At 44.8% G+C, this 69,521-nt stretch overlaps 5 protein-coding genes across 8 annotated transcripts; 2 read left to right on the top strand and 3 right to left on the bottom strand.

Annotated features, from left to right (window-relative positions):
* The first annotated feature begins 1,524 nt into the window (after positions 1–1,524).
* LOC109880866 (neurofilament medium polypeptide) lies at positions 1,525–5,870 on the top strand. Its single transcript, XM_031804467.1, has 4 exons — positions 1,525–2,352; positions 3,296–3,495; positions 3,635–3,759; positions 3,908–5,870. The coding sequence occupies exons 1-4, from the start codon at positions 1,566–1,568 to the stop codon at positions 5,196–5,198; spliced, it is 2,403 nt and encodes an 800-aa protein (XP_031660327.1). The 5' UTR covers positions 1,525–1,565; the 3' UTR covers positions 5,199–5,870.
* Positions 5,871–12,756: 6,886 nt separating this feature from the next.
* LOC109880854 (THO complex subunit 5 homolog) lies at positions 12,757–33,930 on the bottom strand. Of its 3 annotated transcripts, XR_004205368.1 has the most exons (21): positions 33,760–33,921; positions 27,493–27,607; positions 27,150–27,293; positions 26,930–27,043; positions 19,888–19,985; positions 19,612–19,758; positions 19,401–19,515; positions 19,000–19,132; positions 18,645–18,722; positions 18,474–18,520; positions 16,881–16,980; positions 15,375–15,483; positions 15,184–15,285; positions 15,001–15,097; positions 14,781–14,892; positions 14,165–14,268; positions 13,846–13,933; positions 13,577–13,692; positions 13,213–13,403; positions 12,998–13,127; positions 12,757–12,911 (listed from the first exon to the last, which is right to left on the bottom strand). XR_004205368.1 is itself a non-coding variant. In XM_020473037.2 (20 exons), exons 2-20 carry the CDS (start codon positions 27,583–27,585, stop codon positions 13,064–13,066), a joined length of 2,052 nt encoding a protein of 683 aa, XP_020328626.1. In that variant the 5' UTR covers positions 27,586–27,607; positions 33,760–33,930; the 3' UTR covers positions 12,757–13,063. The 3 variants fall into 3 exon arrangements, 2 of the variants coding, with proteins under 2 accessions (XP_020328626.1, XP_020328633.1); XM_020473037.2 differs by having other exon boundaries at positions 12,757–13,127; positions 33,760–33,930; XM_020473044.2 differs by lacking the exon at positions 33,760–33,921 and adding an exon at positions 32,045–32,147 and having other exon boundaries at positions 12,757–13,127.
* Positions 33,931–34,508: 578 nt separating this feature from the next.
* Positions 34,509–43,078, bottom strand: tfip11 (tuftelin interacting protein 11). The gene is made up of 15 exons (XM_020473021.2): positions 42,897–43,078; positions 42,272–42,490; positions 41,954–42,128; positions 41,609–41,777; positions 41,358–41,485; positions 38,439–38,600; positions 38,140–38,331; positions 37,834–38,013; positions 37,569–37,703; positions 37,325–37,431; positions 37,046–37,214; positions 36,575–36,818; positions 36,204–36,346; positions 35,104–35,269; positions 34,509–35,006 (listed from the first exon to the last, which is right to left on the bottom strand). Exons 2-15 carry the CDS (start codon positions 42,478–42,480, stop codon positions 34,657–34,659), a joined length of 2,529 nt encoding a protein of 842 aa, XP_020328610.1. The 5' UTR covers positions 42,481–42,490; positions 42,897–43,078; the 3' UTR covers positions 34,509–34,656.
* On the top strand, positions 43,023–45,930 carry srrd (SRR1 domain containing). Its single transcript, XM_020473029.2, has 7 exons — positions 43,023–43,374; positions 43,530–43,570; positions 43,725–43,936; positions 44,208–44,306; positions 44,396–44,547; positions 44,632–44,677; positions 44,802–45,930. Exons 1-7 carry the CDS (start codon positions 43,226–43,228, stop codon positions 45,054–45,056), a joined length of 954 nt encoding a protein of 317 aa, XP_020328618.1. The 5' UTR covers positions 43,023–43,225; the 3' UTR covers positions 45,057–45,930.
* On the bottom strand, positions 45,810–62,378 carry si:ch211-166a6.5 (clustered mitochondria protein homolog). 2 transcript variants are annotated; one of them, XM_020473011.2, is made up of 28 exons: positions 62,006–62,378; positions 58,635–58,744; positions 56,547–56,718; positions 55,687–55,824; positions 55,357–55,514; positions 55,124–55,278; positions 54,614–54,736; positions 54,296–54,428; positions 54,072–54,164; positions 53,748–53,914; positions 53,422–53,604; positions 52,817–53,215; positions 52,579–52,652; positions 52,389–52,493; positions 52,146–52,246; positions 51,907–52,059; positions 50,966–51,028; positions 50,598–50,830; positions 50,353–50,437; positions 50,114–50,267; positions 49,861–50,000; positions 49,667–49,747; positions 49,379–49,504; positions 49,141–49,250; positions 48,947–49,040; positions 47,418–47,534; positions 47,244–47,323; positions 45,810–47,145 (listed from the first exon to the last, which is right to left on the bottom strand). In XM_020473011.2, the coding sequence occupies exons 1-28, from the start codon at positions 62,052–62,054 to the stop codon at positions 46,440–46,442; spliced, it is 4,302 nt and encodes a 1,433-aa protein (XP_020328600.1). In that variant the 5' UTR covers positions 62,055–62,378; the 3' UTR covers positions 45,810–46,439. The 2 variants fall into 2 exon arrangements, with proteins under 2 accessions (XP_020328600.1, XP_031660316.1); XM_031804456.1 differs by lacking the exon at positions 62,006–62,378 and adding an exon at positions 58,980–59,399.
* Between the last annotated feature and the right edge of the window lie 7,143 nt (positions 62,379–69,521).

The raw sequence follows: 69,521 nt of genomic DNA, 5'->3' as shown, positions 1-69,521 counted from the left end.
GGCGTGTTATGTGTAGATTGCTGAGGATTAATTAAAAACATGATTTTTTTAGAATAAGGCTGTAACGTAACAAAATTAGGAAAAAGTCAAGGAGTCTGAATACTTTCCGAAGGCATTGTATATAGTGGATGTAGTGAGTAACTGGGACTAGAAGCATGTGGAGTGTTCATTTCTGGTCTAAATGTGATACTCTGTCTGATAAATATGATTATAAATATGTGATTATAAATGTGATGAGAAATATGTGGCAGATAGCCTAGCGGTTAAGAGCGTTGGGCCAAAGGGTTGCTGATTCGAATCACCATGCCGACTAGGCTTCTGTGAGTCGCTCTGAATAAGAGCATCTGCTAAATGACAAAAATGTCAATGTGAGTGTTTATGTCACAGAGGAGAAGGCCATGACAATGTATGGGTCTCGGTCTAAGGGTGATCACCTGCCATATACAGAGAAAATACAAGGGCTTGTGCAATGTTGACACGTGCAGAAACATTTCAGTCTTTGTATCCAAGATCATGACAGTATAAAGTTGTGTAAAATGGGGCTGCAGAATTTTACAATGACAGAGATATTTAAGGTGTTCCTTTAAGATTTACAGCCATGGTGCTGTGTGTGTGTGTGCTGTGTGCTGTGTGCTGTGTGCTGTGTGTGTGTGTGTGTGTGTGGGTGGGTGAAGCCTGAAGGAGTCTGATCAATAGGTGCTGTAGTAGTGACAGAATTATCCTCAGACACATTCTTCCAAATCAGCTGACACACCTACAAGGGCCGCACTAAAATAGCAAGTGTGTGTGTACTTAATTCTCCACTGTCTGATTTTTCAAATAACCTGGGTTATTGACAGAGGTCATTCTGATCCATCCACTTATATACATTTCTGAGGATTATGATGAAGACGTGTCAAACCTCACACACTGTTATGAGGTGTAAAGTTGTCAGTGGGCCAGCCAGGTGTGTGAGCGAGAGGGAGAGCGAGAGAGGGGGGAGAGACAAAGAGAAGGCGCCGCTTTCTGCTGCTGTGCAGTTGGATTACCTCTGCAGTGTGAGTCTGCAGATCCACTCCAACCCACCTGGGGGACACACCTGGCCCACTGACAGAACCACACACACTTCCACTGTCATGTATTCACAGCACTGACAAATAGAATGAAGAGCTGCACATAAAACTACTCCAAACCCAATCATAGAATTTAAACCCAGCATGTATTAGCTATGTACTTTTCTTTTGGTGATAATGGTATTGTGGGCATCATTTGTTTCAAAAAGTTGAAGCCTATAGGCCTAGGTCTACTGTAACAAACATGGCACGTAATCCCATTGTGGGCACTCAGAAATCAAGAGTAAATAATATCATACAATTGGACATTTGGGAGAAAATTCAAGAAGCCTATCATCCGCTGTATCATGGTATTTCTGTGGTTAGTCTGTGTGATAATGAAGGAGGGGTGATGACGATAGCGAAGATGATGTCTCTTTAAAGAGAGAGATTGTTCCTGCTGAGTTGTTTCTCCTCCCGCGGTATAAAAGCTCATCTCTCTTCACCCTGCCGCAGTCTGCATCCGGCTTAGAGATGAGCTACCCACTGGACTACCTCTACGGCCACGGATCCTATCGCAGGACACCACAGGGACACTCTGCCCGGCCCGCCGCTTCCCTCTCCTCCTCCGGCTACCACTCCCAGCCATGGACGACCTCCCAGCGCCACCGCCCGGCCTACAGCCAGGCAGCCTCTGCCGTCAGCTTGGAAATCTTTAATGGCGACATGACTCGGAGGAACGAGAAGGAGATTCTGCAGACACTCAACGACCGGTTCGCCGGTTACATCGACAAGGTGCGGAACCTCGAGCTGATTAACTCGAATCTGGAGCAGGAAGCGGCTGCGCTGCGACAGAGCCAGACGGGGCGCGCTACCGTTGGAGAGCACTATCAGCGTGAGCTGGTGGACCTGAGGGTTATGGTCCAGCAGTTGACCGGGGAGAAGGCACGCACACTCTTGGCGCATGACCACCTTGAAGAGGACATCCAGCATGTGCGGACCAGGCTCGAGGACGAGGCACGCAGCCGGGAGGAGCTGGAGGCCGCAGCACGCGTCATGAACAAGTATGTGGATGAGTCTGGACTTGCACGGCTGGAGCTGGACAAGAAGCTGTTCGCGCTGCAGGAAGAAGCCGCGTTCCTGAAGAAGAACCACGAGGATGAGGTGGCCGAGATGCTCGCACAGATCCAGGGTACACAGGTGAGGTTCGAGGCTCGAGACACGATCAAGGCGGACGTGACGAGCGCGCTGCGGGAGATCCGCGCTCAGCTGGATGGCCACGCGACCAAGAGCGCAATGCAGGCAGAGGGATGGTTCAAAGGTGAGAGGTGCAACTTTATATCAATCTACCTTAATACCCACCTGGCTTTACCTAGAGTGGTCGTGAGAAAGCCAGTTTTATAGTCTTATAGGACTATAATGTGTGGCCGTGCGGTGACGCATCATTGCTCGCTGTCCATGGTGCTGAATTTGGGAGCGCTTTGGTTTCACAATCAAATAGGCTAGTGGTACACAGTGGTGCATCTAGGCTATTATCAATCCCATTTGGGACATTGACGTCTCGTAAGATCACAATTGGAAGCGAACTGCTTTAAACTCTCTAGGCTATATATTCAGCTAAACCTGCGTAAGCATCCTCCTATGAGTGCATACCAATTACTATAATGACACCTTGAGTGACAAGGGTACTTTCGAATCAAACGCCATAGTTATGAAATGATAGGCTATGATTGCATTTGGAAAAAGTATTGGATGTGAATAATGTGATGAAATAGTCCACTGGTTTATTTTATGGAGAGGTTTAAGTGTTCTGTCTGGTGTAAACTCGTGTCTTCTATCTGTCCACCTGCAGTCCTGTTTGGAAAATCTTATTACTGTTTATCATGCATTCCTGCAGCAGGCAACTATGAGTCAGCAGTATTAGGTCCCTGAAAACACAGATGCCTCATTCAAGACTCCTTGGAATATTTTTTTGACAAGAATTTCATCAATATGTTGTTCAGTGTCATGTATCTGAGTCAGACCTCTGACAGACAGACAGGCACTGTCAAGGTCACTCCTTCCTGGAGAAGAGGATGTGTGTTCTCAATGACAGACCTTTACTAAAGCTCAATACAGAAAAGCATTCAGGCACCTGGCCAGTCCTAAGACAGGAGACTATTTTATAATTTTGGGTTATAGCCCCTGTCCCCATGACCTCTAACACCCTGCCTCTGACCCTATCCACCCCCCCCCCCCCCCCCCCCCACCACCACCTTCTGAAGTGCGTATGGAACGGTTGGCGGATGCAGCTCACTCTAATACGGATGCAATCCGCGGTGCCCAAGAGGAGATAGCCGAGTATAGACGGCAGCTGCAGAGCCGCACCATCGAACTGGAGACCCTCAAAGGAACCAAGGAGTCTTTGGAGAGACAACGCATGGATAGTGAGGACAGACACCATGGGGATATCCACTCACTACAGGTACACTCCTCTGCCTGACTGACCATCTGTCTGGCTTTTCTCTTTCTCCTTCATTCTGACACACATTGCTCACCAACGTGTGTGTGTGTGTGTGTGTGTGTGTGTGTGTGTGTGTGTGTGTGTGTGTGTGTGTGTGTAGGAGACCATCCACCAGCTGGACGGTGAGCTGAAGAGTACTAAGTGGGAGATGGCCAGTCAGCTGAGAGAATATCAGGAGCTGCTGAATGTCAAGATGGCTCTGGATATAGAGATAGCTGCCTACAGGTGGGTCAGGGGTTAAGGGGGAGAGGTTAGGGGTGTTCAGACTGGCTATGAACAACCTTGCTCTTGGAATATATATATCTTTTTTAACAGGAGACTGTATTGACACACCCAACTCAGACTGTACTTCCCATGTTCTTCCCCTAAACAGGAAGTTGCTGGAAGGGGAGGAGACTCGGTTCCTATCTGGGCCAAGCCTGTTCTCCTACTCCTCCGTTCACCTTAAGCTTAAGGGGGAGGAGCTCTCAGACACAGTCATACTGGAGGAACAGACGGATGAGACACAGGTCACTGAGGTGACAGAGGAAGGAGAGGAAGAGAAGGGCGAAGAGAATGAAGAGGAAGTAAAGGAAGAGGATGAGACCAAAGCTGAGGTAGGAGAGGGGGAAGGATCTGAGGATAAGGGAGGAGAGGAGGAAGAGGGTGATAAGGAGGAAGGGGAAGGATCTGAGGATAAGGGAGGAGAGGAGGAAGAGGGTGATAAGGAGGAAGGGGAAGGATCTGAGGATAAGGGAGGGGAGGAGGAAGAGGGTGATAAGGAGGAAGAGGAAGGATCTGGGGATAAGGGGGAAGAGGAGTCAGGTGAGGAGAAAGAGAAGTCTAAGTCACCTGAGGAGGCTGCTTCTCCATCTAAGTCTCCCACCAAAACCCCCCAGCCCAAATCTCCCGCCGTCAAATCCCCTGAATCCAAATCACCCCCAGCCAAATCTCCCCTTCCCAAATCACCCGCCAAGTCTCCTGCCCCCAAATCTCCCACGGAGAAATCTCCCCAGCTCAAATCCCTGGCTGTGAAATCACCATCTAAATCTCCCCCTAGCAAATCCCCAGAGTCTAAGTCCCCTCCTCCCAAGTCCCCCCTCCCTAAGTCTCCTGAACCCAAGTCCCCCATCCAGGAGAAGGCCAAGCCCCCTGCAGAAGACAAACCAGCCAAGGAGGAGACGAAAGAGAAGGAACAACCCCAGCCTGTAAAAGAGGAGAAGAAACAGGAGCCAGAACCCAAGGAGAAAGAGAAGAGTGGGAGCCAGCCTAAAGAGAAGGCTGAGGAGAAGACCGACAAACCAGATCCCAAGAAGGAGAGCAAGCCAGAGGAGACCCCAACACCTGCCCCTCCTGCCGCCGCCTTGGCCAAGCCTGCAGAGGAGAAGCCCGCCCCCGCCAAGGAGAGCCCCACCCCTGCTAAGAAGGAAGATGAGAAACAGGCCCCATCCAAAACAGACGACAAACCTCAGGCAGAGTTGAAGCCTGCCCCCAAAGAATCACCAGAGAAAACAGAGAGCAAGAAAGAGAAGAAACCAGAGCCCAAAGAGGAGGTGAAGGAGGACAAGCAGGAGGCCTCTAAAGAGTCCGACAGTAAAGAGGTTAAGGATACGAAGGTGGAAGGGAAGGCAGAGAAGGACGAAAAGTCCTCCAGCACTGAGGTCAAAGAGAAAGCCATGAAGTGAATCACTAACGCGTTGTGTATGAGCCGAGAGAGAGAGAGAGAGACGCCAAAGAACTATCGGGGAGGGATGGGAGGGGGGAGGGAGGGAGGCTACTGAAGATCTGAGAAGCCTTTGTAAAGAGAGGCCAGAGCAGAGTAGGAGACAAACAGTAAACAAGCAAAGCAATAGTGTTTCTCTAGTTACTAATCCCTGGGTACTCAATCCTGATATGATGCTTCTTCTAATGTATGACTGTAAAGAATGCAGAATGCTCTAAACTCTATCTGAATGTGTCTGACTTCCCAACAATAATAACAAGTGCATTAAAATAGCAACATCGCTCTGGCTGGGAGCACAGCACAGGGCCATGTAACTTCTGAAGCCTTCAAGGGCAGAGATGTCAACAAATGTCTATAAAAGATTGTGTCAGGTGAATATATTGTACTGTATGTGTATATTTATGACGATATAAATTAGTATATTATATTGACTATAAAAAGCAAAGAGACTATGAACCCGCTCATTGTGCACCTTAAACAGCTCCCTGTCTGATGGTTATGCTGAGTCACTGTGCTGTGGTTAGTATGCTAGGTCAGGGAGGAGAACTCTGAAGTCAGGGATGACTGTGCCATGTATAAACTGCTGAGAATATGCAATACAAACTGATGTAACTAATAAAATGTTCAAACTGAACCATTTCTGTGTGTTATTATTATTATATCATTCTAATACTAAAATATACTCTGGTGTGAAATATACTGATTTTCCTCAGTGATGGTTTCGACCTGACCTGGGCAAAGACGTCAATTAAACGTCTATTCCACATTGGTTCAATGTAATTTCATTGAAATGGTGTGGAAACATTGATTCAACCAGTGCGTGTCCAGTGAGAAAAAAAATGGCTTGTTAAAATAGATCATTTACTGGTATAGTACTGAGGTACTAGACGACAAATTATATCGCTTCCGTCTAGTTCCTCTCATGTACAATTGAAGTCGGAACTTAGGTTGGGGTCATTGAAACTCAACCACTCCACAAATTTCTTGTTAAAACACTAGTTTGGCAAGTTGGTTAGGACATCTACTTTAGGCATGAGTCATTTTTCCAACAATTGTTTACAGATTATTTCACTTATCACAATTCCAGTGGGTCAGAAGTTTACATACACTAAGTTGACTGTGCCTTTAAACAGCTTGGAAAATTCCAGAGAATTATGTCATGGCTTTAGAACCTTCTGATAGGCTAATTTACATCATTTGATTCAATTGGAGGTGTACCTATTTCAAGGCCAACCTTCAAACTCAGTGCCTCTGCTTGACATCATGGGAACATCAAAATAAATCAGACCTCCACAAGTCTGGTTCATCCTTGGGAGCAATGTCCAAACGCCTGAAGGTACCACGATCATCTGTACAAACAATGGTACGCAAGTATAAACACCATGGGACCACGCAGCCATCATACTGCTCAGGAAGGAGACGTGTTCTTTCTCCTAGAGATTAATGTACTTTGGTGCGAAAAGTGCAAATCAATCCCAGAACAACAGCAAAGGACCTTGTGAAGATTCGAGAGGAAACAGGTACAAAAGTATCTTTATCCACAGTAAAACAAGTCCTATATCGACGTAACCTGAAAGGCCGGTTTGCAACTGCACATGGAGACAAAGATCGTGCTTTTTGGAGAAATGTCCCCTCGTCTGATGAAAACAAAAAGAGAACTGTTTGGCCATACTGACCATCGTTATGTTTGGAGGAAAAAGGGGGAAGCTTGCAAACTGAAGAACACCATCCCAACCGTTAAGCACGGGAGTGGCAGAATCATGTTGTGGGGGTGCTTTGCTGCAGGAGAGACTGGTGCACTTCACAAAATAGATGGCATCATGAGGCAAGAAAATTATGTGGATATATTGAAGCAACATCTCAAGACATTAGTCAGGAAGTTAAAGCTTGGTCGCAAATGGATCTTCCAAATGGACAATAACCCCAAGCATACTTCCAAAGTTGTGGCAAAATGGCTTAAGGACAACAAAATCATGGTATTGGAGTGGCCATCACAAAGCCATGTCCTCAACCCTATAGAAAATGAGTGGGCAGAACTGAAAAAGTGTGTGCGAGCAAGGAGGCCTACAAACCTGACTCAGTTGCACCAACTCTGTCAGGAGAAATGGGCTAAAATTCACCCAACTTATTGTGGGAAGCTTGTGGAAGGCTACCCAAAACATTTAACCCAAGGCTACCAAATACTAATTGAGTGTATGTAAACTTCTGACCCACTGGGAATGTGATGAAAGAAATTAAAGCTTAAATAAATGATTCTCTTCCATTATTCTGACATTTCACATTCTTAAAATAAAGTGGTGATCCTAACTGACCTACGACAGGGAATTTTTATGAGGATTAAATGTCAGGAATTGTGAAAACTGAGTTTATATGTATTTGGCTAAGGTGTATGTAAACCTCCGACTTCAACTGTACATGCCAGTATACACACTATGAAGAAAGGAACAGTTCTGAACGGAACACCAACTGAGGTGGTATGAAAAGAAGCACAGCGGAGGTGAGGAAGATGAGGTGTGAGGATCTCACTATGTGGGTGTGTGTGTGTGTGCTGTACTGCATTGCGGCTGAGGAGTGCACCTCCCCTCCCTGCTCTGACGTCACATAGCCTGGGCTCATATATAAATCATGTGTTCTGGAGAACAGCGCTACCTGAACAGAGCGGCTCCCCCTCTGCTTTCTACGCCACAACATCCTGGAGTTAGAGAATACAGCTGCCCCCTGCACATCTCTCACGATTATCCTTAGGTTAGGTCGCTCTTCGCACCCTCATTTTAACTCTCTTCTATACCTGCTCCACAAATCTAGCCTGCTGAAACGGTAAACATGGATCAAAACAGTCCAAAAGCATAATTATCATAAATAGTATGATAACGTACACCATCTAGATCGATCGATTCTGGAGTGACCTGCCAAGCCAGAGGAGGTGCACCAGTTATTCTGAGGCTCTATCCATGCATGTGCTGCTAAAGACAGAGCAGTGAGACCACATTATGAGACGTGCTATAAACAGACATCACAACCTTTATTTCACAACAAAGGCTTCCATTAGACTTTAATGTCAGTTTTAGAGTCCTGTCTATGATGTCCTTGATGTGACAGTTGTCCACAATCATTGTGGAAACTACAGTGGAGTCAGTAGTTGTGATATTCTGTGGAGTTACAATGGAAACAATGTTTTCCATAGGGACTGGAGCGCATGTACAGTGCCTTCAGAAAGTATTCACACCTCTTGACTCTTTCCACATGTTGCGTTACGGCCTTAATTTAAAATGGTAATCCATTATGATTTGTCGGCAGGGTAGTCTAGTGGTTAGAGCGTTGGACTAGTAACCGGAAGGTTGCAAGTTAAAATCCCCGAGCTGACAAGGTACTAATCTGTCGTTCTGCCCCTGAACAGGCAGTTAACCCACTGTTCCTAGGCAGTCATTGAAAATAAGAATTTGTTCTTAACTGACTTGCCCAGTTAAATAAAGGTAAAATATACATATTTTTTTAAATCACTGGCCTATACACAATACCCAATAATGAATTATGTTTAAATATATATTTTTACAAATTTCATAAAAAATTAAAACACTGACATGTCTTGAGTCAATGAGTATTCAAGGCCTTTGTTATGGCATGCCTAAATACAGTGCCTTGCGAAAGTATTCGTCCCCCTTGAACTTTGCGACCTTTTGCCACATTTCAGGCTTCAAACATAAAGATATAAAACTGTATTTTTTTGTGAAGAATCAACAACAAGTGGGACACAATCATGAAGTGGAACGACATTTATTGGATATTTCAAACTTTTTTAACAAATCAAAAACTGAAAAATTGGGCGTGCAAAATTATTCAGCCCCTTTACTTTCAGTGCAGCAAACTCTCTCCAGAAGTTCAGTGAGGATCTCTGAATGATCCAATGTTGACCTAAATGACTAATGATGATAATTACAATCCACCTGTGTGTAATCAAGTCTCCGTATAAATGCACCTGCACTGTGATAGTCTCAGAGGTCCGTTAAAAGCGCAGAGAGCATCATGAAGAACAAGGAACACACCAGGCAGGTCCGAGATACTGTTGTGAAGAAGTTTAAAGCCGGATTTGGATACAAAAATATTTCCCAAGCTTTAAACATCCCAAGGAGCACTGTGCAAGCGATAATATTGAAATGGTAGGAGTATCAGACCACTGCAAATCTACCAAGACCTGGCCGTCCCTCTAAACTTTCAGCTCATACAAGGAGAAGACTGATCAGAGATGCAGCCAAGAAGCCCATGATCACTCTGGATGAACTGCAGAGATCTACAGCTGAGGTGGGAGACTCTGTCCATAGGACAACAATCAGTCGTATATTGCACAAATCTGGCCTTTATGGAAGAGTGGCAAGAAGAAAGCCATTTCTTAAAGATATCCATAAAAAGTGTAGTTTAAAGTTTGCCACAAGCCACCTGGGAGACACACCAAACATGTGGAAGAAGGTGCTCTGGTCAGATGAAACCAAAATTGAACTTTTTGGCAACAATGCAAAACGTTATGTTAGGCGTAAAAGCAACACAGCTCATCACCCTGAACACACTATCCCCACTGTCAAACATGGTGGTGGCAGCATCATGGTTTGGGCCTGCTTTTCTTCAGCAGGGACAGGGAAGATGGTTAAAATTGATGGGAAGATGGATGGAGCCAAATACAGGACCATTCTGGAAGAAAACCTGATGGAGTCTGCAAAAGACCTGAGACTGGGACGGAGATTTGTCTTCCAACAAGACAATGATCCAAAACATAAAGCAAAATCTACAATGGAATGGTTCAAAAATAAACATATCCAGGTGTTAGAATGGCCAAGTCAAAGTCCAGACCTGAATCCAATCGAGAATCTGTGGAAAGAACTGAAAACTGCTGTTCCCAAATGCTCTCCATCCAACCTCACTGAGCTCTAGCTGTTTTGCAAGGAGGAATGGGAAAAAATTTCAGTCTCTCCATGTGCAAAACTGATAGAGACATACCCCAAGCGACTTACAGCTGTAATCGCAGCAAAAGGTGGCGCTACAAAGTATTAACTTAAGGGGGCTGAATAATTTTGCGGTTTTTGATTTGTTAAAAAACGTTTGAAATATCCAATAAATGTCGTTCCACTTCATGATTGTGTCCCACTTGTTGTTGATTCTTCACAAAAAAATACAGTTTTCTATCTTTATGTTTGAAGCCTAAAATGTGGCAAAAGGTCGCAAAGTTCAAGGGGGCCGAATACTTTCGCAAGGCACTGTAAGTTCAGGAGTAAAGATGTGCTTAACAAGTAACAATAAATTGCATGGACGCACTCTGTGTGCAATGTTTCATATTATTTTGAATGACTACTTCATCTCTGTCCCCCACACATATAAATTATCTATAAAAAGGTCCCGCAGTCGAGCAGTGAATTTCAAAGAGATTCAACCACAAAGACCAGGGAGGTTTTCCAATGCCTCACGAAGAAGGGCACCTATTGGTAGATGGGTAAAAATAAAAATGCATACATTGAATATTCCTTTGAGCATAGTGCAGTTATTAATTACACTTTGGATGTTGTATCAATACACCCAGTCACGACGAAAATACAGGTGTCCTTCACTCAGTTGCCGGAGAGGAAGGAAACCAGCCAGAGATTTCACCATGAGACAGACCAATAGTGACTTTAAAACAGTTTCAGAGTTTAAATGATTGTGATAGAAAACTGAGGACGGATCAACAATATTGTAGTTACTCCACAATACTAACCGAATTGACAGAATGAAAAGGAAGCCTGTACAGAATAAAAAATATTCCAAAATATGCATCCTGTTTGCAATTAGGCACTAAAGTATTACTGTAAAAAAAGGGGCAAAGCAATTAACTTTTTGTCCTGAATAAAATGTTATGTTTGGGGCAAATACATTACCGAGTACCACTCTCCATATTTTTAAACATAGTGGTGGTTGGATCATGTTATGGGTATGCTTGTAATCGTTTCAGGATAAAATATTTAAGGAATGGAGCTAAGCACAGGCAAACCCCTAGTGAAACACTTGGTTGTCTGCTTTCCACCAGACACTGGGAGATGAATTCACCTTTCAGTAGGACAATAACCTAAACACAAGGCGTTTCTTACCAAGAAGAAAGGGAATATTCCTGAGTGTCCGAGTTACAGTTTTGACTTAAATCTCCTTGAAAATCTATGGCAAGAGCTGAAAATGGTTGTCGAGCAATGTTCAACCAATTTGACAGAGCTTGAAGAATTTAGAAAATAATAAAATGAGCAATTGATGCACATTCCAGGTGTGGAAAGCTCTTCGAGACTTATCCAGAAAGACTCACAGCTGGAATCGCTGCCAAAGGTACTTCAATCAAGTATTGACTCAGCGGTGTGAATACTTATGTAAATTTGTCATTTCTGGCTTTCTATAAAAAAACATGTTTTCACTGTGTCATGATGGGGTATTGAGCATAGATGGGTGAGAAAAATATATACTGTACAGTACACCAGTCAAAAGTTGACACCTACTCACTCAAGGTTTTAAAAAAAAATTGTATTATTATTTTCTACTATGTAGAATAGTGAAGACATCAAAACTATGAAATAACACATGGAATAATTTAGTAACCAAAGTGTTACAAAAAGCAAAATATATTTTTTATTTTATATTCTTCTATTTTTATATTTTTGGTTACTACATGATTCCATGTGTTATTTCATAGTTTTTATGTCTTCACTGTTATTCTACAATGTAGAAAATAGTAGAAATAAAGAAAAACCCTGGAATGAGTAGGTGTCAAATTGTGACTGGTACTGTATATTTAATCCATCTCGAATTAAGGCTGTAACACAACAAAATTAGGAATATTTCAAGGGGTATGAATACTTTCTGAAGGAAGTTCTGTTGACATCGAGATGCTGTATCTCCCTGAATTATGACTGTATAGCACCAGAAACGTTACGTTTCTCCTTGAATTCTTTCCTCATGATCATTAGATTTCTCCTTGGGGTTGTAATGGCAAAATGTCACCTCTTTATGTCTGATGGATGACTGTATTAACAAGAGAACCTGCAGCCAAAACATCCTCAGAATGATCACCATGGCATAAGGAGCCCCCCCAAAAACACAGTGGCTACATCCTAACAGTGGAATGCATGTCCTGCAGGGGAGAGGGCTACTGGGGTTCTGTGATGCTGCACCAATGTCTGTTTAAATCCAGAGCAGTGATGCAGTCCACCAGTAGTCCTGTTATCAGCTCTTACTACACTAACTACAGGACAGGGAATGCATTTGTAGGTGTGTGTGTGTGATAATGTATTCTCTGTATTTCCAGAACCAGTGGGGATGAGTCAGCTTAGAGAAGTGCTGAGCCAAGATAATAAAAGCCATAAAATAATGTGATCCGATGCAGAGAAAAGAAAAAAAGGAGGGGGAGAGATGATGAAATATGCAATAGCTAAAAGAAGAAAGGAGAGGTAATTCATGATAAAATACAGCTGAACATAAATCATAGCAGCGAAGAATAACACAAAAATACCAAGAACTTGCTGATTCAAACAATATCACTAGCTTTTTATTGTCCAACCAACTCACAGAATGTGTGAAACTAAAACAGACAAAACTACGGTGTATTAAAAAACAGGGGGATATGAAGGCAGGGACGAGGCAGAAGGTAAAGTTCAGGGGTGACAGAAGAAGCCTGGAGGTGGGCTATGAAATCAGCTGTAAGATATAAGAGGTGAAGGGATAGGGGTTAAGGGGGAGGTCAGGGGTGACTGAAGAAGCCTGGAGGTGGGCTATGAAATCAGCTGTAAGATATAAGAGGTGAAGGGATATGGGTTAAGGGGGAGGTCAGCGGTGACTGAAGAATCCCTGGGGGTGGTTGTACTTGAACGGCTTCAGACGGTTCGGACCCCTGAAACACAACCAGAGAGAAACACGCTGTCAGAATTACTGAGAAAGGAGTGTAGGAGTGTGTACGCGCGTGTGTATGTACGTACCTCACGGTGCGTAGACACATCTTCTCTCTGAGAAACTCCCGTGGTCCCTCCACGCTGTCATCCTGTCCATCGGTCTCCAGGTATACGTCCAGACAGACACAGAGACGAGCCACCTGATTGGTCAGCAGCTGGTGCCCTGGGCGGGGCCCCTGGAGCTCTGACTTAAACACATTCACCTCACTCTCCATGGCCTGGGGGAGGGGATACACATGTCAGTCACAGCCGGTGTGCATGACTAACCAGTGACATCAAAGGACATAACAGAATATAGAGATCCTCCCCTGGGTTAGGGTCTCATATTCAGTGTGATGAGTGTGTGTGTGTGTGTGTGTGTGTGTGTGTGTGTATATATATATACACTCACTCTAAGGTTGTCATCTGTACGTCCGCTGCATTCGCCCTTCCAGCTGAGTGAAAGAGCAAACAGAGGAGAGACTTCTGGATAACGGGGGTTCAACACCACTGCAGCCTGAAGACGAGCTGAGGGGGGGGGGGATAAATAGTTTATGGTTCCAGACTTTTCTTATGGTCTTTTCTTATGGTCCAAACAAAGAAAACAGAGAGGCCTCCATTTCGTCAGGAATGTCTTCATATATTAAGAAGTGAATCGTCTCTTTGGGCCCTGATCTTTACCTGTTCCTCTCTCCACCACAGCCATGAAGAACAGGTCCGTTTCCCGAGCCAGACCTGCATCTGACACATGCTGCGTGAACGACAGATTCTAGAGAGATAGAACACACAAAGAAAAGTAAGCTACCAGTATACGTTTTACTTAATTAAACCGCCTTGATTTACACTCTTTTTATCGCGACACCATCTACACCGCAGTGCCAATGAGAGTCAGAAGTTATAGTGAGTGCGAGGTTGAGTTGTAGTCAAGATTGTGCGCTTCCTGTGTACTCCTTGATTGCGTAGCGAGATGAAACAAAACGGGAGGTTGTGCGTGTCTTACTGTGTACTCCTGATGTGACATGGTTGTCCAGCGAGCCAGGCGGGAGAGAACCTTAGCAGGGAACAGGTGCTGGCACTCCGTGGACACTGGAACTATACTGTGCTCTGAAAACAGACAAACAATACCAACAGCATGCAGGAGACAGGTTATTTTGTCTGTGTGTGTAGCCGGAGATGAGAAATGTGAGTAGAACTGTTTATGGTCAGGCCAGACGTGTGTGTACCTAGTGAGGAGAACTGTTTGTGCAGGGCCAGGCGTGTGTGTACCTAGTGTGGAGAACTGTTTGTGCAGGGCCAGGCGTGTGTATACCTAGTGAGGAGAACTGTTTGTGGTCAGGCCAGACGTGTGTGTACCTAGTGAGGAGAACTGTTTGTGCAGGGCCAGGCGTGTGTGTACCTAATGAGGAGAACTGTTTGTGGTCAGGCCAGACGTGTGTATACCTAGTGAGGAGAACTGTTTGTGGTCAGGCCAGACGTGTGTATACCTAGTGAGGAGAACTGTTTGTGCAGGGCCAGGCGTGTGTGTATACCTAGTGAGGAGAACTGTTTGTGGTCAGGCCAGACGTGTGTATACCTAGTGTGGAGAACTGTTTGTGCAGGGCCAGGCGTGTGTATACCTAGTGAGGAGAACTGTTTGTGCAGGGCCAGGCGTGACTGGACTCGTCCTCTCAGCAGCTTCATGGTGCTCTCCATGTGACTGGCACTAAGAGAACTGCCTGCACGCAAACCCTGAAAAACACACACACACACACATAGCAGGGTTAGACACACACACAGAAAGCACACCCCATAGCAGGAGACATTTTACTATACACAATGGCAGGGCCACCCACACACCTCTGGGGCATCACTTGGGAACTGCAGTCCTCCTAGACTCTGCACCCACAGGTAGGGATGACCCAACTCTGCCACGTAGTCTCCAAACGAACTAATCCTGCAAGAAAACAATATGTGTATTGATACTGAAGCAATTGTTCAAGGTGTGTATACAGGGGTCTGGCATTAGGGAGGCATCCATACCCCACTTTATCAAACTGGTAACGGTTAGCGGGGTTGGGTGTCTCGCGGCCCTGGTCATTGGCATACAGGCAGTTGAGCAGCGTGTCAGAATTTAACAGCTCCCTAAGAGAGAGAGAGAACACAGAACACAATTGTTACAGCACAGGTCACACACTCCCAAGCTCCAACAAACACGGGTCACTGAGACGTACCCTGCGCTGATGGCTCCAGTGAGGTCTGTGGCGGTGGAGACTTTGGCCTTGACAGTCATGATGTTCAGGTTCATCAGGTAGTAGTTGAACAGATGCAGCACACTGCCGTCTGAGGGGGGGGGAAGAGAGAGAGAGAGAGAAACAGAGAGGAGGTTCACTGGGTGTGTCTGTGAGCATGATGCCATATACTTATATATACAGTGGGGCAAAAAAGTATTTCTTTCTTTGGGAGTTGAAAGTCCATGTTGCCCAGCAACATCCCCAAAACATCACTGCTCTAGAGGAGATCTGCATGGAAGAATGGGCCAAAATACCAGCAACCGTGTGTGAAAACCTTACAGAAAACGTTTGACCTCCGTCATTGCCAACAAAGGGTATATAACAAAGTATTGAGATAAACTTTTGTTACTGAACAAATACTTATTTTCCACCATAATTGGCAAATAAATTCATTAAAAATCCTACAATGTGATTTTCTGGATTTTTTTCCTCATTTTGTCTGTCATAGTTGAAGTGTACCTATGATGAAAATTACAGGCCTCTCATCTTTTTAAGTGGGAGAACTTGCACAATTGGTGGCTGACTAAATACTTTTTTGCCCCACTGTATATATGTATATTCTATTCGGCAAACAGGGAGTTGGGACGCGTATCTATGTGAGCGGGATGCTATCTATGTACTGTGGAGGGTAAATTGCCTCTCTGCCAAAAGGTTCCACCTGCAACAGTCATCTCAGTGTGAATTGACACTTAATTATATAGTACAATGTATAGTATGATGTCATGGGGTCACTGCCCCACTCTGCCACGTAGTGCAACTGTGTAGGTAGCTGTATAGGACAGGTTGAGCCAAGGAGAAGAGAGGGACTGTTTATACCCTGCTGACAGGGGGAGAAGACGAGGGGCAGAAGAAAGGAAATGGGGATGAGAAGAGGGAGGGGGAGGTAGAGAAGGAGGTTCAGCATTGCAGGCGTAACTTCATCCATCCACTGATAGGCAAGCGGGTGCGGACAGTGCGTGTAGGTGGAGCTGGCAGCAGTGTAGGGCTGCAGCAGTCACACCTTATTCTAGATATATTTTCATCAGCCTCTTCTTGCTCTCTCTGTTGTCCTCTAAACCACGGGCCATTTTTGGCTGTTTGCTGCATTAAAAGCAGTGTGTGCGTGTGTGTGTCAGTCTCTCAGGGTGTCATTGGGTTCTGTCTGACTGCAGAGGCAGGAGAGGAGAGGTGACCTTGTGTAACCTCTGTAGTGATGTCATTGCCCAAGAACAGTTTATTCACTGTCATCTATGCACCGAACCATCATCGAAATAGGACAAATTCAAGAACCCACCTATTTATCATCATATACACTGTCCACAGAATCCTCATCAGCACGATTAATATCAGTTCCTAACAGTCCTATCATATATCGCTGAATGATCCTCTCTCCTCTACTGTCCCAGGGAGACTGAGAAGCAGCGACAGGGTCCTGCTGCCTGTCACACAGGAACAGTGTATGTGTACCTTTGCATTTGAGGTCCAGGCAAAGAGAGAGAGGGTGTCTCTTCAGCATCTCACGTCTCTTATCATCCAGCTGACCACCTGTAGTAGGTCGCCTCCTCTTCTACAGACAGACAAAGGGGGGAGTATTACCATTAGTATTTTATCATGCCATCATGTTCTACTGCTCATTTTAAGCTGGGTGGTTCGAGCCCTGAATGCTGATTGGTTGACAGCTGTGGTATATCAGACCGTACATGACAGGAATGACTCCAGATCTTTTTTTTTTACTGCTCTAATTTTTTTATTTTTTATTTATTTTACCTTTATTTAACCAGGTAGGCAAGTTGAGAACAAGTTCTCATTTACAATTGCGACCTGGCCAAGATAAAGCAAAGCAGTTCGACAGATAAAACGACACAGAGTTACACATGGAGTAAAAACAAACATACAGTCAATAATGCAGTATAAACAAGTCTATATACAATGTGAGCAAATGAGGTGAGAAGGGAGGTAAAGGCAAAAAAGGCCAAGATGGCAAAGTAAATACAATATAGCAAGTAAAATACTGGAATGGTAGTTTTGCAATGGAAGAATGTGCAAAGTAGAAATAAAAAAAATAATGGGGTGCAAAGGAGCAAAATAAATAAATAAATTAAAATTAAATACAGTTGGGAAAGAGGTAGTTGTTTGGGCTAAATTATAGGTGGGCTATGTACAGGTGCAGTAATCTGTGAGCTGCTCTGACAGTTGGTGCTTAAAGCTAGTGAGGGAGATAAGTGTTTCCAGTTTCAGAGATTTATGAAATTATATTAAATTAAATTATATTAAATTATACCAATTATGTTGGTAACCAGTTTATAATAGCAATAAGGCACCTCGGGGGTTTGTGGTATATGGCCAATATAAGAACAGCCCTTAGCTGTGGTATATTGGCCATATACCACAACCCTTCGTGCCTTATTGCTTAATTAATCAGATGTACGGATATCTGGCCCTGGTCTAAAGCAGTGCACTATATAGGGAGTAGGGTGCTCTTTGGGACACAATCTATAATCCTCACTGATCTATCATTGCAGCTGGCTAAAGGAGGACAGAGTTAACCTGGGCTTGCCCTTCACCTCAGAATGATTTCACAGAGAAAGACTAGATGAAGGGAGGGAGGGTCAGCTGAGGTGTAGTGACAGAGCAGCAGTAATGTGACCAAGCAAATCACAGACAGTTGTCTTCAGCAAAAAGATGAATAAATAAATTATAAAAAAAGTTTGGCTATATGTGTCGGAGTGTGTAAGGTGTGTGTGAAGGAGTGTGTGTGTGAGGAGTATGACACACGTGTGAGAGTGAAGAGTATGACTGCCAACTGTGGGTGGGCTTGGGTTACAGTGACCCATCTTATCCATGCTTCCCAGAACCCACCACATGGCACCTGTCAGGAAGCGATCAATAGACCTCCCTCCCTGTCTGCTATAACATTGTGTGTGTGTCAGCAGAGGTTGTTGGAACAATGTGTGTAGAGGATAGGTGAACTCGTTGACACTGACGTGTGTGTGCGCGTGTCTGTGTGTGTATAGAATGGTATTAGAAGGGCCTCTAGTGGCAGTATGGTGTGGGACAGACCGTCTTCTCCTGCTCCTCCTCTGCATCAGAGTCACCAGAATCATCATCTAGAGAGAAGAGAAATCAGAACACAGACACATTTCAATACCAACACAATTCATTAATTCACCACTGCCCTGTCGAACACACACACACGTCATTAACAGGCATCCAGGCATGCTGCAGTGTTACCCTGGGAGTCCTCTGGAGGTTTAGACAGAGCTTTGGCCTCGTCCACATCTCCACTGATGGACACACTCAGGCTCTTATCTGAAACACACACAAATAGAAACATGAAAACCACTTGTCCCCGGACTTGTCGCGCCACAAAATTGATCAGTTGACAAAGGAAAAAAATGACAAAAATCGTGTTCACAAGAAAGTAAAGCAGGCGAAGAGCTGTTGTCAATAAAACGGTGAACTGGGAGCATAAACAGTGTGCGGGCCCTCCTGTTCTTTACAAGCATCCTTTACTAGCCCAGCGCCTAAAGTTTAAGGATGTGCGTATGAGCAAACTCAATGTAAGTAAACATACAAAAACACTCACCGCAGGCCTGTCCGTAAGCACTGGCCTGTACCAGGAGGACGTAGAGAGAGGGGGGAAGGTGGCGGGCAATCTCTGTCTGTCTCTGGGTCTGTTCAAACGGCATTGACAGGTACTCCTGAACCGGGAGGGATGCCTGGGGAGTGAGACATGTTTAGGTTTCAGGCCTGGTAGGTTACATTCTGGGTACAACACCATTTCAGAAGGCCCTGCCTGCAGTGCGTGTTATCTTGCACAAGTCCAGCCATCCATACCAGACAGAACCCTGGACTTGTAAAAGCTCTGTGGAACTGGTGTTGTTCTGTCCAGGGATATTTAAGTTCACTTTGCGTCACTGTACCTGTGTAATCGCATTGCGTCCAGGTTCTAGGGGGTGTGAGAGAGTGTGTGTGTGTGTGTGTTACCTGCATGATAGCGTTGAGTCCAGGTTGTAGAGAACTAAGGTGTTCCTTCTTCACCTCAATGCCTTTCTGGATCTTCTCCTTACTGGACAGAGACTCCTTGTACTGCTCAGCCAGCCTACACACACACACACACACACCAGAGAAAAGTGGGAGTTCATGTACTGCTTAGCCAACCTACAGAGGAACAACAGTGTCTCAGTGTATGTGGCACCTCTTCCTCTGCTCCAGTTCCCAGTCCAACCTGGCCAGTGTGAGTTGGTGGGGGTCGTCCTTGGTGAGGGGGGTGCGGGAGATCTCAGGGGGGGCCTCCTGGTAGAACTCATCTACACTCACCAGATCTATCTCCTCATGTTTAGACCTGGACACAAACAAAAATCAACAACTTAGAAAAGACCAATAACCTCGAAGCTTCTCATTCCTGGACTTAGCCCTATAGACTTGGAGGAAATGTGAATTAGACCCCCCCCCCCCCCCCCGTGGTACTGACTTGAACTCCAGACACTTGCTGATCTCCTTCTGCAGGTGCATGACCTCATAGAGCAGGTTCTGGAGCTGCAGGTGCAACACATCCACTCTCTGCTTGCCCTGGAGGGAGAGAGGGGAGGAAGGGGTATTAGATGCTTTTGCTGTGGGTGTGTAGAGGGTTTTCTATAATGTAAAGTTTGGAAGTGGATATACAGTGAGGTCTAAACGTATTTGGACAGTGACAAATGTTCTGTTTTGTCTCTTTACTCCAGCACATGACTATGGAGGTTAAAGTGCAGACTGTCAGCTTTGATTTGATGGTATTTTCATCCATATCAGGTGAACTGTTTAGAAATCACAGCAAGTTCAGTATTTGGTCCCATATTCCTAGCACGCAATGACTACATCAAGCTTGATGGATGCATTTGCCATTTGTTTTGGTTGCGTTTCATATTATTTTGTACTTAATAGGAATGAATGGTAAATAATGCACTGTGTCATTTGAGTCACTTTTTTTGTAAATAAGAATAGAATGTTTAACACTTCTACATTCATGACTATGGATGATGTTGAATGAATTGTGAAGAATGATGAGTGATAAAGTTAAGAGGCACAAAGATCTTACCCCAAGACAGTCTAACCTCTCACCATTACCAATAACAGGGGAGGTTAACAGTCTTTATTGCGTGTTGGGGGGGGGGGGGGGGGGGGGGTGTTATGCCTCCAACTTCATCACTCATTATTCACGATTATTAGGAACATATTCTATTCTAATTTACAATATGCTACTCCAAAATACGTTATTTCCCATGAATTTCTATTGGGCACAAAATAATCTGAAACAAAAACAAACTGAAAATACATCCAACAAGTTTGCAGAGTCAAGCTTGTTGGATGCATCACAAAAAACAAACATTTTGTTACTACATTTGTGAATTAACATTATTCCACCTTCACATTATGGGGTGTGAAGGCCAGTGACAAAAACAATCCCTCAATTTAATAGCATTTTAAATTCAGGCTGTAACAAAATGTGGAAAAGTAAAGAGGAATACTTTCTTTAAAAAAAAATATAAAAAAAATAAAAAAAAATAAACTTGTGAATACTTCCTGAAAGCACTGGAAAAACACTCCCACTACTACACTAACTTACAACCCCCCCCAACCACACACTTTCAAACTCATCATTTGCTGCTGCTATTCTGTATTCTATTCTTACTCTTATTATCTATCCGGATGCCTAGTCTCTTTACCCTGCCTTCATGTACATATCTACCTCAGATACCTCATACCCCTGCACATTGACCTGGCACACCCTGTATAGAGCTCCATTGTTAATTTTACATCACTACACTGAGCAAAAATATAAACGCAACACGTAAAGTGTTGTTTCATGGGCTGAAATAAAAGATCTCAGAAATGTTCCATATGCACAAAAAGCTTATTTTAGAGAACTGTTGTGCACAAATTTGTTTACATTCCTGTTAGTGAGCATTTCTCCTTTGCCAAGAAAATCAATCCACCTGGTGTGGCATATCAAGAATCCGATTAAAACTTATTTGGGATAGGGGGCAGTATTTTCACGTCCGGATGAAAAGCGTTCCCAAAGTAAACTGCTTGTCACTCAGGCCCAGAAGCTAGGATATGCATATAATTACATTTAGATAGAAATTGTAGTGTTTTCTAAAACTGTTGTTAAAATTATACGTCTGTCAGTATAACAGAACTGATATGGCAGGCGAAACACCGAGGACAAACCATCCCCCAAAAATTATAATTTCAGTTTACCACTGTTTTCAATGGCTCGTACTATAATTATAAGTCCAAGTCCTCCCAAATTGCAGTTCCTAGGGCTTCCACTAGATGTCAACAGTCTTTAGAAAGAGTTTCAGGCGGGTTTTTGGAAAAATTACCCAGAAATTGTAGTTTTTCTAGGTGGCTCCTATTTTGGCTGTAGTGTTTCCAAGCGTGTGGAAGAAAATTCAGAAAGAACGTGCTATCTCCGGTAATTAACATACTAATCTCAGTCTTACATTTTATCATTTATTCGCGTATTAGGATACCTAAGGTTTGATTATAAATGTTGTTTTTTAATTTAATTTAATTTATTTCAACTTTATTTAACCAGGTAGGCTAGTTGAGAACAAGTTCTCATTTACAACTGCGACCTGGCCAAGATAAAGCATAGCAGTGTGAACAGACAACACAGAGTTACACATGGAGTAAACAATTAACAAGTCAATAACACAGTAGATAAGAAAAAAATAGTCTATATACACTGTGTGCAAAAGGCATGAGGAGGTAGGTGAATAATTACAATTTTGCAGATTAACACTGGAGTGATAAATGAGCAGATGGTCATGTACAGGTAGAGATACTGGTGTGCAAAAGAGCAGAAAAGTAAATACATATAAATAGTATGGGGATGAGGTAGGTAAATTGGGTGGGCTATTTACCGATAGACTATGTACAGCTGCAGCAATCGGTTAGCTGCTCAGATAGCAGATGTTTGAAGTTGGTGAGGGAGATAAGTCTCCAACTTTAGCGATTTTTGCAATTCGTTCCAGTCACAGGCAGCAGAGAACTGGAACGAAAGGCGGCCAAATGAGGTGTTGGCTTTAGGGATGATCAGTGAGATACACCTGCTGGAGCGCGTGCTACGGGTGGGTGTTGCCATCGTGACCAGTGAACTGAGATAAGGCGGAGCTTTACCTAGCATGGACTTGTAGATGACCTGGAGCCAGTGGGTCTGGCGACGAATATGTAGCGAGGGCCAGCCGACTAGAGCATACAGGTCGCAGTGGTGGGTGGTATAAGGTGCTTTAGTGACAAAACGTTTGACTTGTTTGGAAAAGTTTATTAGTAACGTTTAGATTCATTTTGTATGAATTTTGATGAAGGGAAACTGGATGTATTATTGACTGAAGCGCACCAGCTAAAACAGTTAAGGATATAAAGAAGGACATTATCGAACAAAAGGACCATTTGTGATGTAACTGGAACCTTTTGGAGTGCCAACAGAAGAAGATCTTCAAAGGTAAGGCATTTTTTACATTGCTATATCTGACTTCCGTGTTGCACCTGCCTGGTTGAGATATGTTTTCCATGTGTTGGTATGCGGGACGCTGTCCTCAGATAATCGCATGGTTTGCTTTCACCGTAAAGCCTTTTTGAAATCTGACAGGGTGGCTGGATTAACAACAAGTTAAGCTTTATTTTGATGTATTACACTTGTGATTTTATGACGGTTAAATATTTATAGTAATTTAATTTGGCGCTCTGCAATTTCACCAGATTTTATCGAGGTGTCCCACTAGCGGCACGCCTTTCCCAAACAGGTTTAACATGATCATTAGACAGGTGCACCTTGTGCTGGGGACAATATAAGGTCACTCTAAAATGTGCAGTTGTCACACAACACAATGCCACAGATGTCTCAAGTTGAGGGAGCGTGCCATTGGCATGCTGACTGCAGGAATGTTCACCGGAGCTGTTGCCAGAGAATTTAACATCAATTTCTTTACCATAAGCTGCCTCCAACATAATCTTAGAGAATTTGACAGTATGTACAAGCCTCACAAACACAGGCAATGTGTATGGTGTTGTGTGGGCAAGCTGTTTGCTGATGTCAACGTTGTGAACAGAGTGCCCCATGGTGGCAGTAGGGTTATGGTATGGGCAGGCATAAGCTATGGACAACAGACACAATTTAATTTTATCAATGGTAATTTGAATGCAGTGATAACGTGACAAGATCCTGATGCCTACAATCGCACTACACCGGCTCCGAAGCTCGTCGGATGTGGCAGGGCTTGTAAACTATTACAGACTACAAAAGGGAAGCACAGCCGAGAGCTGCCCAGTGACACAAGCCTACTAGACAAGCTAAACTACTTATATTTTCACTTCGAAGCAAGTAACAATGAAACATTCATGAAAAGTATCAGCTGTTCCGGACGACTGTGTGATCACACTCTCCGCAGCCGATGTGAGTAAGACCTTTACACAAGTAAACATTCTCAAGGCCGCAGGGCCAGACGGATTACCAGGACGTGTACTCTGAGCATGAGCAGACCAACTGGCAAGTGTCTCACTGACATTTTCAACCTCTCCCTGTCTGACTGTAATACCAACATGTTTTAAGCAGACAACCAGAGTGCCTGTGCCCAAGAACACTAAGGTAATCTGCATAAATGACTACATGTAGCCATGAGAAACTTTGAAAGGCTGGTCATGGCTCACATCAACACCATTATCCCATAAACCCTAGACCCACTCCAATTTGCATAACACCCTAACATATCCACAGATGATGCAATCTCTATTGCATTCCACACTGCCCTTTCCCACCTGGACAAAAAGGAACACCATGTGAGAATGCTACTCATTGACAACACCATAGTGTACCCTCAAAGCTAATCACTAAGCTAAGGACCCTGGGACTAAACACCTCCCTCTGCAACTGGATCCTGGCCTGCCTGACAGGCAGCATCCAGGTGGTAAGGGTAGGTAACAACACATCTGCCGCAATGATCCTCAACACGGGAGCACCTCAGGGGTGCGTGCTCATTCCCCTCCTATACTCCCTGTTCACTCATGACTGCACGGCCAGGCACGACGCCAACACCATCGTTAAGTTTGTCGATGACACAACAGTGATAGGCCTGATCACCAAAAACAATGAGGCAGCCTATAAGGAGGTCGTCAGAGACCTGACTGTGTGGTGCAAGGACAACAACCTCTCCCTCAATGCGATCAAGACAACGGAGATGATTGTGGACTACAGGAAAAGGACGACCGAGCACACCCTCATTCTCATTGACGGGGCTGTACTGGAGCAGGTTGAGAGTTTCAAGTTCCTTGGCGTCACCAATAAACTAACATGATCCAAGCACACCAAGACAGTCATGAAGAGGACACGACAAAACCCATTCCTCCTCAAAATTTGGCATGGGTCCTCAGATCCTCAAAACGTTCTACAGCTGCACCACTGAGAGCATCCTGACGCTTGCATCACTGCCTGGTATAGCAATTGCTCGGCCTCCGACCGCAAGGTACTACAGAGGGTAGTGCGTACAGCCAAGTACATCACCGGGGCCAAGCTTCCTGCCATCCAGGACCTCTATACCAGGCGGTGTCAGAGGAAGGCCCTAAAAATTGTCAAAGACTCCAGCCACCCTAGTCAGACTGCTCTCTCTGCTACCGCACGACAAGTGGTACCTGAGCGCCAAGTCTAGGTCCAAGAGGCTTCTAACCAGCTTCTACCCCAAGCCACAAGACTCCTGAACATCTAATCAAATGTCTACCCAGACTATTTGCATTGTCCCCCTTCTACTCTCTGATTTGATGGTTCGTTGGAGGGCATAACTGGATTTCTTCCCTTTTCCACATTTTGTTACGTTACAGACTTATTCTAAAATGTATTACATTAATCCCCCCCTCATAATACAGGTTGTTAATAAATGTTTGCAAATTTCAACAAAAAGATCTAAAATACATTATTTACCTAAGTATTCAGACCGTTTACTATGAGACTCAAAATTGATCTCAGGTGCATCCTGTTTCCATTTATCATGCTTGAGATGTTTCTACAACTTGGAGTCCACCTGTGGTAAATTCAGTTGATTGGACATGATTTGGGGGCAACAGGTAGCCTAGTGGTTAGACCGTTGGACTAGTAACCGAAGGGTTGCAAGATCGAATACACGAGCTGACAAGGTAAAAAAAAAATCTGTCGTTCTGCCCCTGAACAAGGCAGTTAACCCACTATTCCTATGCAGTCATTGAAAATAAGAATTTGTTCTTAACTGACTTGCCTAGTTAAAATCAATAGGTCAAATAAATGTTAATGAGGTCGAAGGAATTGTCTGTAGAGCTCCGAGACAGGATTGTGTCGAGGCACAGATCTGGGGAAGGGTACCAAAATGTTGAAGCGCGTAGCACTTAAAACGGTCTGTCCTCTGTTACAACACTCACTATCGAGTTCCAAACTGCCTCTGGACGCAACATCAGCACAAGAACTGTTTGTGAGCAGCTTCATGAAATGGGTTTCCATGGCCGAGCAGCCACACACAAGTCTAAGATCACCATGCGCAATGCCAAGCGTCAGCTAGAATGGTGTAAAGCTCGCCGCAATTGGACTCTGGAGCAGTGGAAATGCATTCTTTGGCAGTCGGACGGACAAATCTGGGTTTGGCGGAATCCAGGAGAACGCTACCTGCCCGAATGCATAGTGACAACTGTAAAGTTTGGTGGAGGAGGAATAATGATCAGGGGCTGTTTTTCATGGTTTGGGCTAGGCCTCCTAGTTCCAGTAAAGTGAAATCTTTACGCTACAGCATAGAAGATTCTGGACATTCTAGACGATTCTGTGATTCCAACTTTGTGGCAACAGTTTGGGGTAGACCCTTTCCTGTTCCAGCATGACAATGTCCCTGTGCACAAAGCGAGGTCCATACGAAATGGTTTGTCGAAATCAGTGTGGAAGAGCTTGAATGGCCTGCACAGAGCCCTGACCTCTACCTCATCGAACACCTTTGGGATGAATTTGAACGCCGACTGCGAGCCAGGCCTAATTACCCAACACCAGTGCCCTACCTCACTACTGCTCGTGGCTGAATGGAAGCAAGTCCCCGCAACAATGTTCCAACATCTAGTGGAAAGCCTTTCCAGAAGAGTGGAGGCTGTTATAACAGCAAACGGGGGGGGGCTCAACTCTATATTAATGCTCATGATTTTGGAATGAGATGTTCGACGAGCAGGTGTTCACACACTTTTGGCCATGTCGTGTATCTGTATAGTTGAAAATGTGATGGGAACACATTGAACTTTAGATTTTTATTTGGTACATGAAAACTTGAGTGAAAAAGTACATTGCGTTCAATAAGTCATCACTGATTTATTACCCGTAACAAGTCCGTTTGGTGTCAACCCACTATTGGTGGGAAAATAAGCGTATTTTCTTTATGTGGATTCTATAATATTTGCATGAAAATTTGTCACCAACTGGACGGAAACCTTGCTACTGTCCAAATACTTTTGGACCTCACTGTTTGTATAAGTACCTCATGTGTCTGGTCTCTCCCCCTCTTCAGTCTCATGTGAGCCAGGCGGTTGAGTTTCTTCAGGCTCATAAAGTGGATACAGCTCTGCATCCTCTTCTCCTCTACCTCAACACACTGGAGGGAAGGGCAGCCATCATGGGGGTTAGAGCAATTCTCTTATAAGACGGAGTAGCGTCTGATTGTAAAGGACACTCATTTTCTGACTGAGTGTGTGTCTCACCCCATCCTTGGCACCGTTGGCTTTCAGCTCCTGGATGTCGTTCATCAGTTTGGCCAGAGCTTCACAGGTCAGTTTATACTGCTGGTAGTCCTCTTCAGGGTCCCTGCCATCTAGCTCCACCTCCTCACTGTACACACGTATGTCCTGAAAACACACACAGTCAATTTAAGTAACGCTCCCTACATACTCCTCTGCCTCCCCTCGCCCTACAGTTCTCAACTTGCGCCCGCCCACCCGTATCTGCTGTTCACTCCTTTGCTCACCTAGATTTGAAAACCCAGACAACCACACCATTGGTATATTGTGGAAGGTAACCTGTCTGTCTAGAGAGACTAGTGCTCACCTGGTCCCCTTCTCCGCGGCCGCATTTCCCCTCCGGTGTGCCCGTCTCGCTGCGGAGCACTTTCGACTTGCGCTTCTTCAGGGCATCAGACATGGCTTGTGAAGGTCAGAGGACACTAAATAGAGAAAACGTATTTATATAGAAAGCTAGCTAGATACGCTAGGCACGACAGAGATATTGGCGAAAGGTGGAGATAGGAATCCCAGTGGCCAATGAATGGAGAAACATATAACGCCCCACCCAACAGACTGTCAACCAATCACGTTCATTGTCATGCTGCGTAACGCAGTTGCTAACATAACACAATCCATTTAAAAAGTACGAGTGACATGCATATTTTCCTCGAAAGTACATGTATTATAGCTTTGAAATCATGACATTACAGAGAATGAATTCTCAAATCTCAGAAAATATTTGTAATGTTGAGCTTCTAGTTCACTTAATTGATGCACATGTTGGGTTTTATTTATTTTTTTTACCTTTATTTAACTAGTTAAGTCAGTTAAGAACAAATTCTTATTTTCAATGACGGCCTAGGAACAGTGGGTTAACTGCCTGTTCAGGGGCAGAACGACAGACCGTGTCAGCTCGGGGGTTTGAACTTGCAACCTTCCGGTTACTAGTCCAACACTCTAACCACTAGGCTACCCTGCCGCCACAATTGACTCCTTGAAGGAGTGCTTTCTTTGCAGGATTGTACCCAGAATACACCGCATAGCCCATTGGCAATGTACGGGCAACATACATAATGGGGACTAATACAAATCCAATGGAGATTCCTATCTCTGTCCCATAGAGATAGAGGACTTGCCTTTTTTTCTGTGCCATTATAGTGTCTGCAAAACCTATAGAAATCCCAACCCAGTTGACAACGGAAGCATGGTGGAAACCCTCAATGGCAATAGAGTGGTGATGAGGAGATCGGAGGAAATCTAGCCATTGGCGTTCGTGTCAATTAACGCGTAACATTCTTGGATTACTCACACGAATAAAGTCAGATTTACAGTGCATTCAGAAAGTATTCAGACCCCTTCCCTTTTTACACATTATGTTACAGCCCTATTCTAAAAATGATTAAATGTTTTTCATCAATTGACACAATACCCCATAATGACAAAGTGAAAAATAGAAATTTCTGCAAATGTCAACAAAACAATTACTAAAATATCTTATTTACATAAGCATTCAGAGCCTTTGCTATGAGACTCAAAATTGAGCTCAGTTGCATCCTGTTTCCATTGATCATCTGTGAGATGTTTCTACGAGTTGATTGGAGTCCACCTTTGTTAAATTCAGTTGATTGGACATGATTTAGAAAGGCACAAACCTTTCCATATAAGGTCCCACAGTTGACAGTGCATGTCAGATCAAAAACCAAGCCATGAGGTTGAAGGAATTGTCTATAGAGCTCTGAGACAGGATTGTCTCAAGGCACAGATCTGGGGAAGGGTACAAAAACATTTATACAGCATTGAAGGTCCCCAAAGACACGGTGGCCTTCATCATTCTTAAGATTGGAACCACCAAGGCTCTTCCTAGAGCTGGCAGCCCGGTCAAACTGAGCAATCGGGAGGGAAAGGCCGTGGTCAGGAAGGTGACCAAGAACCCAATGGTCACTCAGAGAGCTTCAGAGTTCCTCTGTGGAGATGGGAGAACCTTCCAGAAGGACAACCATCTCAGCAACACTCGACCAATCAGGCCTTTATGGTAGAGTGGACAGATGGAAACCACTCCTAGTAAAAGGCAAATGACAGCCTGCTTGGAATGTGCCAAAAGCACATAAGACTCTCAGACAATGAGAAAAAAAATAGCTGGTCTGATGAAACCAATACTGAACTCTTTGGACTGAATGTCAAGCGGCACTTCTGGAGGAAACCTGGCACAATCTCTATGGTGAAGCATGGTGGCAGCATCATGCTGTTGGGATATTTTTCAGCGGCAGGGACTGGGAGAATAGTTAGGATTGAGGGAAGGATGAATGGCGCAAAGTCCTGAGATACTTAAACCTGCTCCAGAGTGCCCAGGACCTCAGACCGGGGCGAAGGCTCAACTTCCAACAGGACAATGACCCTAAGCACACAGCCAAGACAAGGTAGGAGTGGCTTCAGAACAAGTCTCTGAAATGTCCTTGAGTGGCCCAGCCAGAGCTCGATCGAACATCTCTGGAAAAACCTAAAAATAGTTGTGCAGCAACACTCCCCATCCAACCTGACAGAGCTTGAGAGAATCTGCAGAGAAGAAATGGGAGAAACTCACGAAATACAGGTGTGCCAAGCTTGTAGTGCCATACCCAGGAAGACTTGAGGCTGTAATCGCTGCCAAAGGTGCTTCAAAGTACTGAGTAAAGGGTCTGAATACTTGTACAGTTGAAGTCAGAAGTTTACCTACACCATAGCCAAATACATTTAAACTCAGTTTACAATTCCTGACATTTAATCCTGGTAAAAATTCCCTTGTTTTTAGGTCAGTTAGGATTACCACTTTATTTTAAGAATGTGAAATGTCAGAATAGTAGAGTGATTTATTTCAGCTTTTATTTCTTTCATCACATTCCCAGTGGGTCAGAGGTTTACATGCACTCAATTAGTATTTGGTAGCATTGCCTTTAAATTGTTTAACTTGGGTCAAACGTTTTGGGTAGCCTTCCACAAGCTTCCCACAATAAGTTGGGTGAATTTTGGCCCATTCCTCCTGACAGAGCTGGTGTAACAGAGTCAAGTTTGTAGGCCTCCTTGCTTGCACAGGTTTTTTTAGTTCTGCCCACAAATGTTCTATAGGCTTGAGGTCAGGGCATTGTGATGGCCACTCCAATATCTTGACTTTGTTGTCCTTAAGCCATTTTGACACAACTTTGGAAGTATGCTTGGGGTCATTGTCCATTTGGAAGACCCATTTGTGACCAAGCTTTAACTTCCTGACTGATGTCTTGAGATGTTGCTTCAATATATCCACCATTTTCTTTCCTCATGATGTCATCTATTTTGTGAAGTGCACCAGTCCCTCCTGCAGCAAAGCACCCTCACAACATGATGCTGCCACCCCCGTGCTTCACGGTTGGGATGGTGTTCTTCGGCTTGCAAGCGTCCCCCTTTTTCCTCCAAACATAACGATGGTCATTATGGCCAAACAGTTATATTTTTGTTTCATCAGACCAGAGGACATTTCTCCAAACATATGAACTTTGTCCCCATGTGCAGCTGCAAACCGTAGTCTGGCTCTTTTATGGTGGGTTTGGAGCAGAGGTTTCTTCCTTGCTGAGTGGCCTTTCAGGTTATGTCGATATACAGTGGGGGAAAAAAGTATTTAGTCAGCCACCAATTGTGCAAGTTCTCCCACTTAAAAAACCTTGTGAAGACTTACAGAAAACGTTTGACCTCTGTCATTGTCAACAAACGGTATATAACAAAGTATTGAGATAAGAATTGTCAATAACAAATGTTTATTTTCCACCATAATTTGCAAATAAATTCATTAAAAATCCGATTTTCTGGAGAAAAAAATTCTCATTTTGTCTGTCATAGTTGAAGTGATGAAAATTACAGGCCTCTCGTCTTTTTAAGTGGGAGAAATTGCACAATTGGTGGCTGACTAAATACTTTTTTGCCCCTCTGTAGATACTTTTGTACCCGTTTCCTCCAGCATCTTCACAATGTCCTTTGCTGTTGCTCTGGGATTGATTTGCACTTTTCGCACCAACGTCAGTTCATCTCTAGGACACAGAATGAGTCTCCTTCCTGAGCGGTATAACAGCTGCGTGGTCCCATGGAGTTTATACTTGCGTACTATTGTTTGTACAGATGAATGTGGGACCTTCAGGTGTTTGTAAATTACTTCCAAGGATGAACCAGACTTGTGGAGGTCTACAATTTTTTTTCTGAGGTCTTGGCTTATTTCTTTTGATTTTCCCATGATGTCAATCAGAGAGACTGAGTTTGAAGGTAGGCCTTGAAATACATCTCCACCTCCAATTGAGTCAAATGATGTAAATTTGTCTGTCAGAAGCTTCTAAAGCCATGAAATCATTTTATGGAATTTTACAAGCTGTTTAAAGGCACAGTCAACTAGTGTATGTAAACTTCTGACCCACTGGAATTGTGATAGGTTATTTCACAGTCTGAACAATTGTTGGAAAAATTACTTCATGCACAAAGTAGATGTCCTAACAGACTTGCCAAATCTATAGTTTGTTAACCAGAAATTTGTGGCGTGGTTGAAAAACAAGTTTTAATGACTCCAACCTAGGTGTAACCTAACTTCTGACTTCAACTGTATATAAATGTGACTTCTGTAAAAAAAAAAAAAAATGTGCAAAAAAATTCTAAACCCATTTTTGCTTTATAATTATGGGGATGTGTGTGCAGATTAAGGGGGGGGAATATTTCATCTGTTTAAGAATACGGTTAAGGTAAACAAAATGTGGAAAAGTGAAGGGGTCTGAATACTTTCTGAATGCACTGTAAATCAATAAATATATCAGTTTAGTAAAGGTTAAATGGTACAAGACTGTACATATCTGGCTGTGATGGCAACAACAAAAAAAATCGCTAGATACCCCATCGAGCAATGCGGGTAGAGGCTGTCCGTTGTCACAGTTCCAAGACCAGTCAGAAACGTCCAGCTAACCCTAGCCAATGACTCCGCTGGAGCTCAAGGTACATTATGCAGAAATCGCTCCGCCATTTCCTAGTAGAAACATTGAATAGTTTGCCGAATTTCAGTTCGACAAAACAAAGTATAGAGAATCATTGTACCATCGAAACCGCAGAAATATTTTAAATAAATAACCACATTGTACGCAAAAACAAAACTTCAGACTGGGAAGCATAGAAATAGTGCAAATAGAACAGATCCACCACTTAGACGTTCAATGAGTGACAGATATAACTAACATTTCTGTGAATTTGGTTGGTCACCCAAAAAGTTAAATATTTTACTTTAATTAAGTAGCAATGATAAGCTTCGCCACCGTTGTCTTACGACACGACAGATAACTCGAACCAGCAGCCATGACTATTCAACTAAACAATGCATTTAAGTTTAGTTCCAGCGAAAAAAGTTGCATAATAGTGTGACTCGTTAAGTCAATGCAATATTTAAGAAGTTTGGCCAAGATGACTAAAACCAGCATTGTTAAACTAGCCAGCTAGCTTAACCATGGAAAACCGTGTAAAACAAACTCGGGACAGGATATAGCTGGGCGCACTTGGCGATTTCAGGCCCTGATATCAGGAGCTGGCGGCAAAAAGTTTGATTCAACAATTCAGTCTGGAACAAATTCATCAGATGACATTTGAGATGAATCAATATACAAACCCTGAAATCAGCTGAAACTATCAATAGTGTAGTGTCTTAACACTTAGTACTTATTTATATAATAAGAAAGACTCGGAATACAAAGCAATTGAACTGGAGCTTCACATTTACTCAGAGTTAGTACCAGAATAACATAGAACAACACTGCGCATGACCAAGGGTGCTCCATCCTTAAAGGGGACATCAGTAATTAACAGAACATAACAAATAGTATAACAATGTTTGCATTCATTTTCTGGATTCAGGTTAAGTACAGTGGAGGATGCTGAGGGGGGGACAGCTCATAATAATTGGCTGGAATAGAGTCAATTGAATGGTATCAATCAGAGGGGTTGGGTTAAATGCGGGAGACATTTCACTTGAATGCTTTCCGTTGTGCAAATATCAAAGCTATAACTAACCCAAAAGAATGTCGTTTACAGTGAGAGCAAATGAAGCAGTGCGTAGAACCAGCAAGGAGGTGAGCAAAGCCACGCAGGAGCTAGCGAGATCCTATTGGTGCGTTGTAGCATGATTAATGCTGAGATTCTGATGCATTCAAATGTATAGCACCCGAAGCATGCGCCGTGCACGTTACATGCTCCTGCTTCAGATGATAACTCTGAACACACTAGCGCTTTGAAAAGTTGATGTAATTACAATTCTGTGGATAAAGGGCCAACCGCATGGTCGGACAACCAGTAAAGTGGAGGCTTTGTAGAGGTCATGAGAGGAAACTTTCCTGATTCAAACGCTCAATGCTGCCGACGTAGAATTCAATGTCGGCTTTCCAGGCAATATGTGATTATGTCCATGACAAACTGAGTTATCCACGATGAGTCCTTTATACCTATGATCTGGCCAAAATGGCAAATATTTTTTATAACGATGCTAGCCAGCTAAAGTTAGTAAATACACAAGCTAGCTATCAAAGTAGCAATAAATTATTGCAGGCACCACACACGATATACTCACCAAAACGATATAAAATACGGTAAATAAAATCCAGAACGTTCATTTATCCATTAAGCTCGTAGTTTCCAGTTCCAACGCAAAGCACTATGGGTAACAGTCTTCTTCGTTGGTCATGGCAGCGGGTACATTAGTGAGGCATACCGCCATCTAGGCTACTGGAGTCCCGCGCCTCAGCTAGTTCATTGTCTTCAATTAACCTTTATTTAACTAGGCAAGTCCATTAAAAACAAATTATTTACAATGACAGCCTGCCCCAGCCGACACTGGGCCAATTGTGCACCGCCCTATGGGCCTCTCAATTATGGCCGGTTGAGAATGGAATGGAATTGAACCAGGGTCTGTAGGGACGCACGCCTCTAGCACCGAGATGCAGCGTCTTACACCACTGTGCCACTCAGGAGTTCTCTTCTCACTAGAAGTTGTGCAACAGTGGTAGGCAAACATACAGGCTCCCAAGTTGCGCAGCGGTCTGAGGCACTGCATCTCAATGCTAGAGTCGTCACTACAGACACCCTGGTTCAAATCCAGACTGTAGCACAACCTGCTGTGATTAGGAGTCCTATAGGGCGGCGCTCAATTGGCAGTGTCACCCGGGTTGGGCCATCATTGTAAACAAGAATTTGTTCTTAACTAATTTAGATAAATAAAGATAAAAAATGGGTTTCAGTCATGATTTTACAGCCAAGTAATTTAAACTCCTACGAGCAATACTCTTGGTTTGCAGCGGTGAGTCTACAACAAAAAATAACTTATGTAGAAAGTCAAATCATTTATTCATGGTTCCAATTACATATTTCAGTGATTACCAGCTGAATAACAAACTTATTACAAACAAATGACAAGCGTGTTGCCTCCACACATCTTTCACCTTATCGCCATCTCCATGTACTCCCTCTATCACTTGGCCATATCTATGAGACTCTGTAGGGACGTAGGGACCCAGGTCTTCTCTCCCTGTACGAAGACCACTCCTCTGTCTATGTAGATGACGATACGTCCAAAGGTGTACAGCTGTTTGCCCTCGTGGCGTTTGGCAACCAGCGGCATGAAGACAATGTTGTTCTCCTCAGCCTTGGTCTGGATCAGGTCTTTGAAGTTGGTGGGCAGGCTGGCACCGATGCCTCTCTGCGCCACGCTCTCAGCATCCCGGCGCTCCTGCAGAGCCTCGTACTGGAAGTCTTTACGACGCTCTGTGTGTGTGAGGTATGCTATGTTCTCACGGGCACCAGGCTGCATGTACCCCCCACCTGCAGAAAGAGAAGGGTGCATGTGTATCATATTAACCTATGCCAAAGGTCGGTGATCAATTCATGTTGTTTGGAACTGTGTGTGTGTAATACGAACCAAGGCCAGAGGAGACAGCGCGATTCATGATGTCCAGAGCTTCGTTGAACTTGTCCTTAACGAGTGGCTGAGCCAGAACAGCATCACTGAATATGGATTTCCAGCCCAGGTACCACTTTGTAATCTCCTCATAGTTAGGACTGTTACTGAGCCACGAACACAGCACCTACACAAACAGACAAACACACAAATCAATTATCTCCACATAGTTAAGAACATTTACAGACTATTTGGGCTTGGGCTTGCCCCTACCTATCTCTCTGATTTGGTCCTGCCGTACATACCTACACGTACGCTACGGTCACAAGACGCAGGCCTCCTAATTGTCCCTAGAATTTCTAAGCAAACAGCTGGAGGCAGGGCTTTCTCCTATAGAGCTCCATTTTTATGGAAAGGTCTGCCTACCCATGTCAGAGACGCAAACTCGGTCTCAACCTTTAAGTCTTTACTGAAGACTCATCTCTTCAGTGGGCCGTATGAATGAGTGTAGTCTGGCCCAGGAGTGGGAAGGTGAACGGAAGTACCTCTCCTGTCCTATTCGGTGTCCTGTGTGAATCTAAGTGTGTGTTCTCTAATTCTCTCTAATTCTCTCTCTCTCTCTCAGAGGACCTGAGCCCTAGGACCATGCCCCAGGACTACCTGACATGATGACTCCTTGCTGTCCCTAGTCCACCTGGCCGTGCTGCTGCTCCAGTTTCAACTGTTCTGCCTTATTATTATTTGACCATGCTGGTCATTTATGAACATTTGAACATCTTGGCCATGTTCTGTTATAATCTCCATCCGGTATAGCCAGAAGAGGACTGGCCACCCCACATAGCCTGGTTCCTCTCTAGGTTTCTTCCTAGGTTTTGGCCTTTCTAGGGAGTTTTTCCTAGCCACCGTGCTTCTACACCTGCATTGCTTGCTGTTTGGGGTTTAAGGCTGGGTTTCTGTACAGCACTTTGAGATATCAGCTGATGTACGAAGGGCTATATAAATACATTTGATTTGATTTAGATTTATTTAGGCCTAAAAAAAAAACAGCACAGGTAAACACATCAGGAGTAAGTCAATTATCATTAAGCACAACCTCTGTGCTCTCTCACACACATACATACCTGTAGCCACTTGGAGAAGAAGTGTTTGTCCAGCAGTGATACGAGGCTGGAGGGAGACAGCATGCCCTCCCAGTCCAACACCCAATTGAACGGCTCCATCTGCTGCTGGTGAGGATTTATTACCAGCTCCCCCAGACACAGAGCTATAGGGAAGGAGAGTAGGAAGTAAGAAACTACTGTTCTACTATCCAGTAATGTTTGTCTGCGTCCCCATTTTGGCACCCCATGTCCTTTATAATGCACTACTTATGACCAGAGTTTATCAAAAGTAGTGCACTATCTTGGGAAGAAGGTGACATTTGGGACGCAGTCAGCGTAGTGTCATTCAGCTGGCTTCAGAGGCCACTGAAGGTAAGTGTGTGTATGTTTACCTAGTTTAGGGATTATGTTTTTGACCATGAAGGCCTCCCAGGCACCGGGCGTGAACACGTCTCTCCATGGTTGGAGGATGAGGCGGGCGGAGCCGTCACTTGGGTGCCAGCGCTGCAGCGCATTGGCCAGTTTACTGCGGATGGGCGGGTAGAGAGGCTCCAGCCGTGATTGGAGCAGAGGCAGCCAGGGGTGGAGCCAGGAGTGGATGGGCACTGTGTCGGTCAGGGGGTTCCAGCTATCCACCTATGAAAGAGAAGGGGTGGGGTTAGTGGGGGTAGAAATAGTGCGTTCATTATGTTTATGGTTCTGGGTAGAAAAAAGTGAAATTTTGAGCTACCCCACCAAGACCAAACTACTACTACTTTACAGTTGTGAAATGTTTCTTCCTTTCTTAACAGAAAGCTTGGCACCACATCACGAGACTTCATCTTTGTATCACTGGTATAACGCTGATGTGTGTGTGATTCTACCTCTCTCTGCAGCCTGGGGAAGAGGAGTTGTTCCAGGAGGTGGTTTAGTATCCAGAGGGGCAACAGAGGGGCCCAGACCTCCACACAGTCCACCATGGGTCCTACCATACGAGGCTGCCACCCCGACACACACACTCGCAGCACAGGGATCCACACCTCCCACAGAAGCCTGTACACACACACACGTTATATTCACTCGCATAAGGCTTGACATTCTGGTATTTTTCCCACTTGCCCACTGCGTACACACCTCTGAGGTGTGAAGTGGTATTGATTTACCTGTGGTAGGGGTCCATGTGTGCTTCAGGGGCGTTGGCGTGGTGAAGCTGATCAGACTCCAGGATGGCTCGCCACTGACCCACCTCCTCCAGACCATATGAACTGTCCTACAGACAAACAGCACAAACAGCAGGCCTCCAGCAGGAGTGGAGGGAACTAGGAGTACATGCAAGTGTTTTCATGCACTTGGTGGTGCTTCCACAACTAAAAGGTGGAGCACGCAAGGGAGTGTGTGTGTGTGTACCTTGAGAGGATCCCATGTGCGTAGTTTCTCTCTGAGTAGTGGATGTACTACAGCCGCAGCCAGATCTCCCAAACCTAGAGTCTTGTACTCCTCATAGAATTCACTCTGTAGAGTCTCAAAAACACCAGCACACTCCTAGAGAGAGAGAGAAAGGGGGAGTAAAATACAATAAAGAAAAGTTTGTACCACAAGGTACAATACTGGGACCATTGTTATTCTCCATCTTGAAAAATGACCTGTCCCGAGAGAGCACAAACATGTGTACCTGCAGGCTGGGTCCTACCCCGGGTGCAGTCTCCCCGCTCTGAAAGCGATCCACCAGCTGCAGTACTGCCTCTAGCCTCTGGATGGCATCCCGTTCCGTCCCGAGCCTCGTCTGCAGACCGGAGCTCTCGTGGCTTAGAGTCACCACCACGTCACGCTCATGCTGCAGACGCCGTGAGGACTACAGACAGACAGGGGAATATATTGTGAGTTTATATGAGTTTCTGAACTCTCTGGAAATAGTGTTATAGTAAATCGGTGAGGTGTGTTGTCTCAGAAGCAGAAAGTTGTGTATCCTAGGGGTTACCTGTAGTATGTCTTGTTCCGTCAGGTCGATCAGTAGTTGCAGGTTGTGTTCCAGCTCTGGCAGGGCAAAGCCAGACGTCTTCTGCTCACGTGTAGCCACGCTCAGTGGAGCCTCCTCTGGTACACTGAGTTTGTTAGTCATCTGACTGTAGCTGTAATACACCTTCTGTTCCCTGCCTGTCATATCTATCACCTAGAGAGAGGTGGGGAGCATTTTTTCTTCTTAAATTATAAAATTCAAGCGTTTAAATCAGTTTCTGGATACTTAAATATGTAACTGTGTGTGCAAGTGTCCCCCACCTTGACCTGAGCCAGTTCTCCAGCGGGTGTCTGTGTGGTCCGTCCAGCCAGCTTGCCTTTAGCCTTCAGCTCCTCTACAGTCCTGTAGGAATACTTTGGTTTCTTCTTCCCTCCACCACCTGCAGGGTCCCTACGCCACTGACCTAGTTCCCTCTGGAACTCCTAGAAAAAGGGGGATAAAGGTATGTTAAATCGAATTTTATTAGTCACATGCGCAGAATACAACAGGTTACAGTGAAATGCTTACTTACTAGTCCCTAACCAACAATGCAGTACAAATAAGAATAAGAAATAAAAGTAATTAAAGAGCAGAAGTAAAATAACAATAGCGAGACTATATACAGGGGGGGTACCGGTACAGAGTTAATATGTGAGGGCACCGGTTAGTCGATGTACATGTAGGTAGAGTTATTGAAGTGACTATACAGAGTAGCCACATTGTAAAATGGGGGAGGGGGCAATGCAAATAGTCTGGGTAGCCATTTTATTAGATGTTCAGGAGTCTTCTAGTTTGAGGGTAGAAGCTGTTTAGAAGCCTCTTGGACCCAGACTTCGCGCTCCAGTACCGCTTGCCGTGCGGTAGCAGAGAGAACAGTCTATGACTAGGGTGGCTGGAGTCTGACCATTTTTAGGGCCTTCCTCTGACACCGCCTGGTATAGAGGTCCTGGATGGCAGGAAGCTTTGCCCCAGTTATATACTGGGCCGTACGCACTACCCTCTGTAGTGCCTTGCGGTCGGAGGCTGAGCAGTTGCCATACCAGGCAGTGATGCAACCCGTCAGGATGCTCTCGATGGTGCAGCTGTAGAACTTTTTTAGGATCTGAGGACCCATGCCAAATTTGTTCAGTCTCCTGAGTAGGAATAGGTTTCGTCGTGCCCTCTTCACAACTGTCTTTGTGTGCTTGGACCATGATAGTTTGTTGGTGATGTAGACACCAAGGAACTTGAAGCTCTCAAGCTGCTCCACTACAGCCCCGTCAATGAGAATGGGGGCGTGCTCGGTCCTCTTTTTCCTGTAGTCCACAATCATCTCCTCCATCTCCTGTTTTGATCACGTTGAGGGAGAGGTTTTGTCCTGGCACCACACAGCCAGGTCTCTGACCACCTCCCTATAGGCTGTCTCGTCATTGTCGGTGATCAGGACTACCACTGTGGTGTCATCAGCAAACTTAATGATGGTGTTGGAGTCGTGCCTGGCCGTGCAGTCACGAGTGAACAGGGAGTACAGGAGACTGAGCACACAACCCTGAGGGTCCCCTGTGTTGAGGATCAGCGTGGCGGATGTGTTGTTACTTACCCTTACCTCCTGGGGGCGGCCCGTCAGGCAGTCCAGGATCCAGTTGCAGAGGGAGGTATTTAGTCCCAGGGTCCTTAGGTTATTGATGAGCTTTGAGGGCACTATGGTGTTGAATGCTGAGCTGTAGTCAATGAATAGCATTATCACATAAGTGTTCCTTTTGTCCAGGTGGGAAAGGGCAGTGTGGAATGCAATAGAGATTGCATCATCTGTGGATCTGTTAAGGCGTTATGCAAATTGGAGTGGGTCTAGGGTTTATGGGATAATGGTGTTGATGTGAGCCATGACCAGCCTTTCAAAGCACTTCATGACTACAGACATGAGTGCTTCGGGTCAGTAGTATTTTAGGCAGGTTACCTTAGTGTTTTTGGGCACAGGGACTATGCTGGTCTGCTTAAAACATGTTGGTATTACAGAGTCAGACAGGGAGAGGTTGATAATGTCAGTGAGACACTTGTCAGTTGGTCAGCGCATGCTTGCAGTACATGTCCTGGTAATCCGTCTGGCACTGCGGTCCTGTGAATGTTGACCTGTTTAAAGGTCTTACTCACATCGGGTCCAGAGAGCGTGATCACAGTCTTCCCAGAACAGCTGGTGCTCTCATGCATGTTTCAGTGTTATTTCCCTCGAAGCGAGCATAAAGTAGTTTAGCTCGTCTAGTAGGCTCCTGTCACTGGACAGCTCTTGGCTGTGCTTCCCTTTCTAGTCTGTAATGGTTTGCAAGCCCTGCCACATCCGACGAGCGTCAGAGCCGGTGTAGTACGATTCGATCTATGTCCTGTATTGACGCTTTGCCTGTTTGATGGTTCGGAGGGCATAGCGGGATTTTTTATAAGCTTCCGGGTTAGAGTCCCGGTCCTTGAAAGCAGCAGTCACTGTGGGGACGACGTCCTCCATGTACTTATTGATAAAGCCAGTGATTGATGTGGTGTAATCCTCAATGTAATCGGAAGAATTCCGGAACATATTCCAGTTTGTGCTAGCAAAATAGTCTTGTAGCTTAACAACTTCTTCATCTGACCACTTTTTTATTTGATCGAGTCACTGTTGCTTCCCGCTTAAATTTTAGCTTGTAAGCAGGAATCAGGAGGAATTATGGTCAGATTTGCCAAATGGAGGGCGAGGAAGAGCTTTGCATGAGTCTCTGTGTGTGGAGTAAAGGTGGTCCAGAGTTTTTTCCCCCTCTGGTTGCACATTTAACATGCTGATAGAAATTTGGTAAGACCGATTTAAGTTTCCCCGCATTAAAGTCCCCGGGCCACATCAAGGAGCACCGCCTCTGGGTGAGCGTTTTCCTGTTTGCTTGTGGCGGAATACACCTCATTGAGTGCGGTCTTAGTGCCAGCGTCGGTCTGTGGTGGTATGTAAACAGCTACAAAAAATACATATGAACACACTATCTACAGCTTATCATGAGATACTCTACCTCAGGCGAGCAAAGGCATACATCATTAAACCAGGTACAGATGTTGTGCTCACAAATCTAAAAGGACTGAATAGGAGAGAGGAATATAGTGGAAAGGTCATCACTGCATTGTTTATACCTAACCAGTCCCTTTAAGATCTGTGCTCAGACTACAGAAGTGGTTGAGGATGGGGAGAAACAGAAAGAGAGAGCTACCTTCTCCTCCTCCTCCTCGGAGTCAACCACAGGGAAGTCCTGTAGTGACTGTTTGGTTCTCTCGTTGCCGTAGGCGCCCACCGCCCCCTTTCCCTTCCGAAGCTTTGCCTCGATGGGATTCAAAATACCTTAGGAGAGAGGGTTTAGAGGTCAGACCTGAGGAGAGAGGCAGCATTCGAAAGAGGACATTTGAACCTTAACAGAAGAATTAGCAGAATTCCCCTCTCTCATTCGCTCTCTCTCATACTCACCCTGGGCGTTTTTCCCCAGTCCTTTCCCTGGTACATAGCCCATCTTCTGGAGGAGTTTCTGGCCAATCCCCTTGGTGTGTTTCTCCCAAGTGCCCAAGTCTCCTCCAGCTCGGATACCGGCCGCAAACCCCGTCCTCTGAGACTGGCTATTGCCACGGAAATGACCGCCCTGGAGAAATCAGACAGAAGAGGGAAAGACAGAGTTAACCATGCAAGTAAGACAAAATCAATCCTCCTAATAATTCTGTCTATTGGTCATTAATATGTGATTCTGTGTTGAACCTTTGATTCACAGAACCTAATGCTCCTTCAAGGTCCCATAAAACACACACCACATACACCTACCGTCTGCAGTTTCTTAGGTGCAGTGTCGCGTGGTGGGGGTTGGGCAGGGGGAGAGTTGTCATTGTCAGAGTCATCTGACCCTCCATCTATCTGCTGCTGTTGTTGCTTCTCCTCTGCTGCAGACTTGCGTAGCCCAGCACTCACAAAACTCACAGGGGCAGAGTAGTCCTTAGACCTGGGATTAAGAGTAGACACAGACCCAATGAAGACCATGAGATTGTGACATCCATTTCTGCCACCGTCTCCTCTTTCTGAATGTGTGTAGTTCAGTCATCAGCATTTTATCAGGTGAAGAGTGTACAGGAACCAGCCTCCTACCTCTTCCCTCCGAAGCTGGGTCTCTCATCGTCGGAGTCTCCCCTCTCTGCCCAGATGCCATAGACGGCCTCCTCTTTGGTCTGTCTGTGTCTGCGACGCTCCGGGTTAAACTCATTGGCCAGGTCCCATTCTGTCACCTCAAACTTCTCTACCTCCACCCCCTCATCCTCCTCCTCTCCCTGCCGTCCGTACAGGTGGGACATAGACATGGCTGGGTCTCTGAGAAGAAAACAGTTATTCAAGCCTTCATCGTTAAGGAATAGTTAACAGAAATTACCCAGTCACTTCCTCATATGGACGATTAAAACGTAGGTAGTGCATACACTGTACAGTCTATGGACTACACTTTTTAGAAAGTAACATAGTAACGTTAGATATTTATTGTCTGGACTTGCTTGCTTTATGGCGAAACAACTGAAGTGATATGACCCTGCTTGCATGCAGAATATACAAGTTGACATTGATAAAGCTGATTTAGATCTATATAGTGTTAGCTAGTTATATATTAATTCTAGCTAGTCTAACGTCGTCATGGGACAGCGGGTTTCCTGCTCTGGCTATGCGTCGTTGGAGGGACCAGCTCGATTTACATGTCTAGGAAAGTACATTGAACTTAATGACTTACCTGAACTGCTCAGTTGTTGCAACTATCGATGAACGCAAAAAATATATGGACAATGTGTACCGCTATCTAGCTAGCATTGTAACGAAGACGAAACCCCAAGTACTTCCCCTTGACAAATATTACACCGGAAGCAAAATGGGTTTGCGTGCGCCACTTTCAAAACAGTCCCCCCTGTGTTGCCAGAAATACTAGCTACTAACTTTTTGTATTATTCATTTTCCCTACGATTTCACAATTACTGACAGTATCGTTATCATAAATTCACGAGTCTAATACCTGTGTTGGTTAGGTGAGCTGTTGTGTGGATGTAGATAAGCGAACTATTCCAGATGCCGAACAGCGGTGAGGAGTGGCAGGTGGCCCGGCGACGGAAGGGAGCAGGCCGCAGAGGGAAGATTCCTCACACGACCTGTCATGAACCTGGACACGCCGACGCTGTGGACACAGACAGGACCAAACAAAGGATCACAGAAACCATGTAAGAAGAACAAAGCTATTAAAATCAAGGATTATCCTGACTGTTCCCATATGCCATTCACTGTACTGTATTGTACAAAGGTGGACAGTAGGCCTATCTAATCACAGCAGTTGACACAAAAACATAACTGTGTTTCTTTATTTTTCCCATTGTAGGGCTGAACTGAGGTGTGCAGACTTCTGGTTTGAGTGGAGAGGTGCGTAACAGAACTCTAATGGATGATCTTGTTCTGTATCCGGTCCCATTTGGCCAGTCCCATAACTTCCAGCCTCTACCAATAGCGACACAATAAACCTGAAAGAATTGGATAAGTGTAAACACTATGGTAATAGAGTTCTTTCCTTTCTCAGATCGACTGACGGCTGTGGCTAAGGCAGACTCCCCAGAGGTTGGAGGGGACCCAGCAGCAGGCTCTGACCCAAGACCTGAGGGTGGAGACCGGGCCCGGGAGGCCCCTAGCGGCCCACTGGAGTGTGTGTGTTATGGTCTGGGCTCCTTCTCTTGCTGTGTGACAGCTCGTTACCAACTAGCTATGCTGCTATTGATTCTGGAGTCACTACAGGTACTCACTCTCTCTCTCAAGACCTAAGACACGGCCTAAAGACACCGCTTCACTGTATTCCTCCTGTCCCACTCTAGATTCCCATGAAGAAGTGCAGTGTGTAATGGGAAAGGGGGATACCTAGTCAGTTGTACAACTGAATGCATTCAACTGAAATGTGTCTTCCGCATTTTACCCAACACCTCTGAATCAGAGAGGTGTGGAGGGCTGCCTTAATCGACCCTATATTCCATACTATACTGTGTGTAATGTATACTGTATTCCTGTCTAGATCCCTATGGAGTGGTGCAGTGTGTACGACCCTGTGTTTTCCTCAGGGGAGATGGAGGTACTGAGACAGCTTGGCCTCAACGTGCTGACTGAGAACGAGGTGTGTGTGGAAGAAATACCGAACACAATTTTTGTCTCTACAGATGGACTAATGAAATGCTATTGTATTCATGTGTGTGATGTCATCAGGAGGGGAAGCGAGCAGTGTCGAGGCCAACTCTTTTCTACCTGATGCATTGTGGGAAGGCTCTGTACAACAACCTGCTGTGGAAGAACTGGAGTAGAGATGCACTGCCTCTACTGACTATCATAGGAAACAGCTTTGCAGGCATACAGGACAGGTGTGTGTATGTGTGTGTGTGTGTGTGTGTGTGTGTGGGGGGGGGTATGTGTGTGTGATCCTCTAACGATTGTCTTTCCTTCAGGATGATTCAGAGAGAACTCCAGAGAGACTACAGCTACATAGCACACGTATCCTTTGGAACTAAGTACAGTGTCATAAGAAAATAGATATACAATAGAAATGCAGTATAGCTACATATGATCCACTGTCTATGGAGGTATTTGACCCTTAACCCCCCCCTGTGTGTGTCAGGCTGTGTGTGTGTGTGAGGAGTGGCCCCTTCCATGCCCGTCCCGACTCCTGGACATCTTCAATGACACTGCCCTCATCACCTTCAAGCCCAGCAGCCTCTGCAAACTCCCACAATCCGCCTGGGGGGAAACACCAGAGCCCCAATACCAACACTGCCCCGATCTGGAGATCATACAGAGGCCCACAGAGATGAGAGGGGTGGAGGATGAAGGAATCACTGTGCTCTCTGTGGTTCCCAGTGAAATGAGAGGATAACAAGGATTTTTGTTTTGCCCTTGTAACCCTTTGGTGGGACATTTTCTTTTTGGGGTAAATTTATTTTCAGGGTGGAAAAACGCGTTAAGCTTAAACTAGATATAAAGTATGTAGAAAATTATTATTATTATTATTATTTTTTTAATAATATACTCTTTGAGAACTAACAATCACCAAAATAAAAGCTAGACAGGGAGAATTGGAAATTCCAAAAACAATGAATTTAGCAGTATTCCTTTTGTTATTATGTTTGAACAAAAGAACACAGCATTATCCATGGTGAAATGCATAGAATTGCAGGAAACTAGCTTTAAAACTGCAACATTGTCTCTCAGCTCCATGGCAGTATATATAGAATCGCAGGAAATTAGCTTTAAAACGGCCAAAAACATTCTCCGCTCCATGGAGATTGGCTTATTTTTTGATACAGCGCCAAGATAGGGTCCTCTAAAATGTAGCCACGCCGACGGTCATCTGTGCTCATTACTACAGCAAACCACGCCCACCCCTAAGACCCTTTTTGATCCAGGAAAAACCCTGGATAGGATGGTGGATACTGGACGTAAGCCAAGTCGGATTCACTTCCACAGTTGGAAAATCTGGCAGAAGTGTGTGAGTGCTGTGGACCTGTGCTGTGGACCTGTGCTGTGGACCTGTGTGTGTTTGTTGATATGTGGAATGTATGTATGTTGTAAAATTTGGAAGAAAAATACATTTAAAAAAAAAGAACAATTACCAGACTGCCTCTTTTTCCCAATGTTTTTATTATTTTGGTTCAGTTGTGTTCGTGTAAACATTCAGTTTTATGCTGTTATAACATTTGATTTATCTGTAACTAAATTAGACAACAGCAGTAAGAAAAACACTGGTTTGTTTAACAGTCAAGAGTAAAATGTTTAATATTGAAAAAAAGCAACACAAAGTGTAGCCCTCTCCCAGTATCCGTAAAGAAACCACCAGGTCAAGGACAATGGAACACTTCTATATTCTCTTTCTGCTTTTGTTTTTCATCTTATCCTCCACAGCTCTCTACTCTAAAGATTCTGATCCAGCTGAATCAACAGCACCGTTAATAAGTTACCACCTTGTTGGCAGCTGCCTGTCTGTCCTATGACTCCTCTCTATGGTCATTTGCTCTTTTTAATTATTATTATTTTTTCCTTTATTTAACTAGGCAAGTCAGTTAAGAACAAATTATTATTTTCAATGACTGCCTAGGAACGGTGGGTTAACTGCCTTGTTCAGGGGCAGAACGACAGATTTTTACCTTGTCAGCTAGGGGATTTGATCTTGCAACCTTCCGCTTACTAGTCCAATGCTCTAACCACTAGGCTCTTATGATGGTCCCTCCCTCTCTGTCTTCACTCTGACACCACTGTTCCATTAGCTAGCATCTTGCCCTCTGCTGTGACCAGTGTTTATTTTGTTTGGCTGATGGTCGTCGAGGAGTCCCTGTTCGCAAAGACCTCCTGAGGCTTGGTCATTGCTGGTGCTTGGCGTTCCGTTCACACCGCTGACCTTATCTGACGCTGGCTTCTCATTGGCTACCTCCACATCGTTGTCTGATTGGTTTCCCTCTGATTCTAAACCTCCATTTTGTCTCAGACTCTGACTGTCCTCTATACAGTCTCTGACTGGCTCAGTTTGCATTTCCTCTGTAGCCATCAGGTTTGCCTCTCCATCCTCTGTCCCTGTGTGCTGCTCAGCCTCTGGGGCAGCTCTGTCTTCATCTCCATCTCCTTCACTGGATTCTACTACAGCTCCACTCTCTACTGCTTTACTCTCTGCTGCTGACCCCTCTACTATGCTCGTTACTACTGATCCCACATCTACGGACCAGTCATTGGCCTCCAGTTGATGGCCGTCCACTGTCTGTTTGTCGGCTGTGTTCTTCTCTGGATCTACCTCTTCTGGGAGCTCCTCACTGGTGGTCTCCTGGACTACCCCATCCTCCTCTTCCTCTCTTTCAGGGGTATTCACTTCCTTTCCGTTCACTGTTTTTGTGTGTGTGTTGTCTGGTTTGGCATTAGCGGCCTCCTCTGCCTCTCTCTGTTCCATCAGCTTCTGTTTGAACTCCAGGAGCCTGTCACTAAGAGACCAGACCACGCTTAGATTCGTGTCTGCTAATATCATTTTGGTAATATATGAATACATATATATTTATACAATTCTTCGCTTGTGTGTTACCTGTGGCTTGGTGTCCTGATGCCTGTGACCAGGGCCAGCTGCTCCAGAGTGGTCTCAGCTGAGGGAGACAGAGACTGCCCCTGGGGAGAGAGGAGACAGGCAGAAGGGAATTTAATGGTCACCTTCTCTGGACATTTATTTAGTACACAAAGAGAACAGAATAAGGTTTATTACCTCAGCTGTGAGCGGGTTCCCGCCTTGCCTCAGAGAGCGTTCCACACGCACTGCTTGCTGGGTAATGGAACGCAGGAACTCATAGCTGCAACGTCTCTGGGGGTGGTCCTCACCATACTGACAGAGACAACAGGGTTACACACAGACACACACACACCTATGTGAGAATGCTGTTCATTGACTACAGCTCAGCGTTCAACACCATAGTGCCCACGAAGCTCATCACTAAGCTAAGGACTCTGGGACTAAACGCCTCCCTCTGCAACTGGATCCTGTACTTCCTGACGGGCCGCCCCCAGGTGGTAAGGGTAGGCAACAACATGTCTGCCACGCTGATCCTCAATACTGGGGCCCCTCATGGGTGTGTACTTAGTCCACTCCTGTACTCCATGTTCACCCTCGACTGTGTGGCCACCCAGAACTGGGTGGCCAAACACGACTCCAACACCATCATTAAGTTTGCTGACGACACAACAGTGGTTGCCTGATCACTGACAACGATGAGATAGCCTATAGGGAGGAGGTCAGAGACCTGGCCGTGTGGTGCCAGGACAAAAACCTCTCCCTAAATCTGAGCAAGACAAAGGAGCTGATCGGGGACTACAGGAAAAGGCGGGCCGAACAGGCCCCCATGAACATCAACAGGGCTGTAGTGGAGCGGGTCAAGCATTTCAAGTTACTTGGTGTCCACATCACCAACGATCTATCATGGTCCAAACACAACAAGACAGTTGTGAAGAGGGCACGACAAAACCTTTTCCCCCTCAGGAGACAGAAAAGATTTGGCATGGGTCCCCAGATCCTCAAAAAGTTATACAGCTGCACCATCGAGAGCATGGTTGCATCAGGGCCTGGTATGGCAACTGCTCGGCATCTGACCGTAAGGCACTACAGAAGGTAGTGCGTACAGCCCAGTACATCACCGGGGCCAAGCTTCCTGCAATCCAGGATGTATATAATAGGCAGTGTCAGAGGAAAGCCCATAAAATTGTCAAGACTCCAGTCCCTCAAGTCATAGACTGTTTTCTCTGCTACCGCATGGCAAGCGGTACCGGAGCACCAAGTCTAGGACCAAAAGGCTCCTTAACAGCTTCTACCCCCAAGCCATAAGACTGCTGAACAATTAATCAAATGGCCGCTGGACTATTACATTGACCCCCCCCCCCCCCCCCCCCCCAATTTGTTTTGTTCACTGCTGCTACTTGCTGTTTATTATCTATGCATAGTCACTTCACCCCTATCTACATGTACAAATGACCTCTAACCTGTACCCCCACACACTGACTTGGTACTGGTACCCTCTGTATAAAGCCTTGTTATTGTTATGTTATTATGTTACTTTTTATTATTTTTTACTTCAGTTTATTTGGCAAATATCTTCTTAACTCTTCTTGAACTGCACTGTTGGTTAAGGGCTTGTAAGTAAGCATTTCACGCTAAGGTCTACACTTGTTGTATTCGGCACATGTGACAAAGTTTGATTTGACACACACACACACACACACACACAGAGTATGCTAGGTACAGACCAGGCTGGTGAAGGCAGACAGAGCTTCTTTCTCGTGGTTCATGGCAGAACGATAGTCTCCCACTCCACACATCCACTGGGACAACAGATGCTGACTGGAGAGATGGGGGAGATAGAGTGATTGAGTAGTGACTTGGCTGATTGGTTAATTGATTGATTGGTTGAGAGAGTGAGGGATTTAAGCGCTTGATATACCTGAGAGCAGTGTGCACGTCGGTGGGGCCAAAGAAGGAAGTGTTGATTTTGAGTGCGTTCTGTAGGAACTGCCCTGCTTGTTCGCTCGGCAACACCAAACCTAGACAGCTCTGAGAGAGAGGGAGAGAGTTTAGTCTCCTCTAACAGGTCATGGGGGTGTAACAGTGTAGGGGTGGGTTAGGGTATGGCAGACTCACTTCCAGTATAACGGTGTAGGTTTGGAGTGTAGCAGACTTACGTCCAGTGTAGCGGTGTAGGGGTGGTCCTCTCCATGGACTGTGAGCATCAGGAGACGGGCTCTGAACAGACACCTCTGAGCTAGAGCAGACTCTCCTCCAGCGAACACATACACCGCCAACAGAGCCTACAGGACACACACCTCATTCACTTAGCTAAAGATGACTCGGATGACAAATAAATAAGGTATACAAAGGCCAACTTGTTTTTTATTGATCCTTGGGAGTTTTGATATCCCCAGAGGACGGTGGTGCTTTGGATGAGTAGTGGATGACAATGTGGTACTTACGTATTGTTGGATAGTGTTGGGGTGGTCAAAGCCCAGGACTCTCTCACTAATGACCACAGCCTTGAGCTGAACACTACGGGCCTGGTGGGTTGTGGGTGGGGGTAGAGAGGCACAGGATAATAGTGAGTTACACAGCCGTACAATCCTATGCCTTAGATTATGGCCTCAAATGTAAGGTGTGTGTGTGTATATACCTCTGTGGGCTGGCCTTGTAAGTAAGCCACTCTGGCCATCAGGCTTAGACAGGAGCAGGCCTCCGCGTTCAGGTCGTCACACACACGACCAAACAGATACGCTGCCTCCTTCAGACGCTCATAAGCCTGCTCCATCATGCCTGGGGGACGGGAAAACATACATATCACATCCGCTGGTGTCAACGACAGAAATACACACACCAACAAACTCTAACCAGGTGTGTTGAACCAAGCAGTGACCCGCCGACCTCACCTTTCTGAACGCTACTCTGAGCAGCTCGGAACGCTCGCGAGGCATCGTGTGTCGTCATGGTGACATGCTTGACAACAGGAAAAATGTTGAGCACGTCGTCTGGACCAATGGGAGCCTTAGTTCGGTTGTCGAAGAAGTACTCTCTCAGTCGCAGCTGAGGGACACACATAAAGATTGTGAGGTCTGTTTGAGAAGGTGTGTATGTGTGTGTGTACCTGCGTGTGTGTGTGTGTGTGTACCTGTAATCCAGTCTTCAAACAGAACTCTCTAAGCAGGGAGACCTTCTGCAGCCCATACGTCTCTACTAGTTGGTCAGCAGTGGAACTGCAACACATAGACACATAAAACATCAGCTCACACTAACTACTGGTATTATTATACTATCATAATCATTAGGTGACAACGCAAGGAACTGTACAAGTAACAAGTGATGGACTAAATGATTGATTAATCGATTGATGACTAATTCATTAAATGTGCCAACCCTAGGCCGTGAGTGATGTCATAGGTCTCTGCTGCGTCCTGGCCAATCAGGATCCAGAGCTCGGCTCCACTGAGCGCACTCCAGGCAGTGCTGTCTGAAGCTCCTCCCCCACGACCCCGCCTCCTGGACCTCTTCTTAGGCTCCTCCCCTGTGGGGGCAGTGCTGTAATGGGCAACCAATAGGCAGCAGAGGAAGTGACTGACAGCTGCAGAGAGACTTGACACCTCCACACCCTGTGGACAGAGGAGAGGAGGTTGTTATGGTTACAGACAGTAATGATGCTTTCCCCACACCCAGTCAAGGAACTGACCCCAGACCAGTTAATAAGGACTGTGATAATGACACTGTAATGAAGACTGTTTCAGTACCTGCAGGAAGTTGTTGAAGATCCTTCTGGAAGAACGAACCACAATCTCTCCAACAGCTAGCCTCTGTAAGAGAGAAAAGCGAGGGTGCGTGACGTTTAGAAAATCCCTATCATCACAGCGCGTATAAAACATTAGGTAGGTGCTTATATTTGTCCTGTTTCCCACATGTATAGGTGGGTATTATACGCATGTGTGAGTTAGAAACTCCCCCTGAGACTGGGGTCATAGTTAGCCAGGGTCTACCATTATCAACAACAACCCTGAGTAATTAGGGTTAAGTGCCTAAGGGAACATCAACAGATTTTTCACCTTGTCCATTTGGGGATTTGAACTAGCAACCTTTCGGTTACTGTCCCAACGCTCTTACCGCTAGGCTACCTGCCACTCCTATATATATATATACATATATAAGCATATATTCTCAGAACAGCCTCAATTTGTCAGTGCGTGGACTCAACAAGGCGTTGAAACTATTCCACAGAGATGCTGGCCCATGTTGACTCCAATGCTTCCCACAGGTTGGCTGGATGTCCTTTGTGGTTGTCCATTCTTGATACACACGGGAAACTGTTGAGCAAACCCAGCAGCGTTGCAGTTTTTGACACAAACCGGTGCACCTGGCACCTACTACCATACCCCGTTGAAAGACACTTAAATCTTTTGTCTTGCCCATTCACCCTCTAAATGGCACACAAACACAATCCATGTCACAATTATCTCAAGGCTTAAAATCTTTCTTTAACCTGTCTCCTCCACTTCATCTACACTGATTGAAGTGTGTTTAACAAGTGACATCAATAAGGGATCATTGCTTTCACTTGGATTAACCTAGCCAGTCGATGTCATGGAAAGAGCATGTTCCCAAAGTTTTGTACACTCAGCGTATGTATCTTGTTCTTCGAGTGCCGTTGCGTTGTGTGTGAGTGAGTTTTGAGTCTGACCATTATATGTCTAAGCCGCTCCTTGTGTTCTGATTGGCTGATGGCCTTGGTCAGCTGGCCGAGGTAGCGGAGATTGATGCCCTTCTGGTGTAGCGCCTGCTTCAGCGTAGCGCCATCTAGAGGCATCTCACTGCCCTGCAGGCATGCCTCCACCTGAGACACACATACAGCTAGAGTAAGAGACAGGTTACGACAGGTTGATAAACTGAACTCCAGGAATAGAGAGCTCCTCCACTCACGATGGCAGGTATCTGTTGTGTGATGATGGAGGCTGCAGCCTCTCTAAGTAGCCTCTCCTGCAGCCTCACGGCCTCATGGTCACTCTTGGGGAACGTCACGTCTGAACATACAGAGAGGTGAGACAGAGACAGGGGCAACTTTTACACTCTGGTATGCCACAGCAGTGGTTTTGTCTCAGCTGTATGGGGAAGGGTAGGGTGTGTGTTGTGCATGTTCGTGCATGTGTGGAGCAGATGGGATACCCGAGGAGAACACGCTGGGGTTGAAGCGCATCTCAAAGATGATGTCACTGACTGATCCCACATCTTTACAAGCACCTCTCACTGCATCTGTACCTCGATGGTCACCTGGTAACACATACACACACAAAATAACATGTCAGCTCTGATTGTCTTGAAATCTAGAGCAAAAATAAAAACGGCCTTTCCTCACCTGCTTTTACACACTCCTCCACGCCTCCATTCTCCTCCATCCTTTCTTTGCAGCGGCGAGTGAACTGGGACTGTCTGGAACAGAGGGAGGGAGGGAACAATCTTAGAAACAACACAATACAAAGAAAACATTTAGAAATGTGACTTACTGCAAAGTTACTGTAAAGACTGTCCCACATGCATACAGTACATAAGAACTATTCCTACAGTATAGCTAACTAGAGGTGTTTTGTACTGACTTGTCCTGGATGAAGGCCTGCAGCAGCTCTGGTCTTAGCCTGCAGAGGCCATGAGGGAACTTCCTGGGCAGACCTGAAGTGCTCTGGTACTGCTCTGGCCAGCCCTCCTCCCATGACCCCTCCTTCTTCTCCACTTCCTCCCTCTGCCTCCCTCCCTCAGGGCAGTAGTTGGCATCGGCCGGCAGGCTCCTGAAGAGGTCTAGCAGGTAGAACCTCCCATCAGCCCCAAGCAGCCCCTGGGCGTCAAGTGCGGTGAACAGAGGCACCTGGTGGCCGTTGGGCCCCACTACAGCGTGTCTCTGCAGGCTGAGGCCTTTAGCAGCCTGAGCCAGCAGCTCCAAGAGACAGCGTCGGTGGGGGGACTCCTGGGGCCCAGCGCCCACCCCGTACAGAATACCCCTGGGGGAGAGAGAGAGGGAGAGAGGGGGAGCGCGAGGAAGGGAGTGAGAGGGGGAGAGAGAGGGAGCGGGTGAGAGAAGGTAGGAGAAGGTGAGGGTGGCATGCCCCCGACAAAGACGAACTGCAGGTAGATGCAAACTGTCCTAATTAAACAAATCACTGGGGAGCATATAAAAGCTCATGTTTATGTTCTTATTGAGTTGTACCTGGTAGGAGCAGAGGGGCCCTGGTCCTGCTCTGGGCCCTCCAGGCCAGGGGCCAGGCCTTGGGCAGACAGACGTATCCCCCTGTAGTCCACGGTGGCGGTGGGCAGGGTGTGGAGGCCCTGGAGCACCCCCTCCAGATCACTGTAGGACTGTACACCTCTCAGCTCCAGCCTCTGGGCCACCCTGGGAGGGAGGAGTGTGTTGTTATACAGCAGCATGATGGGTTCAACAGGATTGTTTCTATGATTATACACTATGAAAAAGACTGGTCATTCTCTCGCTACATACAATGAGATCCGCTGTAGACAAGCTGAACAAGATCTTACCTGCGTCCCCTCTCACCCCCTAATGCCATCCCTGCTCCTCCCTGGCTCAAGAACAGCCCGCCCCACAGGAAGGTGGGGTCATCAGGGCCTCCACTGATTGGCTCTACACAGCCGTCAATAACAGTCTCCGCACCCTGGGCCACCGCCCACACAAACGCACTGTTCACCTGAATGAGAGAGAATAATGTATTTTCTAGAAATGTCTCAATAGCCTTACAGTTCAAACACAGCAGCATGACAGATCCTTTTTTGAGAGCAACAATAACAGCTTGTCAGCAGTGAATAATTCCCGGAGGACTCCTAGTGAGTATGACGTGTGCGTACCTGTAGTAGAGCTCTGTCTCTCTGTAGTCTCTCCTCCTGACTGCCCTGAGGCAGATCTCTGGCTGCCTGCAGCTCCTCATTCCAGTCTGGAGCCTTTACATCACAAACACCAAATCAATCAGTTAATTGGTCAGTCAGTCAGTCACTTGGTCGATTGGTTTTTCGTCTGTCCTTTGGCCTAAAAACTGAGAAGAGCTGTTAAACTGTGTGTGTGTGACACAGACCTGTGCTCCAGAGTGTTGATCCTGTCCCAGCCTACTGAGAGGGTTTCTGTGGGAGTGGGAGGCTGATGGGGGACCCAGCCAGCTCAGTGTGCGGTAGGGAGTCAGCATCATTTCTACTGGGGGCAGTTGGGGCCTACAGGGAGACAGACACTACATTACACATACGGAACATAGGGTCCGTCACTGTGTGTGTGTGTGTGTGTGTGTGTGTGTGTGTGTGTGTGTGTGTGTGTGTGTGTGTGTGTGTGTGTGTGTGTGTGTGTGTGTGTGTGTGTGTGTGTGTGTGTGTGTGTGTGTGTGTGTGTGTCTGTCTGTTACCTGGCTCTGAGAGTGGCGAGAGCCTGTTTGAAGGCAGGACTGATATGAGAGAGCAGGTCAGTGAGGCAGTGACTGACTGGAGAGGACGAGGTTGGCCGAGGATCAAACACCTCTACTGTAGACCTAGAACACACACACATTGCTGTTGTCATTGCTGTGATAATAACAATATGCAGCTGAGATATATTGACTGAAATAATCTCGTATGGATAACATGTAGAGTGGGGTTCGAAATGATTGACACCCTCGATAAAGATTAGCAATATTGACAGTGTAAAATAAATAATTCACATATTGAATGGAAAATTATATTATGTTATACTCATTCAAATGCTCAAAGAAAGAGCAATTGTATTAGTATAAAATAATATAATTTCTCTGTATTGTTGCATAAAATATAGCTCAGTAGTTGAATAATTTATTTTATACAGTCATTATAGTTCATCTTTATCAAGTGTGTCAATCATTTCAGACCTCAACGTATATGCTTGTTACTTATGAGAACCTCACCTATTCAGGAAGAATCCTCGTGGACAGGATGTGATGTCACACTTGCGACTCTCTAGGGTCACTACAGTGATGTACAGGAAGTCCCCTTGCAGCTTTCTGTGCCCAGGGGGCGGGTTCCAACAGCTGAGTGACAGGTCCTGCAGAAAACTGGGAACCTTCGGAGAGAGGCACAGAGTCAGAGAGAGAAGAGTGTGTGTGTGTGTATGTGTATGTGTGTGTGTGTGTGTGTGTACCTCTGGCTGAGTGTTGTGAGGCAGCATGGCCAGTAGTGGTCTCTCTGCGGCTCCAGGGAGGAGGTACTCAGGAGGAGCTCCATCCTGATTGGCCGGGTCAGTCTTTGTGTTGCTGGACGAGCGTTTCAGGCTTTTCCCATTGGTTTGGACAGAAGAGTCTACAAAACATGCAGAAAGAGAGGAGAATGGGCAATATACTTGTTGGTCTTCTAAGCTCTTTTTCATGGTCCTTCGAGCTGGATAGGAACAATTACCCTGGAAATATGACGAGTGTGCGATTCCTTACAGTGTGTGTGTTGGTGTGTGTTAATGTGTTTGTCATGTGTGTACCTGTAGAATGTGTGTGTGTCAGTGAGTCCAGTAGGCTAGGTGATCGTCCTTCCATCAGAGCATCGTTTGGTCCAACAGCTCTCAGCAGCTCCAGCACACGAGCCAGATGAACCCTTGCAGACCTGGGGGAGTATGGCTCTGGAGAACAGAGGACAAAAGACAAGCCATATTCCAATGAGCCCGATGGTTAATTGTTATAGTTCTACTTGCACTGACCTGTCCCGCTGACACACACACACACACACACACACACACACACCTCTCTCTTTCGACTCTCTACCTCACATACACACACACCTCTCTCTCTCTCTTGACTCTTTACCTCACATGCACACACAGGCATAGACCTGCCCTGCTGCTGGGTTTTTCCTTGGTTGTTTCGTATTCAGACAGAAAAGCAGTCTGGTTGGCAGAAAGGTTATCCCTGTGCCAAGCCTTCTCAACCCATACAATACTTTGATGTTAACTGAGTCAGGAGTGGTAGAGAGAGAAAGAACAAGTAAATAAAATAATGCCTTTCGTGAACTAACACTCGCACTTGACCTTTTTTCCCCCTTTACTAGCTCTGCTGGTAGCTACAGTACTTTACTGAGGAAAAATGTACTTACTTAAGATGAATGCACTAACTGTATGTTGCTCTGGATAAGAGTGTCTGATAAATTTCTTACATTTAAATTAAAAAAGGCAGAGGAAGAGAAAGAAAGAAAGGGGAAGACAGAGAGGCTAAGTCTCAAATGGTACTCATATACAGTATATGGTAGGCCCTGGTCAAAAGTAGTGCACTACTAAGGGAATAGGTTGCCATTTGGGATGTAACCATGGAGACAGTAGTATTGTATGTAAAGTAGTTCTTCTCCTACCCTCCATCAGGCGGAGCGTGGCTCCTGGTTTGAGGTTCTTCAGGCTCTGCAGCTCTGTCAAGGGGTCAAGGGTCATCCCGGAGAGGGCCAATGAGAGGCTGGAGCGAGGAAACACCTCCTCTCTCCCCAACACCGCCATCACAGCCTCCTGAACCAGCCAGAAACCATGGACCTACGGAGATACACACAATTATTGTATTTTTTTATCATAAAGAATACGGTTTTGAAGTGTCTGTCCTATATCTATGAGATATAAGAAAGCTCAGGAAATATTTTTGTTTTTTGGACACATATTGAACCTCTTATTTTTGTTGGCACAAAACTACCTCCATACTTCCATTAATTTGCATGGGTTACATTCAGATGAATCCTGTGACACTTGTGGATGGGTCCTAAAGCAAAACGGAGAACACTATCGTGTTCGTGAGTCTCCCCTTTCCATAGTGGTCCCAACGGTTCTAAAGCATTTTCAGAGAAACACCGCTGTAGCTCCAGTGCATTTTGTATTATTCTGTATGTGAATCCGAGACATTCTATTTAGTTTGATATGTTACATTTGGTATGGTTACATAAGTCCCAAAGGTTGCGAGTTCAAATCTCATCAAAGACAACTTTAGCATTTTAGCCCGTTAGTTGCTTTTCAACTACTTACTACTTTTAGCTACTTTTCAACTACTTACTACTTTTAGCTACTTTGCAACTACTTAGTATGTTAGGTAACCTTACCCCTTTTAGCTAATCCTTCCCCTAACCTTTAACCTGACTCCTAAACGTATGCCTAACCCCTAACCCCAACCCCTAGCCTAGCTAACATTAGTGAGCTAGCTAACTTTAGCCACCTAGCTACAATTCGTTTTTCAAATTCGAAACATATGATAAGTTTTGCAGATTCGTAAATTATTGTACATTTAGCAAATTCATACACATATTGTGCATTTTGAAAATTCTTAACATATAATATGAATTGTAATTCATAATATATCATAGGAAATCGGTGATGGACATTCACAAATTAATACATACCATACGAAACGCAACATATCCTACTAAATGAAGTGTCTCGGATTACATACAGAATAATACGACATGCTCTGAGACCAGGTTAGTAACTCGGCCACCTTCCACAGCAGATGCAGAAGGCTGACATAGGTGGATTTGATTGATTATCCATATATCTCCAGTTTAAACTGACGGATTTTGATGGGGATTATTTTATTATGCTACTTAGATAACAGACTCAAATTAATATACATTTCACAGGCTTGGCCATACACGCACATACATGCACTTGACTGGTCCTTACTCAATATATAGTGGTCCTTTAGAATAGTTAGTGGGTGAACTTGGCATTATTATACTTAACAAGTTTGCATTTCGCTACACCCGCAATAACATCTGCTAAATATGTGTATGTGACCAATACATTTGATTTGATGCTTCCACATTTAGATTGGCTGTGGCCTCATGGTATGTAGTCACTAGTGTGATATGAATGAATGGTGTGCTAATTTTGGTCCCTTTCACCTCTTGTTCCACCCTCACTGCACGTCTGTACCTGTTGTGGTACTATTGAATGCCCCAACCTACACTCCGGCATCCAGTTCCTTCAGATGTGCATAACCTGGAGGACAGGGGGCTCTGGGTTGTTTAAAGGTTCAGGCCCAATGTGTGAGAATGTGTAGTGTGTGTGACTGTCAATGATTAATTTATTTATACACTATATATTTTAAGCTATTTTGGAAACGATAAAAATTCCTTTATTAACGTCTACATTCGTTTTGCCACATTTATTATATTACAGACACCTAAATCCATACCTTTTCATTATATTATGAGTGAAAATCATTTTTTTAAATGAAAGAATATATAAAAATGTTTTCCTTAAAGTAAATTTTTTTGGGGGGTTTACTAATGTCACTGTCTCCACTACAACAACAAACATACTTCAATGCATTTAATAATGTAGAATTCCATTAATACAGCTGACAGGTGGCGTCTAAGCCTCTCAATGGCCAATACATATCATCACCAATCCAGAGTTTATATAAACCATTGGTTACTATGTGTTAGTGTCTCTCTTTGTTTTACCTGCAGCTCAAATGGTTCTACTCCCGCCCCCTGGATCTTCACAAGGAATGATGGGTTTTCTTCCTCCTTCATACCAGCAGCTGTTTTCCCAATGGTCAGTGTGAGTGTATCTGATTAAGGGAGGGAATGAACATGCCAATCGGATCATTAAGAACAAACCCTAACCCCTGGACATGTTCAGGTGAATTAAGGTCGCAGAAACGTTGTATATCAGACTGCGTTGCAGTGGGATTATCATTTTTTTCAAGATGTCACAGTAGCCAGCTATAATGTCACTTTGAGAGAGAGTGAGTGTGTAGTGTGCCAGAGAGAGAGAGAGGAGGAGGAAAGGAAGAGGTTCCCTACCTCGACACACAGACAAGAGCAGGACCCAGCATGTGTGAGGGGTGGGTCTGTGTCTGAGTTGGCAGTATTTGCCTAGAAGCAGTGATGTCACCTCAGAGGTAAGGGACTGGCACACCCAACCCTGGGATGTGAATGCCTACACACACCCACCGACACATAGTCACACAGAGACACACACACACATACACACCGACACTCACACTCACACACCATACAGTCCATGTCACACACAGACCTGATCAAGTACTGCAGCATGCACAGTGCGCTTACTCAAAACCTCTTAAGGTGTCAAGCCCCGAAATTGGGCACTAGAATTATATGTATATGTTTACCACCGTTTTATAAGTCAGAAGACAGAAATCCAGACCTTCCTAGGACCATTAGGTGTGGCAGATAGCCTAGTGGGTAGAAGCGTTGGGCCAGTGAAAGATTGCTGGATCAAATCCCCGAGCTGACAAGGTAAAACATCTATTGTTCTGAGCAAGGCAGTTCCCCGGGTGCCGTGGATGTCGATTAAGGAAGCTCTCCGCACCTCTCTGATTCAGAGGGGTTGGGTTAAATGTGGAAGACACATTTCAGTTGAATGCATTCGGTTGTACAGCTGACCAGGTATCCCCCATTCCCCATGTAAAGGTCCTCTGTTGAATAAAATGGTATTTGCCTCCCTTTGGTGGTCGGCTGCGTCATTACATCAATTTATATCACTTCACTGCGAAGTCACGTCAAAGGGATGGTCCTTAGAAAAACATTTATCCTGCTCAACTGCTTCACGACGCAGACATGGCAAAGAAATGGCTGAATTTGTCTCGAGCAGGTGGATCTAAATACATAACTTTCATACCTCTACGATACAGAATGTGACCTACACACTTTCTTAAACTTACAAGTAAAGAAGTAATTTTGTGAGGAAGTCAAAACAAAATTGTTTTATGGTGAAGGCAGACACATTGCATAGGGTCAGAACGACAAAATCGAGCCATTTACAAAGCCCTTCTCCCCTTGTCTATAGGAGGGACGCACGCTGTTTAAGTTTAATGGCCCAAATGTTGATTTAGACGTGTGCACAATGAACAGATTTTGACTATCAACAATGTCATGATATGTTTGGTAAAGTAAAAAAGAAGGTGAAATATTTGGGGTATATGTTCCTCAAACAGATTATAACTATATATGGACATATAATAAAGTATGAAAAGGCTTATTCATTCTTTATTTGTCATATCATTATATTTGTTTATGTTTTATTATACATTTATTGTGTATTAGATGATATAGGTTGAAAAGTGTTTTTTTCTCAGACATAAATAAACAACATTTTGACGTTTTTGCTGAGGAGATCTTAGTCTCGCAATTTTACATCTAACTAAGATGTTTGATGCAGTGGTTCTCAAATACAAAATGTGCATGAAAACGAGTCGTCTCTCGTTGAATTACAACAAAGACTTTATTGAAGAATTCCTACTGTTGACCAATCACCTACAAAGGGGTGTAGACTTCAGCTACCGACTTCAGCTTGCCTCGAGAAAAAATGTTGGGTGCCTGAACGTCTGGAAAAAACAAAACGAACAGAAAATGTCACAAAATGTTATCATTAATATGCAAAAACTCTTACGAACTGTTTCAGCTGAGAATCATGCAGACCCCAGTTAAGTTATCTTAGATCAATTCTGACTATTTTGGCTACGGCGTCTCAAAACGGACAATAGTACTATTGTGGCTTTTTTCTCGTTTTTCAAGGGAAGCTGCCAGCCGCCAGCCAAACTGAAGAACTGACGCTTTACTCCCCTCGACTCCAGAGGCAAAGAGCCACCAGACCTGACGCCAATAACATCTGCCCTCCTCTTTCACACACACACACACACACCTCTAACATTCCTACTTGATGAAAGGTTACACTCCCATCACATTCCAGATTGAAATCTCACTAGAATATATTAGTTTTGACCTTTTAGTGTCTAACCAAGTCTTAACAATTATACAGCTCTGGTTGTACCTATATATTAGAGGTACAACAGTGTCCAACATTATGGGTAACCTTTACAGTTGAGTTTCGAGATAACAATCTGTCAATCATCTGGTTGCCCCCGGGGATATGCCTACTCACAGGGGAGATATGCCAGGGAAGATAACAACCCCCCCCCTCAACACACACACAGACACACACATCATCAGTCACTACACAGGTATGGGATTCATGAAAAAACACACAAACACTATCACTCATTCTATACGCACCACCCCTGTATTGGGTGAGTGTAACACAGAGGTAGATGTGTGTGTATTTAGTTACCTGGGTCATTGCCATGAGAAATATGCTCACTACACAAGTATGGAAGGAGGGGTGTGTGTGTGTGTGTGTGTGTGTGTGTGTGTGTGTGTGTGTGTGTGTGTGTGTGTGTGTGTGTGTGTGTGTGTGTGTGTGTGTGTGTGTGTGTGTGTGTGTGTGTGTGTGTGTGTGTGTGTGTGTAAGCCAGGAAGAGGGAGAAAAGCCTCCCTTGGAAAAAGGGCACAACAAACTGTAGCATGCAGAGAGACATGTGGTGTGGCGAAGAGGAACGACACAGAGCAGAGATTATGTATTAGGTACATTCCTGCATCTCCTAGGAATGTACGTAATACATACAATTGTTTCCTTCAACAACATGGCTTAGTAATTGGCAGTGTTGAAAACTGTACAACCAGAACTCTGGTAATTATTCTCTCTACATAGGGTTTGTGTTCCCTACAGACATAGTCAGGCTTCCTGACTCTACTCTACCTGCCTTTAACAATGCCACACTGTTAGTGTTGCATTGGCAGACCAGACCATTTGGCAAGACAACAGTTTGACTGAAAGAGAACCAGGCTGGAACCAGGCTACAGCAGACCAGCAGTGCTACAATAGCCCCCTGTAGGGCAGTCTGGAACAGCAGAGAAAAAGAGAGAGAGACCATATGGAAAAACAAGGAAGTGGGGGAAAGTGAAAGAGAGAAGAGTGTTGTGAAACAGACACCAGAGCAAGGCTGAGCAGTCGTGTTCTTTCTCACCTGACGTTCCCTGATCTCCTGCTCCTCCTCTCTTCACTTTGTCTTTCATGTCCAATTTCCTTTTTTCTGTTCCCTCACTCTCTTGTTTCTCTGTGCTGGCACGCGGTTGCTCTCTCAGACTTGCTGTTCCCACTCTCTTCTCTTCGTCCGGTCAGAGTGAGATTGAGTATGTTTAGGAGTTTGTATGTGTGTATTTGTATATGCAGAGTGTGTGTGGGAGCAAGTGAAAGAGTGTAGTGAGTTCCACCAAGCTAACTCTGCTTATCGTTTCCCCTCTGGAAGATAACCACACCCTCCTATTACTCAACTCTCCCCTTCCCCCTTTCTGTAACTCTCTCTGTTTCTCCCTCAAAGCTGCTGTGCCTCGCCTAGGTGTTGAAAATGGGTGTCTGCTCAATCTTGCTCTCTTCAGTCTCTCTCTCTCTTCACTCTCTCTCCTTATCCTTCCCCCTCCCCCTCTACCCTCACTCCCCCTCTTTTTCTCTCTGCCCTGGAGGAAAGGTGTGATCATGCTATCCACACACACCCATCAAACTAATCACACACACACCCAGGGATGTGGGAAATGGGAGTCATCACACATACATTATGGTGACCCACACATTTACATAAGGAACAAGGAACACATGCTATGAAACTCTCACCTTTCACAGAACATGAACGTAAAGTTAGATGTCTTGGTTAGGCTTGGGGATGGACTGTGTGTAATGTGTGTAGGAATGGTGTGTGTGTGTACGTGTGTGTGTGTGTGTGTGTGTGTGTGTGTGTGTGTGTGTGTGTGTGTGTGTGTGTGTGTGTGTGTGTGTGTGTGTGTGTGTGTGTGTGTGTGTGTGTGCGTGTGTGTGTGTGTGCGCATGTGCAGGGCTTTCCTTTGCAGGAATGCCAGTTTATCTTTTTACTGCAGTGGGATAAATCAGGGTCACACAGAGTCTTTCTTGGTAGTCTTAAACAAATCAACTTTGAAAGAAAAGTATACACCTCACACACATGATTATGGGCTTAAAAAAAGAAGACACCTGTACCATGTCAGATATAGAGTTGAAATGTATTCCATTTTAAGTTTGCCTCCCAATATTACACTTTATATACATCAAAGGATACTGAAACATAACAAAACCATTTGTTCGACATAGAAAATCAGCGGGTTTAAAAAAAAAAAAAGTTTATGAATTAATAATGACATTATAAAAAATATGAATAACAATCCACCCATGAGGCCACTAGAGGGCGATTTGTTCATTTGACTGCAGGCTAAAGTGGTACAGCTTCTTTCAAATTCCATCCTAGAGACAGTTTTATATCACACACAGAGCCTCACCTCCTTATCATAGTGCCTATGGCAGGGAGAGCAGTCAGAAATATAATTGGATTCGAGGAACGAAACCTGAGCACCCAAAGAGGTAGGATTAAGTGTCCTATAGCCCCTGATCTAAGGTCAGTTTCTTACCCTAATGATCAGGCTTAAAGTTATAACCTACAGTTCTAGGCCTAACTACAGGTAATAATATATAACCTACTCCACTGGACACAGATGTCAATTCAACATCTATTCCACGTTGGTTCAACGTAATTTCATTGAAATTCATCAAGAGCTTCAAGTTCCTTGGTGTCCACACCACTAAGGATCTATCATGGTCGAAACACAACAACACAGTTGTGAAGAGGGCACGACCATGCCTATTCAGGAGGCTGAAAAGATTTGTCATGGGACCTCAGATCCTCAAAAAGTTATACAGATGCACCATGGAGAGCATCCTGACTGTTTGCATTCCGGCTTGGTATGGCAACTGCTCAGAATCTGACCACAAGACGCTACAGAGAGTAGTGCGTACAGCCTAGTACATCACTGGGGCCAAGCTTACTGCCATACAGTACCTCTATACCAGGCGGTGTCAGGAGAAGGCCCTAAAAATGGTCAAAGACTCCAGCCACCCAAGTCATAGACTGATTGTTCTCTCTGCTACCGCACTGCAAGTGGTACCAGAGCACCAAGTCTGGGACCAAAATGCTCCTTAACAGCTTCTACCCTCAAGCCATAACACTACTGAACAGTTAATCAAATGGCTAGCCAGATTTTTTGCATTGACCCCCCTTATTTTATAATTATTCATAATCAAATTTTGCTCTGACTCTCTTGGACATGCTAATACACTGACTGGACTCTAACCACACACTCACACATACTACACTGACACTCCAACACACACACACACACACACACATTCCATCACACTCTTCACACTGCTGCTCCTCTCTTTTTATCATCTATGCATAGTGACTTTATCCCTACCCGACAGGCAGTTAACCCACTGTTCCTAGGCTGTCATTGAAAATAAGAATTTGTTCTTAACTGACTTGCCTAGTTAAATAAAGGTAAAATAAATTTTAAAAAATTGAATGATTGACTAGACTGAGATAAGACTGGAAATACAGGATTGGTGTCTTTCGCAGCTATGGCATTTTGCTTCAATCATCACGACAGCACCATAATGAGTTAATAATTGTTCAGCCTCTTGCCAGCCAGCGACCTCTGCAGAGATAATTAACTTTAGTTTAGGCCAAATGGAAGTCAAATATAGGTGGATAATTATGGCTGATGCTTTAATGAGCATTATCGTGTTATCTTATTATTATAACCCCCAAACTAAGGATTCATGGACCATTGTGTTATCTGTTTCTGTTCTATTTTTATAAATTGACAATATCGTTATAGTTTCAAACAACATTATTCCCACATACAACTTAAATATATTATCGCAGGAGAAGTTACATTTTTGTCACACCCTGGCCGGCGTGACTAGGGTGGGCGTTCTATGTTTTTGTATTTCTTTGTTTTTGGCCGGGTATGGTTCTCAATCAGGGACAGCTGTCTGTCGTTGTCTCTGATTGAGAACCATACTTAGGCAGCCTGTTTTCCCACTATGGGTTGTGGGTAGTTGTTTTCTGTTTCTACCATATGGGACTGGGTTGATTTTCATTTCGTTCCTGCACTTTGTTCTTTTGGTATTTTCTCGAGTTATTAAATTTATCATGGACACGTACCACGCTGCATTTTGGTCCGATCCTTCTTATTCCTCATCAGAAGAGGAAGACAATCGTTACAATTTTGGTTAATGTTTTTGGGCTGACTGAGTAACTTCAAAGATGATCTACATAAGCTCCCGAGTGGCGCAGCTAAGGCACTACATCTCAGTGTTAGAGGTGTCACTACAGCCCTGGTTTGATTCCAGGCTGTATCACAACCAGACAGGATTGGGAGTCCCATAGGGTCGCACACAATTGGCCCAGCGTTGTCCGGGTTAGGGTTTGGCCAGGATAGACCATCATTGTAAATAAGAACTTGTTCTTAATAACTGACTTGCCTAGTAAAATAAAATATACTGACATTTAAGGTCTTCCTCTCCAAGGGGGGGCTTAGCGAATGGTCAATTCACCAGCCATATTGGCGGTAGGTCAGTGCGAGCATTTCATGAAAATAGTCTAAAGTGAAGTACGTGCGAGTAGTGATTCGTAGCAAGACAAATGCTGCAGTAGCTGTTTTCAAAGTATTTCTGCAGCTTTGTTTCATATCTAGTGATGCAGAAAGAAATAGGAATAATAACGTTATAGCTATCCCACCTCGCGCAGCAACGCTCACGCGTCTGCATGCTTCCCAGACGAAACTGTTCGTGCACATATTATGACGAAATTTTGTGACGTTTTTGTTGATTTTGAATTTAGGTAAGGGTTTTTCGCCTGTTCGGGCACACGACATTTTTTCTTGAGGCAAGCCGGATTTCGGAGCCGAAGTCGACGCCCTTTCGACAGTGATTGGTCAACAGTAGGGATTCTTCAGGAAAGTCTGTTGTCATTCAACGAGAGACGACCCGTTTTCATGCACATTTCTTTACTTAGAAATACTGTACCAAACATCTTAGTTAGATATTAAATTGAGCGACTAAGATCTCCTCGCCCAAAAGTGTCAAAGTAATAACAGATTTCTTGAGATATATTACACGAATTGTAATTGTTTTGAAGAAGTAAACTGGCTACGGCGACTCAAAATGGACAAAATACTATTCCTGTTTTTTTCCCTCGTTTTTCAAGGGAAGGTATTTTAATGGAGTAAGCGAGCACACTCGTTCGGTTCGCATGGCCGTGTTCGGTTAGCTGCCAGCCGAATTAAAGCATGATGACGCTTCCCCTCGACTCCACAGGCGAAGAGCCACCGACCTGGCGCCAATCTGCCCTCCTCTCTCTCTCTCGCTCTCTCTCTCAAACATACACACACTAACATTCCTACTTGATGAAGGGTTACACTCCCATCACATTCCAGATTGAAATCTCTCTAGAATATATGATTTTTTTACCTTTTAGTGGCTAACCAAGTCTAACCAACAACTTCCAACATTATGGGTAACATTTACAGTTGAGTTTTGAGATAATGATCTGTCAATCATCTGGTTTCCACCGGTGATATGCCTACTCACAGGGGAGATACACAATATCACTCATTCTATGCACACCACCCCTGTATTATGTTTAGTTACTTGGGTCATTGCCATGAGAAATATGCCCACTACAAAAGTTTTATAAGGGGGTGTAGATGTGTGTGTGTGTCCGCACAGGCATAAAAGTTGGTCTAACTACTAAAGTGAGACTTTATCCTCGTGTTTCTTGGATATTTACATTGTTTTTTTCACAAGTTTGGTTGTTTTTCAATGTTTTAGTTTGCTTCCACTGCTAGTGATACTCACAGGCACATGTGAAGACTCGAGTGGCCCGTTAAAGGGGCAGTCAACATTTTTTGGCACTCCCCCACTGTTGTAAAACATATTTTGGAAGCCATAGAATGCATGTATAAATGTCAACATTTGTTTTTGACACATGTATTCTTTTTCAGACACCTTAATGCATACTTTTACATTATATTATGTGAGATAAACATTAAAATATTTATTTTCCTTGAAGTATAAACATGTTTTTTCACTTAAAGTATATATCTTTTTAGATTACTTATGTTACTGTCCCCACAACAAGAAAATAATGTCCTTGAAACATTTAATTGAAATACTGTAGAATTCTATTCATTCCTATGGAGAACTGCACCTACTGGAAAGTGCCAATATGGCCGACCGGTGGCTTCAGTACGTTCAAGACAACTGGGAACTCTGAAAAAAAAACAAGCTCAGACTGGGAAAAATCGCTTTGAAAGGTCATACTACTCGGAATTACAAGTCGGAAATTTGTCATCTTTCTAGAGCTCTGACTTTCCGACCTGAAGATCACTGATGTCATGATTTCACAGCGGGTTTTTTGAGTTCCCAATTGAAAATTCAAAGCACCAACACTACAGCCAAGTGATTATCGCACACTCTGGGTAATCGGATAGCTAGGTGGGAATGTTTTCAACAAATGTTGCTATCTACATGGTTTTATTGATTAGGCAACCTGGGGTTAGTTTAGTGACAGGGTGGCACTTCTGTATACAGTCATTGGTCTGTAGTGTCAGAAAATTTGATGTGAGTGCCCTGACCGACTGTCCTACCAAACTATCCAGATCAGCAGCAGGTCAGTTCATATTGTTTTTGGACTGCCTTCTCTGTCCTGACTAGCTACAGTTAGCTAGCAAGCAACGGGCACTGCACTGACTGATGTGAGTCTGTTTTAGCTAACTAGCAAAGACTGGACTGTGGTGTTCAATCATGTAGCTACTCCAGGGTAGGGATCTTGAGTAGCGCAGAGGTCTAAAGCACTGCATCGCACTGCTAGATCCAGGTTCGATTCCCAGGCTGTATCACAACCGGCCGTGATGAGAAGTCCCATAGGGCGGTGTACAATTGGCCCAGCATCGTCCGGGTTAGGGGAGGGTTTTGCTGGGGTAGGCCGTCATTGTAAATAAAAATGTGTTCTTAAACTGATTTGCCTAGTTAAATAAAGGTTAAATAAAAAAATAAAAACCTACTAGCTAGATAAATACAGCAACCAAGGATAACTAGCAATAATAATAGCTAAAGCTAGATGAAAAATCTGTCGATGTGCCCTTGAGAAAGGCACTTAACCTTAATTTGTACTGATACGTTATGGCTGACACTGTAAAACAACACATTTCACTGCGCCTTTCCAGGGTATGTGACAATAGAAAAATACAATTTAAACCTGCAGCCAGGCTAAGAAAGCTTTGCCTTATGGCTGGCTGACTAGCGTAGCTAAGACAGAGGTCTATTAATTAGCTAAATAGGTTGGCTTCACTATCATGAGCCTCTAGTATAAGCCAGGGAGCTGGCACTAATTTGACCTAAGCTCCTGACTGCTGTTCTCTTTACATCTTACAAGAGAAACCTATTAAGTTAACGTGCTGCCATAATAAAGAACTAGCACTTCTGTTGTCATCTGGACTATTGCTGATCTAATCTTAAACAGAGATGCCATGCATGGGTAATACCAGTACTCTCTGGTGTATCTCTGGCTAATGCTCAGAGTTTAGCTAACATGGTTGTTTTCTTGTTATTTGTCTTTCAGTTCCTCTGTTAGTTCCCACTGATCTGGCTCCTAGTCTGGCACAGAGCATCACACAGACCACACCCCTGTGGCAAGTACCTCCGTACTTGCCACTCTCTCTCTCTCTCTCTGTAGGCCTGAGATGTCAGAGGGCGTGGGGCCGAGGGGGAGGGGTCTCAGCCTGGCCCCACCCGCATCGTTCAGGACCTGTCTGACACACCTGCACACACACCTCTGGACAAGCATTTTGCTACACCCGCAGTAACATCTGCTTGTGACCAATCAAATTTGATTTGATTTGAATACACCTGCACACACACCTCTGGACAGGAACACACCCGGGGCTGAGCTCGGGACCGATTCAGCTGTAAGTAGAGGAAAAAAGGGGAAGAAAGGGGAGGAGAGGAGGCAAGTGAAAGAGAGCAAAGTAGAGGAGATGCTTGCAGTGATAGAGAGAATAAAACAGGGCTTTGTTTATCCCGGCAGAAGTCTTTTACTCGGCTATTCTCGCCTGTCCTGGTCTCCTCTCTGATCAGTGGGAGCTACAGGGACAAGGGACAACTGCCTGGCTAATGTTAAATTATTGAAGTTCCTGGCTGTAACTGTAGAATTGTGTGATTGTGGAGAGGCTGCTCTTTGTAGGCCGTCATTGTAAATAAGAATTTGTTCTTAACTGACTTGCCGAGTTGAATATTTGAAATTTATTTTCATTTATTTAACTAGGCAAGTCAGTTAAGAACAAATTCTTATTTTCAATGACGACCTAGGAACAGTGGGTTAACTGCCTGTTCAGGGGCAGAACGACAGATTTGTACCTTGTCAGCTCAGGGATTGGAACTTGCAACCTTCCAGTTACTAGTCCAACGCTCTAACCACTAAGCTACCCTGCCGCCCTGAACAAAAGTTCAATAAAAAATAAAAATTGTGGAGGGGAAGGTAGATCGAGCTACGTCTTGGTTGTGACGCTACTACCTCACTAGAATAGCACGTTTTAAACTAGATTTTCTCAGTTTCGGTGAATGCAGAAAACAAATGA

The sequence above is a fragment of the Oncorhynchus kisutch genome, linkage group LG3 (genome assembly GCF_002021735.2).
Source record: "Oncorhynchus kisutch isolate 150728-3 linkage group LG3, Okis_V2, whole genome shotgun sequence".
Classification (NCBI taxonomy): Eukaryota; Metazoa; Chordata; class Actinopteri; order Salmoniformes; family Salmonidae; genus Oncorhynchus; species Oncorhynchus kisutch.
This window is presented reverse-complemented; position numbering and strand designations above follow the sequence as displayed.

What these genes read in the sequence shown, in the direction of transcription:
- LOC109880866 (XM_031804467.1), top strand. Translation starts at nt 1,566, where the DNA reads ATGAGCTACCCACTGGACTACCTCTACGGCCACGGATCCTATCGCAGG. An exon ending in GGCAGAGGGATGGTTCAAAG is followed by an intron (nt 2,353 to 3,295) that starts GTGAGAGGTGCA and finishes CACCTTCTGAAG; the next exon opens with TGCGTATGGAACGGTTGGCG. An exon ending in GGGATATCCACTCACTACAG is followed by an intron (nt 3,496 to 3,634) that starts GTACACTCCTCT and finishes GTGTGTGTGTAG; the next exon opens with GAGACCATCCACCAGCTGGA.
- LOC109880854 (XM_020473037.2), bottom strand. Translation starts at nt 27,585, where the DNA reads ATGTCTGATGCCCTGAAGAAGCGCAAGTCGAAAGTGCTCCGCAGCGAG. An exon ending in ACCTCCAGAGGACTCCCAGG is followed by an intron (nt 18,521 to 18,644) that starts GTAACACTGCAG and finishes TCTTCTCTCTAG; the next exon opens with ATGATGATTCTGGTGACTCT. An exon ending in CAAACAGTTCTCCTCACTAG is followed by an intron (nt 14,269 to 14,780) that starts GTATACACACGC and finishes GTCTGTTTTCAG; the next exon opens with AGCACAGTATAGTTCCAGTG.
- tfip11 (XM_020473021.2), bottom strand. Translation starts at nt 42,480, where the DNA reads ATGTCTATGTCCCACCTGTACGGACGGCAGGGAGAGGAGGAGGATGAG. An exon ending in GGGTAGGACCCAGCCTGCAG is followed by an intron (nt 37,704 to 37,833) that starts GTACACATGTTT and finishes CTCTCTCTCTAG; the next exon opens with GAGTGTGCTGGTGTTTTTGA. An exon ending in TCCCCAGGCTGCAGAGAGAG is followed by an intron (nt 36,819 to 37,045) that starts GTAGAATCACAC and finishes TCTCTTTCATAG; the next exon opens with GTGGATAGCTGGAACCCCCT.
- srrd (XM_020473029.2), top strand. Translation starts at nt 43,226, where the DNA reads ATGCCGAACAGCGGTGAGGAGTGGCAGGTGGCCCGGCGACGGAAGGGA. An exon ending in CAAAGGATCACAGAAACCAT is followed by an intron (nt 43,375 to 43,529) that starts GTAAGAAGAACA and finishes TTCCCATTGTAG; the next exon opens with GGCTGAACTGAGGTGTGCAG. An exon ending in ACTACAGCTACATAGCACAC is followed by an intron (nt 44,678 to 44,801) that starts GTATCCTTTGGA and finishes TGTGTGTGTCAG; the next exon opens with GCTGTGTGTGTGTGTGAGGA.
- si:ch211-166a6.5 (XM_020473011.2), bottom strand. Translation starts at nt 62,054, where the DNA reads ATGAAAGACAAAGTGAAGAGAGGAGGAGCAGGAGATCAGGGAACGTCA. An exon ending in CCAACACTATCCAACAATAC is followed by an intron (nt 49,505 to 49,666) that starts GTAAGTACCACA and finishes TGTGTCCTGTAG; the next exon opens with GCTCTGTTGGCGGTGTATGT. An exon ending in ATCAGGACACCAAGCCACAG is followed by an intron (nt 47,146 to 47,243) that starts GTAACACACAAG and finishes CTGGTCTCTTAG; the next exon opens with TGACAGGCTCCTGGAGTTCA.